Below are 72,089 nucleotides of genomic sequence, written 5' to 3' on the forward strand. Positions count from 1 at the left end.
AACATTTACACTTCACTTTGATTGGGGAACAGTTGCATGTTACTTTGATTGGGGAACAGTTATTCTTTACTTTGATTGGGGAACAGTTATTCTTTACGTTGATTGGGATCAATTATTCTTTACTGTGATTGGGGAACAGTTACACTTTACTTTGATTGAGGAACAGTTACACTTTACTTTGATTGAGGAACAGTTACACTTTACTTAGATTTGGGCGCTGTTAGTCTTTACTGTGATTGGGGAACAGTTGTACTTTACTTTGCTTTGGGAACAGTTGTACTTTACTTAGATTTGTGAAGAGTTATTCTTTACTTTGATTTGGGAACAGTTGTACTTTACTTTGATTTGGGGGGAACATTACACTTTACTTTAATAAAGGAAAAGCTATATGTTACATTAAAATGTATGTGTAAAATGTCAAAATTTAGGCAATATGACAATCTTTATATTTTTCACCATGATGTTCCTGATGATGTACTTTGAATGAGTACTATATGTTACCTTTGAATAAATGTTAATTTTGTGCGAAAACAAACCAGAATGGTTTTATCAGTGTATTACTACACTCTAATGGCTACCATGGTAACTGAGCAACATTTGAGTAGATTATGATGTGAAACGTGGTGATCTTGTATGTATGCAGATATTTTGTACAAATAACACTTTGTGAAATAAAACAACTGTTCGTGATTTTTCCATTTATTTTCAATTGTAAACATTTTAGTATTGTTTCCATGGCAGCCCAAATTTTTTATGATTTTTCTGAATGTTGTTAGAGGATACCCAACTATATGTAACAGCTTGTATATGTATTGCCATTTTGTAATTATTTTCATGATTGGTTTTTACTTTCCATAAGGAAGGTTATATATTAAAGATTAAAAGTCTGTGCCTGTGTCTGTGCCTGTGTCTGTGTCTGTGTGTGTCTGCCTGCATCATCGTTTCTCAAAAATGGCTGGCCCAATTCAAATGAAATTTGGTGTGCATATTCTTTAGGATAATGGCTCGAATTGGTTAGGTTTTGCTAAACATGCCATGAATATTAATGAGCTATTTAAATAGTTAAAGGTTTTTGGTAATTTGGCTGTATCTTAAGATTACAAGCTTCAAATTCAATATAATATGGGACATGCATAGATAACAAAGTGCATGCGTCATATAAAGTTTGATAATATAGCTTGCAGTTTTAATGACTCATTTGCATAATTGACGATTTTCAGTAATTAGGCTATAAGTTAAGAATGCACTCTTAAAGTTCAATGTAATTTGGCCAATACATCATCAACCACATGAAAGGGCACATGTTCTGAAAAGCTTTTTGATGATAGCTTTCAGTTTTAATGAGTAATTTGCATAATTAATGTTCAGTAATTAGGCAGCTATACATGAACAGTGCACTGCACGCTTCAAGTTCCATATAATTTGGTACGTACATTCATGATACCAGGGTGCAAAAGTCGCATAAGCTTACTGATGTAACACTTGGTTTTAATTAGTCATTTGCATGATTAATGATTTTCAGTAATTAGGCTACATCTTAAGAATGCACCATACCTTTGTCATAAAATTAATATTTTGCCGAGTAACATTGAAAACTTAGTAGATAGACTTTATTTTATTGTCTTCACCGTGGTATCAATGGCAAGCTTTCTAATGACACTTTGACCTTGACCCTCATCTTTAATGTCACCTAGGCAATACGTTGTTAAAAGCTTACCTTTCGGGTATAGACATTCAAATAGTCTTAAGTTGTAGAAAGAAAAAAATTGGATGGACATTTTGACTGAGCAATAAGGGACTGGTCAGTGGGGGGGGGGGTGGATTCTTAAATTGGGCCGACAAAAAGTCACTGACCACCAACCCCCCCCCCCCCCCCCAACCCCCCCCGTATCTGTAAAACCAAAAACAGGCTGACCCCCTATCACGTAATTCTAAAATATGATGACCCCCCCCCCCCCCCCCCCCCATATATAATATGGTACATGACAGGTATTTTTTTTTATCACGACTCAGTGAGGGCTGCTTCACTGTCTTGCATCTACTTTATAAGATCCCGGGTTAGCACTATCATACATGTAATTATAATTATTGACTACACATGGTAAATATATTCCAAAATGAGTTTAATAGCATCTTCACAGTGAAAGGTATGGGAAAGCTTGAGCAGGGAATATGTATATCTCTTATAGGGGGTCTCCCCCTAGAAGTCATGGAGGTTTTTTACTCTGAAAAGTCAATTTTGAGACTATTCAAGCCCTTTCAGACAATAATTTCCAAGCTTTACAAGACAGCACTAACATATAAAAAGCAACTATACAGGGTTGAAATACTTTTGAGATATACTTTGATAGCATCTTGACAGTAAGAGTGGAAGAGCTTGAGACTGGGATATGTCCACCTCATGTGGGGGGTCCAAGGGGGTCTCTCCCTCTAGAAGCCATGGAGGATTTTTACTCTTAAAGCCAATTTTTAGGCTATTCAGACCCTTTCAAGCAATAACTCGATGCATGCTTTACAAGACCGCACCAGAAACTATTCTTTATAACTTGCATAGGGTTGAAATAAGTTAAATGCATCATACATGTAGTAAAGGTCAGCACATCTACTGGTAGTATCATTGGTAGGGGAATTTTAATCATAGTTTAAGGCAATTTTAGACTACCTTGGCAAACATTTCACATCTTTAAAAGACAATACATGTATCATCTCAAATTAGAATAGGGTGAAAATATTTAAGAAAAGTTTAAAACCATTATGACATGTACAGTAAAAAGGTTGTTGGTGCATCTGATTGTTGGTTTAATGCATGAGTGACCTCTGGGGGTGAGGGAGTCCTTGGGGTTTTCCCCCTGGCAGATCTGCAGTGTTTTGCTTCTATTAAGGCAATGTTGGACCGGGTATTAAACATTAGTTTAATAGATAACAATCCGGTCAGTCAGATGGGTAAAATGGTAGTCAGAGTGACCCTTGTTGTTTCATTTTTTTGTACATTTTTCATTGTAATAGCTTTATTAAAATGATGGGTTGGTCCTTTAGTTATAGAAATTGAAATAAGAAAGAAAAATAGTTGGTGATACTACTTTAAATTCATAATCTTACTTTAACAGTCAAGATGACTTAGAAATGACAATAAATTAAGTTAGAAGGATATACAAGTAGTTATTAAAAGTCCTAAATTTCAGCAATAAATGATAACTTTTGTCCAGATATGCTTTATGATAACACCACCTTACCATCAATGATGTTTTGATTATTTTCTTGTCTGGTCATAGAGGGCGTCATTACAAAATTTTGTAAGATACCATAACATATGGTCACTCAGGTCGTTAGAAACACAGAAGTCAATAACATTATCCTTCAGTTAACTGTCATCACTTGGCAGGTGCATTGTCTTATTTTTCAGGTTCCTTCCATATCAATGTAAAAGATGTGAGATATGTGAATCAAAGCTATTGCATCACTCTTGTGACCCGGTTAGTATTAATATTTCTGCAGAGACGCATCATGCAGACTTCACATAATAATGCCATGATTGTCATCCCCATTCATTCTTCTTCCACCCTGTCATTGATAATGATATAGTTAACATAATTAAACGCATGGACCCATGTAAAGCCATGGGACACGATCACATTCACCCGAAGGTAGTCATCGATGCAAGTCCTGTTATTTCTGGTCCTCTAGCATATATTGTAAACTGCTCTTTAGCTACTGGCATCTTTCCAGATGCTCTTAAGTTTGCAAAGATCACTCCAATCTATAAGAAAGGATGTGCACTAGATGTAGGCAACTATAGGCCGATCTCCATTTTACCTACACTTAGCAAAGTTATCGAGTCAGTCGTCAAGGACCAGCTGTTATCTTTTCTGGACAAATTCGACATTCTTATCAGTACCCAGTATGGCTTTCGAAAGCAGTATAGCACCAAACTTGCACTTGCTGACCTAGTATCTGATCTCTCCGATAAAATGGATGATGGATACACTACCTTCGGTATATTTATTGACCTAAAAAAGCTTTTGACACGATTGATCATGGTGAAATAAAGATTCATTCATGTACCTGGTTGTGTTATCCAAAATCACATCCATAGATATGTTGAGTGCATATAGTGTGTGTATATACCTGAGTGTGTTTAAATGCGCATGTGTGTAAATATGTGCTTGTGTGCATGCATGCATGTTCATATAAACTGCAGCCACCCTACCGGTAAACGCATCACCGAGAAATGGGCTTTTATATCTATTTTTTAATTTTAAATAAGAGGTGGACCGTTCCCGGAGGTACTGCAATACCGGGTCGATCCGTGGCCAGGATGGAGCAAGCCCCTATTCCATGGCCCGTTTCCAAAAATCAGTTTAATATCGAGCTGCTCGATGAGCAGCGTATCAGATATTAAGCTGATAAGAACAGATACTACACATGATCTTAGCCAAAAGGCCGAGAAGCGATACTGATAAATGGGGCTGGTGGGACCGTATCTCAACGAACAAAACATTGTGTGCGGTTTTCGAACGGCAACACGATAATTGAATTCATTAAGTAGTATTAGTTAGTACATTACATTTGACTAAAAGTATATAAATTAGATTTATTTTACCTCTGTAACATGTACGTGAAAGTTAAATAGATTAGTTTTCTTTATTCACTTCATTTTTCCCCATATTTCTGTCGAAATTTCACATTGATGCATACGAAATATCCTCCTTTGATATGCTAATTTTACTTCCGTACATCCGGGTAATCAGTTATGAAGCGTACACCATTCACTGTAAAAACTGTATACATAAACAGTAAACCAAGCCAGATGATGATTTTTATGAGGTGAGATTAGTGCCAAAACACTTGTCTTAACATTATTTTTAGTTTACATTTTCATTTTATTCTCCCATTTTGTCTCCATTTTTATAAAAATGTGAACACAATTAGATAAAAATACAAGCAAAATAAGAGGTTGAAATAAAAATGCAAACACAATTAGATAAAAATGCAAACAAAATGAGAGGTTGAAATAAAAATGTGAACACAATGAGATAAAAATGGAGACAAAATGGGAGAATAAAATGAAAATGTAAACTAAAAATAATGTTAAGACAAGTGTTTTGGCATAATCTCACCTCATACTCTCAGTGTGTTTGCATTTTTATTTCAACCTCTCATTTTGTTTACATTTTTATCTCATTGTGTTTCCATTTTTATCTCATTGTGTTTGCATTTTTATTTCAACCTCTCATTTTGTTTGCATTTTTATCTAATTGTATTCACATTTTTATTTCAACCTCTCATTTTGTTTGCATTTTTATCTAATTGTATTCACATTTTTATTTCAACCTCTCATTGTGTTTGCATTTTTATTTCAACATCCCATTTTGTTTGCATTTTTATTTCAAGCTCTCATTTTGTTTGCATTTTCATTTCAACCTCTCATTTTGTTTGCATTTTTATCTAATTGTGTTCACATTTTTATTTCAACCTCTCATTGTGTTTGCATTTTTATTTCAACCTCTCATTTTGTTTGCATTTTTATTTCAACCTCTCATTTTGTTTGCATTTTTATCTAATTGTGTTCACATTTTTATTTGGTTGTCATTGTGTTCACATTTTTATTATCTATCTCATTATCATAATTTATGTATCTCCCTAGCCTAGAGTTGGCTTTCCTGTCAGTGTGAAATTCTTAAATTTTACACGAAATAAATACTTTCGCTATCGTTTTAGTTCGTTGGACAGATTTAGGAAGTTTTTGACACCTGTACTTAAAGGTGACTGACTCTTTGTTCAGTGTCACGCTTTCGTGAAACTTTCAATCATCCGTGATAATAAAGTACTAAGTTAAAGGGCACATGTTTCCGCGGTTAAAAATATCGTCTGGTCATCGTAGAAGTGGGGCAGCGGCCACTCCAATACTTCTAGTACAGATGGATTTGCTTCTCTGAACAGTGCCATGATATCTGAGGCATGTCAGGCACTGAATGAGGCCAGCAGCTTGCTTAGACAAGCTCTATCCGGAGGAAGAACGCCGCTACCCCCTTTGATCACATCACCCACCGTCTCTCAATCACAATCGAGCATCGGGCATGTTGGGGACTCTCCACGCAATGTCAAATCATGCCAAGCTCTATAGACACCGCCAACCCGTGCCCAGATTATGACTACAGCTACTCCAACATCGCAGACACAAGTGCTGAGGAGTGAGTTGATCGAGTAGGTGTTTTCGTTCTAGGAGTCGTCCTCCTCATGGCAGGTCTGTGAGGGCACTGCATCTGCATCCCGCTCATGGAGTCGACCAGCCGGGCGTCCAACTTGGCCACACGTTTGGGTCACGTTAGGATTGGGTTCCTACTTTGCAGGGAAAGAGGGAATTGGTGAAAGCTGGCCTTGGTGAGAAAAAATTACACATGCCTGTAAATTTAAATGGCTTGGAGGTGATTGAGTTTTTGAGTGATGCGTATCTTAAAATCGAAAATGCAGGTGGTGTAGAAATTTGCCGAACATCTCTAGGTTCAAGAAAAGTTGAGGTTATAAAATGTTCTGCAGCTATGTATGAGAGGGGGATGGGGCTCCGAACATGGACAAAATTCATCCAGGTTGTATGGTATTTTGGTTAGAGTTAACCAGCCGTGTGGTTGTTATGTACAGGTTGGAACCCTTACAATTTTGGGTTGGTTTATGTAGGGAAACTTTTAGCGATACGTTCCCGGATCGGTAATAGTTGATCCTTCTAGATGAACGTTTCGAAACCAACTATAGGGTCTCTTCATCAGTCGCAGTTTCACTTATCATACTATGGCTATGGCTATTATAGGCATATAGATATATTATGTTGTTTCCATGGACATATTTTAGTATTCAGTTCAATCGAATTTTCTACCCGATGATTGGGTGTTTTTGAGAACACAGTTGTTTCTTCATGTTCTTGAACTAATGATCTTGGGATGATAATCGAAGGGAATCATTAATTGCTAGCAGTTCATTAGCCCGTGTCAAACCATTTGTACCAGCCATTTTGTGTAAAGGATTGTGGGACAGGCCTTAAAGTATACTTATGCAACATTAAAATAATAATAATAATAAAAATGTGAACACAATTAGATAAAAATGCAAACAAAATGAGAGGTTGAAATAAAAATGCAAACACAATGAGATAGAAATGCAAACAAAATGAGAGATTGAAATAAAAATGTGAACACAATTAGATAAAAATGCAAACAAAAATGAGAGGTTGAAATAAAAATGCAAACACAATTAGATAAAAATGCAAACAAAATGAGAGGTTGAAATAAAAATGTGAACACAATTAGATAAAAATGCAAACAAAATAAGAGGTTGAAATAAAAATGCAAACACAATTAGATAAAAATGCAAACAAAATGAGAGGTTGAAATAAAAATGTGAACACAATGAGATAAAAATGGAGACAAAATGGGAGAATAAAATGAAAATGTAAACTAAAAATAATGTTAAGACAAGTGTTTTGGCACTAATCTCACCTCATATCCAGGTAGCTGCAGGTTGCTTGAGCTGTCGGTTTATTTTTTTAGGGCGCCCTCAATTAACACCACTTAGGCCACTGGAAAACACTCAGTTGTCCTAAATATGGCATTTTAGGGGGACACGTCAAACTCGCGACAAATACATACATCTAACGTATGGTTCTATCTTTATCTATAAAAATTGCGTACGTCGAACTTCGTGAAAAGACAAAACCGTACTATATTGGCGTGACAAAGCAGTACAAATTATTTCTAACAAGCTAGGGGTGCAAGTGCCGGTGAAGCGACTGACAGAAGTGTCTTGCCTACGTTGCAAGTCAAGCAATACAACACTCAATTCCGAGGTAAGTTTGAAACGTATTTCACAATCTTCATTTGATACTAAGAAGTCGGTGAAAGAAATCGATTGTTTAGGTGTTTAGCGTAAAATATCCATTGGCTAGGTTTATTTGTAAAAGATGACCACGTATGTAACATCGTGTGGCCGTTGCTGGAGGAGACTACTAATACTAACTAAAGCTACTGTACCGTGTACGAGTGTCCGGCAACGAAGGGGAACTGGCGTTTTATGAAATATTCTTGTAACATTTTGTTGTTCCTTCAATATTGAGCATCAGTATTTAATTGGTTACCAGCATATTTCACATGAGTAACTCATATTATGTAAAACGTCTGTCGTCTTATAGAAATATGGCATTGTTTATGTGAAACATTGCAAATCGCCCAAGGTTGCAACGTCACCCATCTCTATGTGGAGTGTTGACTTGGATGTGTCCATTCTGTAGACGGTGTACACGTGACTGTTTGAATCATATACAGTTTCTCTCGACTGTCCATGGATTAAAGATCCACCATGGATCTCACTAATACATTAGTAGATTAACTTATAGTCTACGTCGATGTGATTTTCGTACCGTCGTTATTTCCGAGCGTAATTTTAGTATGATAATTTGATAGTGCAGTTGGTATACAGTACTAGTACTACTAGTAGTAGTACTACTACTACTACTACTACTACTACTACTACGGTAGTGAAGCTTATTCACCATGTAGTGCACGTATGCACTACGTTACCTCTGGTAATGTATTAAAGTTAAAGGATACAATCATATTAACAGTAAGTGTGTTATGAATTACATTCTGAAATATGTTGATTCTGACATGACATAGAAAGAAGGGGTTCTCTATTATATATCTATCTACAATGTATCTATCTAATATCTATATATCTATATATATCTATCAATCTATATATAATTACATATGTACCAGAGATTACTTACACTGGTGCGTGCTTACTAGTGGTATTTTCACTGCAGTGAAATACCAAAAACATCATTGGATACCTGCATGCAAATGAGGATGCGATCTTTTGCTACACACAGCAAAATTGGCCAAGATCACTAGCACTGCAGGGTTTTGATGATTTTGATGAAAATTTGCCATTTCAGATAAAGATAGATAATAATAACAGAACCCTACCTATGCCACATTAGTTTTAGTGTGAGTACTCAGGTATTTGAATGCATGTTTATTTCTGTTGCACTTTCACTTGCTGTACGATTGTGAAAGTACAAGTACTGCAACAAGCATTCATGCAAATACCATGAGTATGCCACACTTGCACTCATATGACATGGGGTTCTGTCATTATATATACACACAATATTACTTACAGATGAAACTCCCCCAGATAATGTATAATTGAATGAAATGAAATTGTGGAAAGAAAAGTATTAGATGAGTAGGATTCTAACCCATGTCCCCTGAATACTAGTCAGAGTGCTCTAGCCAGCAGAGCTAACATGTCAACTGGTAGATTCCATGTGTCCTCCTGATGTGTACCTTTCTATTCCTATTTAGCCTTTCAATCTAAAGATCCAAATGTGAATTCAAAGGGACCCTGCCTATGGGTTACCAACATGCAGGAATTGATTTACTAAAGCAATGAGAATCACAATACATGTACATGATACATTGGCTTTTTACATTAAATACCAAATTACTATACATGTATACAGATGAAAGTCAACCAAATAATGTATAAATGAATTGAAATTGAAGAAAGAAAAGTAACATGTCTATCTGTGTGTGTGTGTGTGTGTGTGTAGTTTTTGATTTACATTATTTTCCACTCGTTACACACACACACACACACACACACAGACATACACACACACACACACACAATCAGATACATTACATATTTACCAAATCATAATAAAAATCACTCACTCACTCAATATGCTCACTTCCTTTACAATATTTAAGGCATGTTTGTTAATGTTACATGTAACTAGTTAATCTGCAGTAAAGTTGGTAATTAAAGAATTAAGGTATGTAGCAGTGAGGCAGAGCATTGACTAACACTGTAAATTTATCTTCATTTTGAAAAGTAAATACCATACTAGGTTGTTGAAATGGTTTACTCTGTGACATATGATACTGATGTGTCACACCATATTAATCCTATCACCACATGTGTATGACAGATATTGTTTCAAACTATTATGTACTATTTTGCATATTTTCATCTTGTGGGATAATGATGTAATCAGTTATTAAAGTATGTACATGTAATTATCTAAATGTACAGACACATTTGTGTTAACAGTTTGCTGTATGCGTTCACTAAATTGTACAGTGAAATTTAGTGTCAAATATTGATTTCTGAATTATTTTCATTTGTATATTTCAAACATTTTCATTGTTGCACAACCCAAGACAAATATCCTGACCAAAAACAACTGTTTTGGGTTTTTTTTTTGCCTTATGGATTGTGGTAATATGGCACCTGGCAGGATCTATTATGTACAGTGTAAACAAACCTAATACCACCATGTTGTTGTATGTACAAAATTGAACCTTATACATTGCATCCAATTATGAAGGACAAGTTATGGAGTGGGTCCTTCTCAACTTCTTTGTAAGAACAATTTGACATAAAAAATTATAAGACAGCAACTACTATGTTTTGATATGACACAGTCCCTCTGAGAAGTTGCTTGAATTTTTTGGTGATGTTTGGTTATTTTGTACACACACACACACACACACACACACACACACACACACACACACACACACACACACATATATACAATGTACATGTAGATATACTGTCAGCAATACATTTACACATACGTGTACCTGTAAAGTGTTTATGGAACACACCTAGTAAATTGTAAGTGCTCTCTCCTAGAAAATAAGATTAGATTGATAATGAGGACAACAGAACAAATAGTTACATGTATATACATGAACATATTAACATATTGGACAACCATTGAGAGAAATCAAAGGATGAAAAGCATTTTACATCATTATGTACTTAAGTTAAAGGCCTGGGATGCAATCCTAGGTTTTATCATCAGTGTTATCTTATCAGTAGCGTCATGTCATAATATAAGGATTTCATTGGATCAATAATTTGTTGTAGACCAACCTTTACCACACATAGATTTTAATCAGAACTGGGCCTTATAGATAGAGACTGTTAAACACAGCCATTTGGTAATGATGCACACATTTTGCTTAGAGGTCCAGGTACAAAATGTAGGATTAGTTTAGTATTAAAATTTAGATGTGAAAAACAGTTGTTTGGCAAAGAGAAAGTTAGTCCAGAACAAAAGATTAAAGAATAATCCCTTTGTCTCTAATAAGATGGTGCTAATGTGAATGTGAGAACCTAGCATTGAATTATGGGCCTTTAGAATTATAGATATGACTACATTCATTAACTTTTAAATTATATAGCTTCATTCATTCATGGGATAATTTATTCTTGTAATATGTAAGTTTGATGTGACAAATAAATTAAATGGCTTCATAAATTTTGTATTAATTTGTTAAACACAAGGTCAGTCAATTGCATAAATAGGGAAAGCCATTTGTGCTATTTGTGATGGAGGAATTGTTATTATTGGTACTTTGTCAACAGGGATAGTGTATATGGCTCTATAAAAATACACACTGTACATGTATACCTATATACATTTGTTTGAGGTGTGTACAACTCTGAGATGTGTGCATGTTTTTTTGTACATGTCTGAACGTTGCAGCTTTGGAAGAAGTGCTACTATAAGTAAATAAAACCTATACAAAACAGGTTTTTAAGAACAATATACAGGCATATTATACAATACATGTTTTAATGTATTGTTAATATAGAAAGATATTATTTAATAATACAAAAGTAAATGCCCCATACAGGAGTTATATTTATCACAGACAAATTGCAATTTGACTTTTATAAAGTGTTTAATTGTGTGTACATTTTCAGAAAATCTTGTTATCTTTTGATTCCCTTGCCATGTCATAGGTGATATACAGACAATAAATTATTGACTAACAGATCTGAAGGGCAGCTTATATTTACAGACAAGTGTTGTTCACAAAACTTTCTGAATCATTTGAATTTGTAGCAGCTATGTTACATACATTGTATACACATGCAAGATGAACATGTGTAGTGTGCAGCACAGCTCAATACATGTAATCATGATAATTGCTTTCTAAATGGGCTAGCAAATTGCTTTGTGCTAATTAACACTGGGGTGGCACCAATACATTGTACCCCATGCTATCAGCATGTGTTAGCACCTGGAATGGTTGATTTCTGCACTGGCCTAATCTTGTGTTAATATGAGGCTGAAAGTGAAACCAGGCTGTAGGAAATTGGAAAGTGATGCATGAGCTATGTTGTACACCACCCTGTAAATGGAAACATGGTAAAGCAAATGTAATTGATAACTTTCCATTTCCTGAACCAACAATGTAAAGTCCAGTGTGAACAGTGAACCCACAGAGGAATACAGACTCAGCACCTTAAACATTTTGAGAAGTTTGCTCAGTGTAGATACTTCAAGAATACTCAAACAATTTTAGTTTTACATTTAGTAATTATTGCTGAAGAAGCATTAGAACAACAATTACATGTACATTGTACATTTAATTTAGTAAAGTAGATAAAATATCCCAGAAGGTTTACAATCATGGTAATGGGAAATTATAAAAATTTCACCATATTTTCCACTCTCTGTTGCCAGTTTTGTAAATTGTAACAACATTGCAGTCGGTAAATGTACATAGTTTTAAATTTGGCAGGAATATAAAAGACATGGAAAAGATGAAGTAAGAGTATATATGTACTAAGTACATGTAGTCAATTTCCAATTCTACATTGTACTATAGTACATACTGATGAGAATGCAGTAACTGAATTATACATAGATACAAACTTGATATGAAATCCGTAAACACATCTCAATACATGATTGATAACAATTTCAATCACAACCTCATGTTTTTAGATTAGAAGGTTTTCAGTCAGAATATGATGAGGTCAGACTGACTACATGTAAGTGTCAGAGAGAGCAAGAGGTTGCCATCATAAGATAGTCTACAAAGATTTGTTAAGTTTATTTATTTGCTGTAACTGTGTAATGTCTTATCTTTCACTGTAATACTACTAAATTAGCATACATGTACCTCTTACTTAATTTAATCACTATAACCAAACTCAACTCATTAGCCAAAGTAAATGCATCAATTAACATTCTCAATTCCAAGCATTACAAAAACACAACTCTGTATTTTGTACAAGATACTTTGAAGGTCAGTCTATGTAGATTCATTTTAATTTGTAAATATTTAATGTGTACTTGTATCATAACATGTATGTGATCAAAGGATTCTTTATCTTGTATATGATATTAAATTTCCATAGATACCGTAAGTGTTGTGGATTAAGTACTAAAGTTGTGGATTAAGTACTAAGTACCTTACAGTTACACTAAAATTCATCATGAGCTGCTAAAAAAGTCATTTTTAGAGTCAAACTTGTACCATGATTAGAAACAGAACTATTGACAAATCATAATATTCAAAGAACAATAATTGATGGGCTGTTTAATTTTTGGAGTAAAATAGATTTTGTGTAATTACTGTTTAAAGTGGAACAAATGACCTGTATGTATTGTACATGTATGATACATTAAATGTAATGTACATCATATATGCACATCATGGATCATTTCTGCAATATTCAACCATTTTTCGCAATCTAAAGATGAATACGTGTAAAAGAGCAAAATTGGGGTATATACATTTATGTATGTAGGTACATATTTTTAACTGTGTATAGATAATGAAAACAATGTTGTGTATCAGCTACTGTACATGTAGTTGATACAGAACAGTCATGTCATGGTAGTATGAAAATCAAGTGTACCAGTAACATGTCCAGTTATATATAAAATAGACACATCCTCTGACTTCTAACCTTGGAATGATGACCTCAGAGCATCACCATAAAAACCAGTTTGGTTACCCTATTACAGAATATTACCATAGAAACCATTTGTTTTCCTAGTCACTCATACAATAAACATTCAATATAAGTACATGTATTCTCATTTTAGGATCATAAACCTATTTAGTAAAATTGCATATTAGATTTAAAGTATTAATTTGTATTTATATTTATTGATATTAAATTAAATGTACTGTGCCAAATTTTAACGGCATTTATATTCATTTTCCATTTCTTTCTATATATTATATATATATTCTGGTATATCAGTGTTTTAGTCTTCAATTGTGTATGTTTATTTGCATAATTATAAATTGTATGTTTGTTTCGTGGGGTGAAGTTAAAGAGAACTACTAGTATCTAAATGCAGACAGTAAAGTTTTATTGGATTGAATATGAAGAACACAGTACATTGTAGTTATGGTTTGGTTTTAAGTACATTGCATGATGACAACAGATGAAGTACATACATGATAACTTATCTAAAATGTTGCCAACTGTCAAGTAGTATACAGTGACCTTGGTCAAGTACATCTGTGGTAGTAAATTATATTATTTTTGTACATGTGGTAGACATTATTGCTGCCTGTATGTACTGTATGTACATCATGGTAGCCACTATCTCAAACTATCCAAACCACTAGATATCAGAGATAAGAACACAAGTGTCTGAACAAGCGAACAGTGTCTTGATTATTTTTTGATAGTAAAAAATGTACATGTACAATGTACTACCAAACCAGAGTGACTATAGTCTTATAGAGTTTCAATTACACAACACAGTTTTTTTTGTTGCAAATGACATAAAACAAAATACAGACACTGACAGCACATAAGCATATAATTTATAAAGTGACACATTTTATCTCAGTGAACACAAATTAACATCACTGTAGGATTAAACAAGGAAGATTTATACATAAAAAACTGTTTATTTGTGTTCTCAGTGAGATACAATGTCACATTTTGTGTGTGTGTGTGTGTCTGTGTGTGTGTGTGTGTCTGTGTGTGTGTGTGTGTGTGTGTGTGTGTGTGTGTGTGTTATCAGTGCCTGTAATTTGATTGTATAAATTCATAGCAAAAAACGTGATATATAAATAACATTGTGCCACCCAATTTAAACTCTATTGTCTTTCTGATTTGGTAGTAAGTTGTCTTTCTGATTTGGTAGTAAGTTGTATATAAACATCTGACCATAATTTTGGGGAAAACTTTCTGTAAAACAGGAAAGGCAACTCAGGTATGTTTTACTCACTTTTCATTGTAATTTATTGGGAAACCATTAAAATTCACATACAAACATTATGATGTATCATTGTATGATTGTCACCAATATGACTAAGGAAAACTTACAAATACAGGAAATCATTGGAACTGAATATTTTTTTACACAAAAAAATAAAATTATACATGAAATCAATAATTATTCAATCACCTAAAGCAAGTATACCCCTTGTTCTAATAACCCAGAAACTTTGTTACTTCGACATGAATCATGTGTCTTGCTTGACAGACTTTGTCTAGATAGCCAAGTCTCTAGGCTATATTGTACATGTATGTTCTGGGTACAAAATATCCTTTGTGTTTTTGTGAGAGATGATACATGTACATGTATGCAAGTAGGCAAAGTTTACCCACAGACATTGTATCTGACATAAAGATGAGAGTACAAGGTATAGAAATCTGTGCTTGATGACCAGATTTACATGTACCTCTTCTGTTACCAGAGTTACCAAACTGTGGCATACATGTAAACACTTTAAAGTTGTACTCTGGTGAAATACATGTACTGTATGTAAAGGGAGGTGACAAGTTAGTGTATCTTAGCTTATTTGTGGTAACAGCTTACGGGTTTCGAGTTTGAAACCAACATAACCACAGGAAAACCATAACATTTGGAGTGTGTAACTGTAGAGGTTTATTGGTTGTAAATATGGTAGCTTGATGTGAGATTAGAAGTTTAAGGCTGATTATTTATTTAAGATTATTGGCTTGACAATACATGTACATTACATATGTTGATTAATTTACATACATGTAATTATGTATGAATGATGCACTGTTTATGTTGACTACATGTAGCTGAGAAAGTGATTGGAGAATTTATGATTTTTATGTGTGAATAATACACTACAGTAGTCTGAAAAAAACAACCTTATATAGCTTTGCAAGCGATCTGATGTTGTAATACTTTTCATAATACCATCTTTTACTAAGTTTTAGTTATCTGATTGTGTACATTACACGATTCAGTGGATGTATGTATTATCCATTGATGCCACTGTTTGCTATGGATAAGATTATCCTGGCCCAGCTGTTGTAGTCAGTGATGTGAAAGTATTTCTGCTTTCAAGCATGAAAATGCTACACGTATGTCACCTGGACATCTCTCTAACAAAATGATTAGTTTTACCATCGAAATACAGATAGGTGTACATTGTGATGAAGTGATAGTATTAAATCATAACTTTTGGCTTACAATTATATATATTTCTGTAAATAGAATTTGCATTTCAGCAACTCAGAATAAGAAAGTGAGATACATTACATGTACATGTAGACTGTGTCCCGGCTACCACATTTGATGACAGTCACTACAAAAAAAACCACACTATCCCTGATTGATGTCATTTTATGGTAGAGTAGAGAAGATTGCTAACTTAAAGGGTTATGTTTCAATCCCAGGTCATCGCATTCATGTTTTATATCTTAATACGGATTAATTCAGATTATTCTTTTGTTGTGGATCAACTTTTTTCTGTAACTTTGCCAGCCAACCATAATTCACACCTACATGTACGTCTGTAGCTTTGCCAGCCAACCATAATTCACACCTACATGTACGTCTGTAGCTTTGCCAGCCAACCATAATTCACACCTACATCTGTAGCTTTGCCAGCCAACCATAATTCACACCTACATCTGTAGCTTTGCCAGCCAACCATAATTCACACCTACATCTGTAGCTTTGCCAGCCAACCATAATTCACACCTACATCTGTAAACTGAGATTTGCATTTTGTGACTATTTTTTGTACAATGAAAATTATGTCTTAATTATTAATGTAATTTTATAATAGTATATCTTAATGCCTAGTGAGAACTCTACCTGTTGATAGATATACTATGTAGTTGTACAATGAATAATACATGTACAAAGATACAAATTTACATGTTATATATTCATAGGGCCACTTCAGATTAGGATTAAAATCTAGGTGTGAAAAACTATTGTTTGGCAAAGCTTAGAAAAATGTTGGTCTTGAACAAAAGAATACATCCCATGTAATACTTGTGACTCCATTGCAAAAACCTAGGATTGAAACACTGGCCTTTAAATATGACAATTGACATGGATCATACATACAAATGTGTATACTGTACAGAATGTCCAAAATAGGATTCTGGAAATTTACCCACATAATCAAGACAAAGTACAGTATGTACAAATGTATACAAAACAAAATGTTTGGGGGTTTTTTTGAATATGGTACACATGTACATGTACTACATTTTATGTACATTGTACTAGTACATCTATTTGTGTCATGGGCATTACCAGCATTTTCAAAAAAAAACCATGGGTTCTAATAATATAAACAAACATGTCACATTGTGCCCTAGCCAGGACATTGGCTGATTTTACAGGCTATGTTCACTATATATATATACACACAATGATGAAAAGAAACCAGGAGAAAAATATTAAAACATTCAGTTTGGCATATATACATTACATGTATATAGTAAACTCCTACTGCACAAATGTAGATTGCAAGTTAGTTCTACTGTGGTCATACATGTACATAAATACATGTACGTGTATGTGTACACATTTTGTTGTAAAATCAGTATATGTACATGCATGTAGCTCAGCTATACATCATACATTTTGTAACATGTGTAGTTGTGTACAAAATTAATGTGTAAAACACTTAATGTGTATGTGTCTTTATATGTGATGTGTACATATATGTGTCTTTGTATGTGATGTGTACATGTATGTGTCTTTGTATGTGATGTGATGTGTACGTGTCTTTGTATGAGATGTGTACGTGTCTTTGTATGAGATGTGTATGTGTCTTTGTATGTGATGTGTATATGTGTGATGTGGCAGGTTGATATATGCTGATAATTGCCAGATGATACATCTAGTAGTTGCATGTGACATTGTGTTTGTGGGTTTATTAAAAGACTGGTACATAAATACCATGTAATCATAGTAGGAACATTGGACAAGTAACAGCATGTAGTTTTCTTCAAAATACTGTTTTAGATAAGCACTAATACTAGTAGTGATAAAGGATATAGAAAAAAAGTTATGTGGAAAATATGAATTGTTCATGGTTCCAAGAACCTTAACCAATAGGACATTAACCTTTGGTATGGTACATGTAAATTAGAAATGAATGTGACATTTTGATTGATTTAAAGACATTGACATGACCAGGAGCCCTTGTGACCAGTATCTCTTGTGACCAGGAGCCCTTGTATACCAAAACATCTAATTTGTCATTCCAAAGTAACTACATTTGAATATTTATTGTCATTCAGTGTAAGATGTGGTTAAAATGAATTTCCCAAAGTATACAGTCTCCATGCCAACATGGCTGCCAATGTAGTCTCTGAAAAGAAAGATCTGAAAGATTCTATGAAGGATAGCACTAGACTAAAAGTGTATTTCATTGACAGTGAAATGAAAGGGAGGCTTGTACATTCTCAGATCAAATGAATCCTGTACTACATGTAGATATCACATATTTCAAACATGTCAACCATTCAAAGTTACAATCTTAAAACTTGTAATGAACATTAGCATAACGTGTACATATACACATGGTACAAGTAGCTTTCATAATATTTTCACATAATGCATGATAGTTGTACATCCCCAAATATAGCATTGAATGAGTGATGTACATAGTACAAATGTAGTATAAACAGTACGCATCTACCGAGTTATTCTTCAAGCTGGACAACTGAACAGCAGGGATTTCAGGCTATGGATTCTACTACTCTACTCACAACACACTACATGTATGACTCATGTGTCTCTCTAACCAGTTACTGTATCTCCAATTATACCACCATGCACAAGCCAAGTTATTATCTTTCAACAGAAAATATGGATTGTACGCGGGTTGTTTCACACCACGACAACCCGTGTCTATCACACTTCTACTGCAGAGCTTCTAAACTTTTGAAACTGCCATTATTTTTCCTTGTTTTCATGCTTGAGGTATAATTATATTAGTATTATTACTCCCAATATTTGTTTTTATTTAGCCAGAAAACACTTGTGACAATAATGTACATTGTATGAGTTGTCACAATCTGATTAAAATCGGATATAGTGTACACTTTATGATTTCTTGTTGTCAGTCAGTGTTATACTTACTGTGGTTTGTTCATTTGTAAGTACTCATTTATACGGTACATGTATATCTGACATAATATCATAGGTTTTCCTCCAACCCAATCTTGTAATTAAGAGTAGCAAAGTGTACACTACATGTACATAAGATATTAATCAGCTTGGGTTTGTCATTGCATTCATCTAGGGGATGTAGTGACAAGGCCCCTTAAGTCATTCATAATTTCCCTGGCTGAATGAAGGAAAATATTGGGAAATAATTATATCGAAAAGTAATAGTTCCAGTCCACATGGACATGACCATGTAATTAGCCTGGATTCCAAACTGTACGGTAAATGTATTCTCCGATTGACTTTGAACATAGCATTTAATAAATTGTCTGTCAGAAATGAGTCAAGGATGTGCAGGATGAGGTCCATTACACTGAACATGTACATGTACAACTGAACATCATGGATTTAAGGTTAGGGATGCTACTCCAACCTAGCAGTGTTTAAAACTGCCACGTGTATGAAATGAATACATGTACCCTGCAAAGTGACTATTGAATCAGTCGGCTATTTCTGTTTACAGATAGATTGTGGATAATAACATTTCCACTACTTCAACTGTGTCATATTTGTTCTACTTTTTTAACAACAACATCAAAATTAATGAATTTGTGATTCATTCTGATAAAAAGAGGTAAACTTCTTTTTCTCAGTCATTTTTGCTTGTATACATTGGAATGCAGACTGTGTGTAGATCCGTAACTTGGACAAACATGAGTCACTCGCTAGTACATTTACACTTACTGTAGCAGAATCCACTACAACTACATGTACATGTAAGTTAATTAGCCAGTTTGTATGCTACAGAGTGTTAAACAACACAGATTTAGTGAAACTGTACATGGTAATTTATACCTGTACATGTACATTATCTATCTGGCTGAATTACATGTACATTCTGTTGTCTAACTTTGTCTGATGTCACCTGTGTATCTACATTTGTATATTGCACCAATCTACATTGTACAGGTATCAGACATGTATTTGTCTATTAATCATGATCTATCTATCTATCTATCTATCTATCTATCTATCTATCTATCTATCTATCTATCTATCTATCTATCTATCTATCTATCTATCTATCTATCTATCTATCTATCTATCTATCTATCTATCTATCTATCTATCTGTCTGTCTGTCTGTCTGTCTATCTACATACATACTGGTACATGTACAAAATGTATACATGTGTACATATGCATTTTGTATATGTATACAGTTGCCATAATCAGTAATTAATATGTTTACATATGTACACCACTTTGTATGATTTTATGTATACATAACAATGTTATTTGGATAGATTTTACTTTCAAAATACTAGTATTTATTTGTTTACATGATGGTCTTAGTAACTTCTAATACAAATGTTTTATATTATCAAATGTGTTTTTATTAGACTCAATCCTTGTGGGTTTCTAACAGCTGTTGTGTCATCATTTATTCTCTCTTCATTCACACCAGGTGACAGATTGCTCTATTTTGAAACCAATATTGATGTAATAAAGAGAATGCTAGTAAAACTAATGTACATCATTGGAGACATCAACAGCTGCAAGGAATGAATGAATGAATGAATCAGTCAGTGAGTCAGTCAGTTAATCAATCAATCAGTCAGTCAGTGAACAAATTCAATGTGTAACACACCTGTATATTATACATGTATACTTTGTGATTTGTCAATATGTGGTCAAGTGGTATGTAGAATTTTTACACTGTTCAACGCAAGTGACGTTTACCGGTCATTAATTTTTGTGGTGATGCCAGTATGGGCATCCTCCCTAAAAACTAATGACTGATGATGTCATACAGTACATGTATGTGCATGTGTACATGTTTTCAGATGAATATGGTCACCTGCGTGTTGAGTAGACGCTAGTGTAGAAACTTCACGGCTTTTACAATTTTCGGAAGACAGTGTGCCAGGAAGGATTTGGATTGAACGAAGTTGGTAATTATTAACGGAGTGTCTCGTGACCGGTGCCTGTCAGCAGCACAACGTGCTCGTTACAGGTTCGGGATTTTTACTGAATCAATTTGGGGTGTATTGATATGAAAAACACACTCTGATTACCTTTGAAAACGATTGCCTTCGTACCCTGAATACACATACATGTACATATAACTTTCAATAAATGTCTAAATCGTGAGCAAGCGTGAAACTGACATGATGGGGCTGGGAGTACATATCATTCGCCGATACATGATGTGTGATGTATTTGTATTTTTTTCAACCTAAACCAGTTGTTCTATATTGCCTTGTAACAATTATTGTTGTTGTAAAGATTCAGTTTACTTCATCGTATATTGTAGTATACATTCTTTTAGTGGGCTGAGTACACATGTATTGTATCATGACAAGTTGAGAAAAACACGTCTACGTATGTAATACAGCAGGTCGACGTCAACATGTGTGCTAGTACTATAGTAGAAGTAGAACTGACCCATTGGAAATAGGCGTTCACTTTTCTCACGTTGTTGTTCACCTGTCACCAGCATGATGTACTGGTGACTGGTGTCTGTCAGCAGACTTCACCAATTATTAAATGAGTAAACTTTTGCAGATTCTTTCAATCAGTTTGCCTTCTTTGAAAACAGGGTAGCATGGATTCCAGATGACAGAATTAATTTAGGGAAGTGCTGTGTCAGTTTAATACATGTATGGTGATTTTTTGAAAATAGAGGATGTTTAAAATATGTTGTACCAATTTAACAGTCTGAAAACTAAATTCTTGTATAAAGCACATTTGTACATGTACATGTATGTATTTTATACAGTGCTACAGTGCCATTATTTTGTATAATTTAGAATCAACATTTTCTTACACATAAACAGTGAGGAAATACATACATGTACATGAACATGGTACTGTAATGAAAGTCTCTAGTTCTCTCTATGTTAGTGATGTCCATGTCTGAAATAAATGCCTCATTAGGTACATGCACTGTCATTCTTGTCTGCTGACATAATGCCATGATTGATTGCTTACTATGTGACCTGGATTACTCACCAGACACTAACTTGTCTGTAAATAAATGTACAATTTTCCCAGTTTTGTCCAAATGTAACTACATGTATATCAAAACTACATACAGCATTTTACATGTATCATTTTACGATGGAAAGGTAACGTGTACAATACATGTACATGTAGAAGTGGCAATATGATTATAAACAAAAGAACATATTTTGATTATTTAGAATTGAAAATTATTATTCCGACCAATATGTACATGTACATGTATCAAGAGTAACATTTTGTGTTTCTTGGAAATGACAGTCCTACATGTACAATGTACATTTTGTTGCTGCCACATCGTTAGTGGACCAATGACATTTAAGAAATACATGTACATTGTATGATAATATTGGGGATGGGGACTCTTCATATTCACTATATATTCACTTATAATTGCATGCCAAAGTTATTGTTATTCATAGTATTTGTGTCTATTTGCAAGGAGTCAGATGTGAAGTATGGTACTATTAGAAAACAATTGAGCTTTCTGTACAAAAATGTATCAAATGTAATTGGTACATACATGTACATCATGTATTGTACTTCAATATGACATTCAAATAAAATTTGAAACACTGTAAAGTAAACACTATTAAATCTCTACCTGGGTACAAGTTGCCTAAAGTTACAAGTTGGTATCTGCATCTAGAAAAATAATTGTAACATTTGGTTCTTTGGACATATGCAGTATTTTGTGATTAAGGGTTTTCAAGTATCGAATTTAGTGTAGAATCTATGATAAAAGAAATTCAGAATGCACATTTCTGTAGACATGTACATGTACATTGGAAGTGAAAAAGTACTCAAAAGTGCTGTACAGATCTTCATGTATGGTACAACCCTTCACAATACCTCAACATTAAGCATAGGATTAGATCCTTCACATAACAGTTGTACTACAAGGTACATGTACACTGTACCCAGCATGGTTGACTGAGGCATAAGGCTACAGTGGTATTAGCATGGATTATAAGGATCAGTTGCCCAGTTACTTTAAACAGACCTTTTAATAACATGTCATCAGAAATAAGATCAACTGTGTGTAACAATGTAACAAATACATACTAATCTAGTAATTGTGCAGTTTTAACTTTGTGCCTACACATACATGTGTACCTTTTCAAATTCATAGAAAGGAAGTCAATATATGTTGCTTAATTCAATATTAAGGATATACAGTGTACAAGAACATAATTCTAGTTTGATGTAAATGTATTAATGCAGAGATGATAACCAGGAGTAAAATAAGGGAGTATAGTTACAATAAATTGTACAGTACTATTTATATAATAATTGATTTGTATCATAATGTATTGAGTATTCAATGCCCAGTTCAATTAATGACTTGGGGCTATTTTACATTTGAATAATTAAAATGCTAAATGTCACTAGTGTCTGAATCCATGCATGAATAAGGCTGGCAGTAATGTAAAGATGAAAACAGGAAGCGTACGGTTTTGCACATTGTATATTCAAATATGTACATGTGAACAGTATGGTTTATCATTAAAAGTATAAGTTGTACTAGCTTCAGTTATAATCAGTCATTGTAGAATTGTGAAAATACAACCATATGTTATAAAAAATGAATTGCCATAGGGTGACTGATCCTCCAATTGCCTACATTTACATTTAGTTACATATACATGTATATACTACAAATGTATACATGTACATGTATTAAGTTATAAGTTTGTTCATCATTGTAGTTAGGTATTATTCTCTAATATTTTTCTTTGTTCAGCCATTGAAGGAAAGTATGAGTGACCTATAGGGGCCTTGTCACTACAAGTTGTTACATTTGAATGCAAAAAGTAGTGGGCAACAATATAATAATATGTTATTCCCCAATATTTTTCTTCATTCGGCCAAGGAAAATATGAGTGACCTAAGGGGCCTTTGTCACTACTCCTCTAGTGACTAGTAGTGACAACCCTTGGGTCATGAGTATTTTCTGGCTGAATGAAGAAAACTATTGGAAAATAACATAATTATACCAATGCAAATAATATCAAAGAAAAATCAGGGAAAGTAATGACAGTTTTGAACATTTTGTCACATATTTGGAACACAACAGAACCAGTGACATAGACACACATACATGTAGTTGTGACATAGATGTACATGTACAATATAGACACATGTTGTCGTGACGTAGAACGACCGGAGTATTTTATATTCCATATTTTATGTTCAACTTGGCTTATGCGTGGTATAATGAAGGTAATGTAGTGAAAGAGATTTCAACACAATGAAAGAAAGAAATATCCTGGTTGTAAACTTGTGAAAGAGGAATCATTTACTAGAAAATTTGTATTCATAAGACATGCACATGTATGTGATTTAATATCTCTCACTGCAGCACTTCTCAATCTTTTGTACAGTCATTACAATGTACACTATGAAGCTACATGTAGTTGAATTTCTGTGAAAAGAAAAGTAATTGTTGAATTTTATATGCCATGTGTAAATATTGTATGCATACATGAATGATGTAGAGCACAACTGTGTGTCTGCACACATACATTGTACATGTAGATGTAATTCAAGAAGTTCATTCAAATTAACTACATCATGTAATTATAGTAATTCGTTGTTTATTTTGGAGTACAGATAATATTGGAGTGGATATACAGTGACATACATTCATGAATTTACATACATCAGTGTAGTCAGTAATTTAAGTGTTCATAAAAAATAAATTCTGTGAGTAGTTACATTGTTTGTTCTGTTTATGAACATATTGTAGCTTCCTACCTACACGTACACAATATCACCGTCAACCATACATTTCTAACCCCCAAATATTTTGAAGAAATAATTTAATAATTTGGAAATATTTGTCTTCAGTATTTATAGTGTGACAGAACTTGATTTCTTGCATAGAACTGGAGAGAACTACCCATGAAAAGTAGCTTGAGCTCTTTGAAATATTTGGGTTAGAAATGGTATGGTACGCGATGATATTATGTACAGGCAGAACCTCAGTGTAAAGTTCCTACCTACATATATGTATAATACAAATGTATATATAAAATTCTGTACATGATGTGCATGATATATTTGTACCTTACTCATCTTGGCAAAAACCCTTTGATTACTATAGAAAATTATTCCAAATAGAGAAGGCATTGTTATATCAGAACCAATTATATGTTGAAATTACATTTTTACCATTGATGTCTAAACATAGTTTGATCTAGGGAATGACAGAATCCTCATAGTGTTACATCACTAACAAAGACAATAGCCGTACTTACATTACAACACTTCCCATATCTCTGCATTTTGTCTACATGCTTCCAATAAACATTTCTATTTTCTATTTTCTCATTCAAATCCATATACACACTTAGTATGCATAATTCGGTGATTTTGCCTGAATTTAGCAATGTCTCTAGGCAATTATAGACTGGACAATTTTGGTAAAACTTGCATAAAACTTTTTGTATAAGTATTTCCATATGTACATTATAACCATGATTTTTGGCTCAAAACTTTGTATGGGGAACTCAGGTAGATTTGATATATACACTACCATTGAAAACATTCAGAGAGGGGTTGATGGGGGTGGAGGAGGGGGAGGGGGGTACAATATCTGGAATAAGATTCAGGAAAACAATTTTAAAAAATCAAAGCAGTGTGAATTGGGATAATGTACATGTACATTGTATATTCAATCACTTTATTTAAACAGTGCCTAGTCAATTAAATTATGTACAAATATACATAGTTACGTATAAACTTAATAAAGCTGGCTGGCCGGATAGTCATGGACATACATTGTATGCATATACAATGTAATTCTGAGTTGTCAGTGTAAAAATTCAATTTAGTCAGATTGCACCAGAATACAATATTTAAATTATGGTACACGTACATCTCCCCAGTACTCAAGGTACGGTTGGATGAAACCAAATGAAGGAATTAATTATTTGCTTCAAATTAGAAGTGTATTAGTTTCTACAACCACATAGATACACTATCCATTCTGTAATTGGATTTGAGAATTAGTGTATTGTGTATGTGCGATGTATTGTTAGGCAAATTAGTTGAGTTATAAATATTTTAATAAAATATGCAAATTAGTTAAATTTGTCATACATCTGTGGAGAGTACTGAATTTTATGCTAAATGTGATGTATAGTAAGTATATACAGACTTATACATATGGCTTACATTTGTTATTTATATACAACATGTGCATTCATTCAGTTCTATTACTATACCATGCTGATATGTACAATGTACATATGAAAGTCAGCATAGATAAAACAATTTGACTTGTTCATACACATGATACAGAAATAGAGACTTTCTCCCATATACCTACATATACATGTACATGTAAATGCAAAGACTGATGGATAGTTACTCTTAATTACTATATCGTGAGATGAGTGATAATGTAAATACATGTATGTACATGGACATGTATTATTTTGGTTGCAGATATCACTTCACTTTAGCATCTCTCAGTTCTGATATCTAATTGTCAGCATCATTTTTAAAGGCCAGGGTTTCGTTGCAAGGTTCTCACGTTAGTGCTATGTTATCAGCGGAAGCATATGAATAGGCCTTTCCAAAATTTGACATGGTGGCACTCTACATTGTACTTCCTGTCTGTGTGTACTTTGGGGGTATACATGTACATGGTGGCACTCTACATTGTACTTCCTGTCTGTGTGTACTTTGGGGGTATACATGTACATGTACATGGTGGCACTCTACATTGTACTTCCTGTCTGTGTGTACTTTGGGGGTATACATGTACATGGTGGCACTCTACATTGTACTTCCTGTCTGTGTGTACATGTACTTTGGGGGTATACATGTACATGTACATGGTGGCACTCTACATTGTACTTCCTGTCTGTGTGTACTTTGGGGGTATACATGTACATGTACATGGTGGCACTCTACATTGTACTTCCTGTCTGTGTGTACATGTACTTTGGGGGTATACATGTACATGTACATGGTGGCAATCTACATTGTACTTCCTGTCTGTGTGTACTTTGGGGGTGTACATGTACATGGTGGCACTCTACATTGTACTTCCTGTCTGTGTGTACTTTGGGGGTATACATGTACATGGTGGCACACATCAAAACATACAAATGTATGCATCAGTTGATATGAATTTTGTATTTCAATGTTTTGTGAAATTAGAATTTTAATGCAATCAGGAAAGTCAGAAGCAGACCTTAAATTCTGGAATTGCTATCAGTAAATTGAGCTGAAGTAGAACATTTATAACTTGTTATATTACAGAGATTGATATAGCAGTGAGTATTTTGCCATGGCAACCCAATTTACTGTGATTGCTAAGAATTGAGATACAAATATGCATGTATACAAAGTACATGTACCCTACCGGTACATCATGATTTGGTAATGTGACATTGACTCATCCACACAACCACAAAGTTGACATGAATATAGCCTGGGTCCATATATCCTAGTTTGTAATAATAGAAGACTTATTTCCATGGCGCTTGGCCATCAAGCTAAATTATATTTGGTTCTTACTCTTACTACTCTTAGACTAAGTAAGAGCTATCCAGAACAGTGACATCAAGTCTGTCCTCTAATGAAAGGCAACATTTTATGTCCGTGATAAAATCTAGGGTTTCTTGTGAGTCACTACGTACAATATACAAATGTAGTAAGGGAATATACATTTTGTAGGGAACACCATATTTTGGTACACATCACGAGATATGTTGCTGTGTGCCAGTAGTACAACTTATTATAGTCTGGTGACATCAATGTTTTGTAGGTTATCTTACTTGGTTACCACATACAAACTTGGCTGTGGCTCATGGTATAGGGGTGAGTAGTATTTCTTAGATTGTTGTTGTCCTTGTCTATGGACTAAACTTCAATGAAGTCATGTTATGGTTATTGTATTAGATATTTACCCAGATACATGTACTACTGTACTAGTCTAGTCTATAAGAGGAAAAGACAAGGGAGAGAGCATGTCTGGCATACAAAATTTTTAATGTATGAAACAATGAAAAGCTTTGATTTGCAATTTGAATGAATAACCACTCTCATGAGAGTCAGAGATTCCATTTAAGGCTTTATCGTGACTAGGAAGTGATACTGTCTGCACTGGCTCATAAATGAATGCTGAACATTTAATACATTTAGTACAGATCAAGCATAAGATATTGTGCATGAACTATGCTTGTATCTTTAAATTAAAGCATCATGCTGGAGAAGTTCATGAACAATGCTCTTGGGGATTAGTGTATGTAAACAGCATTCAATTTACACCTTTGAGGTGTCCACAGAGCATCTCATTAACGGTGCATCAAGTTAACAATGCATCACCATCTCATTATAAACATTGCATCTATTGACATCTAGATAGCAGAATACATGATTATTACTAAGTCACAAAGCAGGTGTGCATAAAGTGCTGTAATAACACTTGAATGCTGTATATAATTTTTACAATCTCTCTTAAATTCAAAATATATGACTAAATATTATTTGCAAGTACATTTTGTATATTTTGCATGTATCAGTAAATTATTTAAAAATTTTAATTCACAGAACTTGATAGAATGAATTACATTTAGTATTAAACAGAGCAACAGTTCATATAGCAAACTTACAGCTTCATAGGAAAGAACTATTTATTGGACAATGTCTACTCAATAATTCATTTACAAGTCATGCGATAAAATGCTTGGAGCAAGTAATGTGTTTTAACGATGTGGCAGTCTGCCTTCATAAATCTAACAATATGACAGATTCCAATGACTAACCAGCATATTTCAACATTCACAAATTTCATAACTTTAATATGGTGTATGTGATTTATTGACAGTCGTTTGAAAATAATCTCTGACTTCATCAACTGAATTTATCAAATTGAATGTTTTGACTCTCCAAAAATAGATCGAGATGTGTTGCTATTATAAGATTTTACTTCTTTCTGGATAAGTTTGTTAGTCCCCGCGGACGAAGTCCGGAACAGGGACTTATGGATTGGGTTCCGTCTGTCCGTCCGTCCGTCCGTCCGTCCGTCCGTCCGCAGCCGTTTCTTGGAGATGCCTGTACCGATTTTTTTCAAACTTGGTACAGGGGCAACATGCTATGGCATACATATGCACGTCAATTTGTTTTATGATACGATCCAATATGGCCGCCTAGCAGCCATTTTGTTTGCGAATTTTCCCTGTCTAAAGCCATAACTCAGACATGCTCACACAGATCTCATTCAGAGTTGGCATTAGGACAGTGTTCTATGGCATATATGTGCATATTCATTGTTGTCATGATACGATCCAATATGGCCGCCTGGCAGCCATTTTGTTTGTGAATTTTCATGTCCAAAGCCATAACTTAGACATGCTTGAACAGATCTCATTCAAAGTTGGTATTAGGACAGTGTTCTATGACATACATGTGCATATCCATTTTCATTGTGATACGATCCAATATGGCTGCCTGGCAGCCATTTTGTTTGCAAATTTTCCATGTCCAAAGCCATAACTCAGACATGCTTGAACAGATCTCATTCAAAGTTGGTATTAGGACAGTGTTCTATGACATACATGTGCATATCCATTTTCATTGTGATACGATCCAATATGGCTGCCTGGCAGCCATTTTGTTTGCAAATTTTCCATGTCCAAAGCCATAACTCAGACATGCTTGAACAGATCTCATTCAAAGTTGGTATTAGGACAGTGTTCTATGACATGCATGTGCATATCCATTTTCATTGTGATACGATCCAATATGGCTGCCTGGCAGCCATTTTGTTTGCAAATTTTCCATGTCCAAAGCCATAACTCAGACATGCTTGAACAGATCTCATTCAGAGTTGGTATTAGGACAGTGTTCTATGACATACATTTGCATATCCATTTTCATATTGATATGATCCCCCATACCCGACCAATCCTTTATTGTTGTAGGCATGTTCCATGTCCGACAAGCAGACACAACATATCTAAGTCTGTTTGATTTAGGTTCACAAGTGTTGTTGCGTGATCAGAGTAGTGCTAATTCCTTAAAACCCAATCATAGCAGGGACTATGTCATTCTCTGTTTTGATATACAATGGACCATAATCCATTTCAACCTGCATGTTAGCTTCAGAAATGTTTATCTTTGTGAAAACACTTACATGTACAAAACACCTGCAAACAAGTCACTTAGTGATGTGAGAATTAATCTGTAATGAGCACACATGACAAGTGTATCACTAGTATGAGACAAACTCCATTCCAAGTTAGAAACCAACATGATATCTTCATAAACCTTCAGCTTTCTGAAGTATAAAATTTACAAAATATACATCTGTAGTAAACTGCCATGATTTGTAATAGGAGTTTATTGATGTAGACAGTGAGATTAGAGTCAATTATGTATTTTGCCTCCCCCCCCCCACCCCTCCCCAGAAAAGGAAGGGATTTAATACATGATGTCATGCACAACATACACTCATTGCATGGTATGGTAAGTCAACAAATAAGATTCTATTACATGTATAAAATGTAACTTGCCCAATGGAAATATTGAATGGATTTAGTAAACTTGGCTGTAACTCTTAAATTCAATTCCAAATAATCCTGTTTTTTGTATTTTCTGTTGAAAAGCTCAAATATGAATATACAATTACCCTCAATTAAATGTATGAATAATTAACCTTATCATGTGACTTTATTCTCCTAGGTGATTTGACTAAAACGATTTGGATTACTGAGAGCCAGCACAGAAAAGAAGAGTGTTACCATGGTAGGAAATTAGTTGGACAGCCTGTCTGTACATGTATGTCTGCTTTGGTCAGTAGGATGTGATACATACACCTGCATGCATGCTTTGATGAATGATACTGTGGAGATGACATATTAAAAAGATCAATTTACTTTTTGAGTGTAACAGAGCAAATCATTTGAAATTGACATCATAGTCAGTGTCTTGACTGGTGCACCGCCTTGCTGGAATAACGAGGGACGCCACTTTGCTGGACTACTAACGGACACCACTTTGCTGGACTATTAACAGACACCTCTTTACTGGACTACCACTGTGTTTTTGGACTACCAACAAACACCGCCTTGCTGGGACTACCTCTGGATTACTACCTTGTTTCTGTTGGAACTGTGTGTGATTGGAACATTGTAGCACAATGAATAGCAGACGGTTCATGTACTGTAAAGTGGTTATAGCCACTTCAATGGTATGGTTTCTCTTTGACATTATGCTGTTACTCTATTACAGTGAATGTAGTGGATTAGCAAGTAAGAACTGTAATGATCAAGGCCCAATGCCTGGTGCTCCTGTTCAAGCTAAAAAAGGTATTCAATATTTTTGATACATTTATCAAATTTCATTCATGTGTAGATGTTTAGAGTGAGGATCACTTATATACCTGACTTGACCTTACGTCACATGACATGTAAAGGTCAAGAGTTTTATCATAGGATACCATGCAACAATCAAGGATTCCGGATGTTTTTTTTTTTAAAGCCTAGATCAGATAACTCTTAATGTGTCACGTCAGGAATGGTTTGTTGTATACATGTATATTGGTAAGTGTGCCCTCTAGTGTTAGTCATTTTTTTTTGTTGAGTTAAAGTAATAAAAACTGTGTTTTCTTGTGTGTTACCTCATAATAAAAGATACATTTGTAGGGGAACACCAAATCTTGGTGCATCCTTAGAATTGTGTGCATCAGTTGCACGTCAAATTGGCTAAGACGGCACACTGATTGTGAGAATACCAAATCCTGGTGTGTCACTTGAAATTGTGTGTATCAATGGTGCATCAAATTGGCTTTAGAGAGCACACAGGCACCAGTACAATTTTGAACAAACTACATGAAATTGTGGAAGAGTTTGAAAAATAATTTTTTTGATACAAAATGGGCTTAAAATGCAAAAATCATGACGAATGAAATGTTTCTTTCTGAAGTTTAGCCAGCTGGCTGAAATCATGGCCAACTTTGATTTTATTTATTTGTAGAGTGTCAGTAGATACATTTTGTACATATATAAATAATACATTTATAGCAGAGCTATATAAATCAACATGTACATGTAGGTGGAATGTACAAAGCTATTGTGCTTCATTGTAGTGGTTTGATCTTGAAAATCGTTGATACATGTACAGTACTTCCCAGTATGTGAAGTATACATATTACATTTCTCTGAATCCATTTCCACAAAGTCTGCTTTTCCAGGTCAAAGGTCAAGTGGTATAAAATATTGCAATCCAATATGGCTTTGATATCAAATTTTGAATACCATACATTCATTCTACTAAATTATGAATTATGAATGAGTCCTATTTTAGAAACAGCTCTGCAGACTCCAGACATGACCAGATGTTTGTGAAGTGACTTTCAATAAGGGTCGACGTGAAAAAATCAAACAATCTGTCAAAGAATGACCATAATGTATTTTCAAAATCTTAAACTATTGCTAATTTTGAAACCTGGAAATTGCTTTTTGAATATTTCATTTTTTTTGCAAGGTACATATTTTTTCGACCAGTTAAAGTGTTCTTTATTCATAGTTGCCGTGCATAACTTTCACAATCAGCAATAATAAAGTCTAGACTAAATAGTCAATGAAAAGTTAGAAACTGTTAGCAATAAAAAGGTAGTTTCAGATAGTTGACTTTTGACAATATAAAATATAGACTGTAAGATACGTTGTGACGTTTCACCCTCACCGGCCTCTGATCAGAAAATATAGATCACAAAAATATCACCACTTCAACATTTCATAATATCAGTTGTCATCAAAACCTCATTATAAATATTACATTACAAAAAGGACATTCACCCATCCATCACTTGGCCTTTATGAATTATAGATATGGAATTAACATCATATTCTTATGGCTGGCATGATATAAATTAGACAGTCATTGTTGCATTATGAATAAATTAATTATGATTTGCATCTAATTCATTAATTATTAAAGTATTGATTTTAGTACATTGATATTATGAGTCCAACATAATCATTAGTGGATGTTTAATGGAAAGATCTTCTGATTACAGACTTATCTGTACTATCAATTCACTATAAAGGTTACGTCAAAATTATCATGTATAGCCAGATTGTAATTTAACAAAGTTACTGTATTTAGTATTAATGTATACAAAGAACTAAATGCACATTAAATAAATGAATTAAACTTATTTCACTCAATTCTTAGCGATATATGTGTCACTACATTGGTTGTTTAAATTATACAAGCTATTATACCATGCATGAGCCATTTAGAACAAAAAATATGGAATGCATACATTTGTAATATATACTGTGGTCGTTCTACGTCACGACAACGTGCATCTATATCACTGGTTCTACTGTGTTTGAAATACAACATGTATGAGTCAAAACATTCAAAATTACCATAATGATTACTTTCCCCGATCTTTCTTTGATATTACTGGCACTGGTATAATTATGTTATTCTTCAATATTTTTCTTCATTCAACTGGAAAATACTCGTGACCCAAGAGTTGTCACTACTCATCTATCAGCTTGCGGCTTGTAGTGACAAAGACTTCATAGGTCACTCATATTTTATTTTCCATGGCATGTAATTATATTTTGTTTATCAACAGTGATTATGTTATTTGTTTTATGACAGCCATCAAATGTACATGTGTTCGCCAATTCCATTTTACTACCATGATATACATTGTACATGTGTATACGTGTATTAAGAATGATCACAAAAAATGTTGTTTCTGAGCTGAAATTTACATAATTTATGACAGACATTTTTCCTCTGTGAATCATCATGTAAATAAGCGATGTATCAAGTTTGTCGACAAATAACACTTCACCTGGACATACCTATACTATTAGACAACCAGTGATGTTATAAAACCACCTGTTGAACAGTTGCGAACCAGATGTTCAAAAACGTAACTCATCTTTCTGTTTAATTTCCACAGATAGTGGTTCTCACCCTATAGATCCCAATGGACCAGGAGAGATGGGTAGAGCTGTCGTTATACCTCCTGAAGAAGAGGCTTTGAAAAAAGAAATGTTTAAAATTAATCAATTTAATCTTTTAGCTAGCAATAAAATGTCTGTTAATAGGACACTTCCTGATGTTAGGATGGATGGGTAAGTCTTCAATTATATACAACTGCAGATATCAGACAATGGAGTACAGAAGCTGTTACAAGCAGGCAAAGTAAACAAATTAATCGGATTAATAACACATGACATTTCATTTCATGGTTTGATAAGAACAGTTTTATGGCCTCTTTATGTGTACATGAAATGCCAGGGGAACTGGAAATTTGTTTGTGAACATGATGTACTATGTAAAAAGGCCATAAAACTGTTCTTATCAAATGATGGAATGTAATACAAGTCTCTGCTACCAACTGTTCGTAATCCAATTCATTTGTTTACTTTCCTTGTTTGTAACAGGTTCCATTGTCTACAGTTTGATGTCTGCAGTTATATACATACATACATGTACATATGCAAACATTAGACCAGAATGCACTTTAGGAGTACATGTCCTCGATCCCAAAGGCTTTTGTATGCTAATAGTGCAGTCATGTTGTCTACCATCTTGATGAAATGGTGTGTGTTGTACAACTCATTACAATGTACCGTATATTTAATACACTTGCCAATGAAATTTATCAATAGGTGAGAAAAAAAGATACAGAAGTTCAAAAAAAAGATTGACTTGGACTTGTTGTACAAGTATCTACTTTTTCTTGATTAAAATAAAAGTAACTTGTAGTGTTAGAAATTTCTTCAAAATGAGAACTGTATAATCTCCCATTTTGCTAGAACTACTTGTACATGTACTATTACTAACAGTCATGTCTAATTCAGTCTTCATTTCTCAATGTGTGCAACCTCTAAAATTACCTTAGAGAAAGAACACTGCTAAGAATAAAGAAATGGGAAGGATGATCACCTTTCGCATTGAAAACATCAATCAGGTGCTGAAAACTAAGTTTCAAGATACAAATTTCATCAGATGTGTCAAAGAGATATTATAGTATTTAATTCTAATAATCCCTTCCTTGGTGTCAGTGTGTGTGTGTGTGTGTGTGTGTGTGTGTGTGTGTGTGTGTGTGTGTGTGTGTGTGTGTGTGTGTGTGTGTGTGTGTGTGTGTGTGATATTACCACTGTTGTAACCTGGTATGAACTTAGGACTACATTGTAGTGCAGTCATTCACCCCATCAGTGAACTTTCACCTCTCCAGATACTAACACGAAAGTGTTATTGGCAGTCCAATGTTAATACTGGGCTAGTTTAGTAATCTTTGTAATACGGTTAATTTGTTAGCTGTACTAGTACATGTATGGTATCATAAAGACAGAATGGGGTAGTGGTAGAAGGAGGGAAGGGAGAAAAGGGTATATCAAAACTGCATCATACAATAACAAGATTATCACTGCATAGGAAAGTTGGTGAAGTGAGGAGAGGATACATGTATATGTACATCACAATGGCATTAAACACATCTATACATTGGCAAGGTTATAACTGCACATTAGGGAATACAGGGCTGCGGGATACCGGATATACATGTACCACAACTGCATTACACACATCCATACATGTACAATAGAGGCAAACTATATCTATTGTTCTTCAATATGGTTGATTACACAAGTGAGTGATGTTAGTTCCTCTTTGATGTGATTCTAATCACCCTGTGATAAAGATAGTATAAACATTGGAAGTCCCAAAACACTACACTGCAAGTTAATATGGAATTTGAACTCCCTACTGAGACTATAATTAATTTCCATTCAGTAGCTTATCACAGTTGTATCAACATGTCCCCCGACAATAGTTTTAGTTTGTGTCTATCTTAGAAAACCAACAGCTCAAGTACCAGAGTTAGCATTCAGCCAAGTTGATTGACACTGTTACTGATCTATGTATCAGTAACCAGAAACAAAATAAGTCTGTAAGTCAACACAAATTGGTGGGTATGTTAAAATGGAACTTTGAGATTAATATCTTCTGGTAGTGATTTTTTGATTAACAAGTAGTGTAGACAAAGGAAATAGGAGGTGTGTGAGAGATTAGCAGTATGTCTAGAGTGATACCACAAGATTGACCCACCAACTACAGATAGGAATACATGGAACAGGGTCACTACATATACATGTACATGTAATAAACTCAGGAGAGAACTTTAGAGTTGTCAAATAGTGAGTATAAATGAGAACATTTCTGCAAGTTCAACACATGTGAATGGAAACTAAAATTCATGAAGTTGAGCTTAGTAAACAAACATCAGATAGAGTCTAGGTCATGTAGATAGTAGGTCAAGATAGTATCTATCAGTGAATGTTATTTTTATGATTACTGTTTCATGTATTAATACTAGTAGTATTCTATGTATAGGGCAACACACATTGTATCTAACAAGAAAACAAACATAGCACATACATGTAGTCTATGATTTATATGACTATAAAGTCCCTTTCCCTAGGCTGAGGCTACCAGTCTATGTAGATTATGTTTGAAGCTATCATTAACAATTCGTACAGTGCAAGATCTGTTGTACTGTTCAGCAGTTAATTTATAACACTTACTGTGTAATGTATTGATACCGTATGGTGAATAGAGTTATCATCAGAGACGTTATCTGACTAGATCCTACAGCCTACAGTCCATCAATCTGATAATTATCTTGTCAATGCTACTATCACGACTGTAGATTTAGTGCTGATATGAATACTCACAGTAGTTATGTTATTCAGAAAGTGAAGTGATAACCAGCCTCAAACAGGAAATTAACCACTGGCAGTAGAATAGCTGTATTGATTACCATACATAATGGATACCAAACAAGGTGCATGTAGAGCTTTGCTATAAGGAAATACATATACTAAAGTTAAATGTCACCATTGCCACAACAACAATTGCTCTCTATGTGTTCCTATCATCTTCCCTGAAAAGAAGCTAACAAGGTGCGAAATATTAGACTTGTCAGGGTGTGTACTGTTTCATACAAACATAATTTATGATTGTCATATCTTCAGTCTTGTTTTCTATCATTTCCAACAAATTTAAATCTAACAGGTACACTGCATGTAAAATACTTTAACTAATATTTAATGCCAAGAAAAAATAATTGGAAATTGGTAATTTACCTTGTCATAACAAATTTTATTGATAAACTTCATTTATATCATGCAAAAGTCAAGTTGAACGAAAAATATAGAATATAAATGTATACCCACGTCATTCTGTCATGACAATGCACATCTGTTTTATGACGATGTGTGTCTACTTTTCTTTAACATCACTGGTGCTTGTATAATTATGTTAAAAAAATATTTCCAATATTTTCTTCATTCAGCTGGAAATTACGTGTGACATAAGGGTTTTGTCACTACTTGTGACAAAGCCCCCTTAGGTCACTCATATTTTCCTTTGCTGAATGAAGGGAAGTATTTTGGAATAACATCTACATGTATAAGAACACTTGTAACTACCATCGTCGCAAACCTGAGCCTCTTTTATGGCACCATCCAAAATGCGCCATCTTGTTATTTCAAAGTTCACGGAAGAAATAACAGCTCTGGTTTGCGAGAATGGTAACTACATGTTCATGTATAGCCCATTGTACTATTTATCTATCATTAATCATCCTTGCAGTTGAGATATATATTGAACAACATGTCATGTGGACTGAAATATATGGTTTTGATCTGCTTACAATGTATGTAACATACCACTCACTACCACCACTACATACCGTACATGTATGTGGAAACAATGACGGAACTTTCAGTCTATGTGTCACAATGCTAGGAACTTATATAGAACAGTTATGTTTTAGTTGTCAATAATACATAACAATGTTTATGTTAGGGGGTCTAATTTAAGTCCTAACTCCCTATCTTTGTTACAAATACAATATATGTATTTTTGTACTCCTAGATCTTGGAGGGGACGTCCCCTCCAAGATAATAGTCAACTTTTCTATATTCTTAGGTTATGTTTGAGTGCCTGTAGAGAAGGTGTCTATACTATTCCTATTACTTTCGCCATTCTCCCTAGCTTTTAAAAATGTACTGATAGTTTTGTATCTTTTATCCACTTTTCTGCATTCTTGCCTACCAGTAACTAGGAGTATGTTAGAGGGGCTAACCCTATACCTAACCTAAACATAACTCCCTAGCTTAATTACAAATATGTACCTGTCATACAGTTAGTCCACATCTACATTTTTTTCTATCAGTAATCAGAGGTTTTGTGTATGTTACAGGGTCTAACCCTATCCCTAATCGAACTGAACTCCCTAGCTTAATACAGTTAACTTTTGTAACTTTTGTATAGTCAGTCCACTGTACTTCCTGATACCTGGTCGTAATCCTTTTCAACAGTACAAGCTTGTACAAAATGTAATCTCAGATTACTCAAACCATCGCGTGTGGAGGAACAACTGACATGTAAGATGTGGCAAAGTGGAATAATTGAAATAGACTTGTTATCCTAGGGACATACAGTCACATTATGTGTTGTGTAAAATGACATTTTAAGTACTTATTTATTGAGTATATGACAAGAATGGGAAATGTATTATGCTAGCAATCCATTTTGAATGCTTCAGGATCCTGGATATTTTGTACTATGTAGGCACAATAACATAATTTGGCAAAATCTAAGATTTCAAAACCATTAATGGTTTTTTTTCACGGGTAATTTGAGAGACAGGATAGAAATTTAGAGTAGAGCAAAGGTGAGCTTGTTAATAATGATTTTCTGCAGTTGCATGTTTCTTTAGAGCTTTCAGGGTATTCCTTCCTTGTATACATGACATTAGATCAACTCAACAAAGAAATGACTTCAGGAAAGTGTGGACTGTGGAACATGTATATTTGACATGATCAATACAACTTACAAGTATGTCAGAATAAATGAACGACAGTCACAAACACCTTTCCAGACTGCAAACAGGAAATTGAGAATACAGCGCCCTCGCTCAAATTGGGGGTATTATCACCTCATAGTACTGTTTCATAAGAGCTTTGTCCCTTGGTATTCTGTAGAAGTGTAACTCAGGGATGTTTTTCATATTGTTCAGACATTGAGGAAAGCAGCAATGCTCTATCATTAACCAAGTTAGTACATTTGTGTGACCTGTACCATGTTTTACCCCAAGGTACTCATGGACAGGAAGTACCGGTAGAACACCACCATGACAAATTTTGGAAACTATATTGATAACAGGCAAACACTGCACAGACACAAACTAAGTAGAGTTAGCACAGACTTCACGTACAAATGTAGATGTAATGCGACTCAGAAATGCCACTTTTAAACTATTGCTGTTACTATCTCAAGCCCCATTTGTCAGTTAAAGTAAGTAAATAAATGAGGGGGTCACTGCAATATTTGAAAAATAAAAGACTTCATGATTTCCTTGAAATCAAGACTGAGCCACCAATTTTCTTAATTAAACTATTTCAAAAATACCTGGTACATGCTTTGATACGTGTGTAAGTCTAAGTTTATAGAGATTTGAATAACTTTGATATTTTGGGGATATTGGTCTCCAAAGCACATTCTGCCTTGAAGTGATTCACAAGACTTTGTTCTGTACAATGTATATGAAAATAGAATTGGTGTAAAAATTATAATTACACCACATTTTCTTTCACATCTTTAATAATGACATTTGTACTACATAGACAACTACACACACTAATACCACATAGACAGTAGTCATTAGACCCATTTGCAATACTGTGTAAGACACGCCACCATGATTAATTATTCTAGCGCAAAAATAAAATCTGGCTTATGAGAATCGGCAAAGTTGGAATTATAATTAATTTCACACTACAAACACATTTCAACTTGAGAGATCAGAGAAGGCAAGTCCAAAATCATTATGTTCACAATGTCATACTATATGTAGTTTTACCTTTGCATATGGTATCAAGTTTTGTATTAGTTCCGAACTCAAAGCGTAAATACATTGTAGTTTACCTTGTATATTTCGGCTAAATCACTTGACCTTTTTTCATCAGTGACATAGACTTGTCATATGACTGCAGAAGGCATTGTGAGGCTATTAGAAGACTGAATGACTTAGCTGAGATGTACTAAATAAATTATTTACTCTCTGAGTTAGAACTTATACAGATTGAAATATAATTCCAGACCAAGGAAACGATGTTTTTTGTTGTAATTGTATGTTAGCAGTATTATAGCAGTTTGTGTACGTATATGCAAGATATTACAAAAGTCATTGTTGAAGACACAAAAATATTGGCCTGTTACAACACTTTTGTAGTAACATTCACGGATAAAAAAACACAGTCAGAATTAACTGTATCATGTACAATTGTTTCTTGGGAGAACATTTCTTGATGTATTTATACTACAAATGTAGCATTCAATTAAATATCCATGACTGACATGATAAATATAGCCCTTATTAGACTAGAGTAGTAGTAGAAATAATAAAATTGATTGACTCTGAACTGTCGTCTCATTATCTCTTGTTCGGTTCGCTAACATTTAAGTGTAATTTGTCAGTATTTGCATCTGGCATAATAATTTTCTTGCCACTAGTAATTTAACCTCAAAGTAGTCATGGTAACTAAGTCAATTAGATGTCTTTGTCCTGTACCAATCATCTTCTAGGTCTACTACAGATATTTGTATTACTTGATAAGTTATGTACAGTTCTCCTCAGTCTCATTAAAATCTGATCTGTGAATACAGCTTGATTGCTTTATTTATTACTTCCTTCGTATATTATCCTTTGTTGTCAATTTTCTGGTCCTGGAATAAATGATAATCTAGGAAGGAAATAGAGGTATTAAAATACAGCAATGAAGCCATATTGGCACATCACATTTAATGAGATTGAGTTCTACTGTCCAGGATAAGTCACTTCATAAATGTTGTCTCTCTCCAAAGTCTACATGTATGGTCATATCGCATGATGCACAGAAGTCTAACTTTTATTTTCTATTTTTTTGTCATTTTTACACAAGATATTGTGATATGTGATAGTAGTATTTTGATAAGTAGGTGAAGACTAAAATTCTATCACTATGTTATGAATAAGTATAAAGATAGTATTAGTGTTAACACATACACACTTACGTGTACATGTAGTAGGTGTGACCCTACATGAAGGGTCTATGATAAAATCAAAGAAAAATCAGGAAGTTATGGCAATTTTCAGCATTTTGACTGATATTTCAAACACAGCAGAACCAGTGATGTAGACACGTGTTGTCGTGACATAGATGTGTAGTCATGACGTAAAACGACAAGGGTATAAATTCCCATATTTTTTGTTCAATTTGGTTGGCTTATGCATGGTGTAATGATTGAGATTTTAGCAAGTTTGGGTATCATAGCAAACCTATTACATGTACATTATAATTCTTTAATGTCATCTTGTTTGTCTCATTTTATTTCAGATGTAAAAAGAAGACATATCCTCCAGTCAGTCAACTTCCAGCTACTAGTATAGTCATAGTATTTCACAATGAAGCCTGGAGTACACTTGTAAGAAATGTACACAGTATCATCAATAGGTCACCTAGGGAGCTTCTAGAAGAAATTATACTTGTAGATGATGCCAGTGAAAGAGGTAGACCATTTAAGTTTCTCTTTTTACCCACAAAGTAAAAATCTTTGTATTTTGTGTGAATTTTGGAAACATTGAAGCTATCATTATTAGTGAGCATTAGTCTGACTCTGTCCATTTGATTTTCTTTTGTGAAATCATATGTTTGAAAAACATGTATCTTATTATCAATATTATTATCAATATTATCTTATACCATATAGTCGCATCCATATTGTCTCCACTTTCATTTCGTGGGTGACAGCACCATCACATTCATGCAGTAATGCTATATCTCATGGAGTCATAATGGGTGAATGGTTAGAACTTAGAGTGGCCGGCTTGCAATCTACAGGTTGCAGGTTCAAGCCCCATCACTGACGTTTGTTTCTGAGTGGCTAAATCCTTAGGCAAGATTTGAACCTGGGGGTTTTATATAACCTGTTTAAAAAAAAAGAGAAAAAAATAGGATACTAATAGTTGGCCCATTTACCCTTTAATGACAGTATAACACTTTCACTGTAATTTATTACTTATGGAAGTACATGCTCAATGTAACATACAGCATGGCATATTTTTGAGCATTGCAACCATATTTATCTTATCTACACATAAGTTTAAACTGTTTTCAGTCCTTGAAATACTGCAAACTAGTAGGTAGACAATTTCTCATTGACCCTGTTTTTATAAGGAGCCTTTTTGAAGGTGAAATTTGTCTGACAGAAATGTATAATTCAAAGAAAAGTGAAAAGGCAATTAGGAAATAAGTTTATTTAGTACCGGTATACATCAATTTGATAAAAAGGATTTCTATGTATGTACATTTTTGTATTGCTCCTTATCAGTGAAGTCTTAAATCTATGGCTTTTGTCTACAAATATAAGAAATTTGGATCCCGACATTATTTGTCAGCGATATATTATAATTAATTATTTTTCAATTCAGATGCCAACTGTCCATTTGTCAACACAATCTGTGGATGACTGTGTGTAATTGCATTATTAACAAATGAAATTTACAAGAGCACAGCTGGAGAACAAACCTACCATGTGTACAATTGTATGTGTGTCATTGATTACAAAATGACTTCTCAAAATATAATCAGTCAGAACATATTTATTTTCAATACTGTTTTTTTTTTCTGTACCAGGACAAATAGAAATACCCAAAGTACATTGTCATAGTTGGATGGGTATAGATGTTACCTTGCTATGTACTATGTACTACTAATAGTGTGTCTATCTGTAAGTCACAGTTGTGTAACAGTTATCCATATAACTGTGTAACTAGAGGGTTGCATGTCTTTTTTCCAAATCTCAATTATAGTGTATTGCATATACATGTACATGCAGTAGACCATGTGGTGACTCCAACTCCAACAATAAGCCATATTCTGGTTACTGAAGTGATTTGACAAAGTGAGGGCTAGAATTTAGTGATGGCCACTGAATGTATGGCAATGCATAAAGCCATGAACAAAATGTGTGTAAAAACTAAGAACTGTATGTTCTTAAAAAGGAAATGACAGTCATGGTTAGGCCTGTTTTTGATTACTGGTAATTGCTAGTGAAATAGTACAGTGATAACAACATGGGAAATGAGTGCTAAGTTCATGTCTGTTGTCTTTATATTACTATACATGTACTGTTCTGACCATCATTTTCTGCCCCAAAACTGCTTACAAACAAGACTCCAAGTGACCAAACCATGAAATTCTTTATTTCTCTGATAACGAGAATGTGGTGTATTTTGGCATACTTCCTTATTTCCAATATGATTCTCTGAATAAAGAAAATGTAGAGTTTAATACATTGTATATATATCACACCAGAGAGGAACAGTCAAGATAACTTTATTAAAAAATTGACACAGCATACCAGTATATAGTCTAGTTATCCTTGTGATTATATCTAATGATAAAATTAATTGTATCCTATTTACAGTAGACAATACATATCAAGCCATTTTCTTCATGAGATTTCAGATTGAGATATAAATCTAATTTTGCTTGTGTGATATTCTGAATATAATTACTGAGTTACATATTCACAAATGTCACTGCATTATATGCATTTAGTAGACAAATTAGATTTTACATATTAGACTTTCAGAGAATTTGAAATTCTGAATAAAAATGACTTAAGTCTGGAGTACATGTAGTATAAGACAAGTCTAAGTGTTGTTAATATAAAACCATTATCTTTTTAGTAAGTGTTGGTTGATAAAGTGGTAATACATGTCATATCTTAGCAATTAATCTAACTGACATTATGACAACTCAAAACAGCAATATAGTACCATGTCATCTAAAATATGTGAATTCATCCATTCATGTAGTCAGCCTGAGTCAGTGATACATTATTGAAGTTATGTATTAAGGTTTCACCCCCCCCCCCCCCAAAAAAAAAAGAAAGAAAAAAAAATGAAGAAGACGAGAGAGATACTTGGTGTAATTAAGCACTATAACTTATAATACACAAAATGTAGATTAAGTGTAGTATACACTTACATGATCTATATTGTATATACAAAATGTAGATTAAGTGTAGTATACACTTACATGATCTATATTGTATATACAAAATGTAGATTAAGTGTAGTATACACTTACATGATCTATAGTGTATATCACTCTGATAGAAATCTGATTGAGGAGAATACTGGATTTTACTTTATTTACCATTATATTAAATCTACTATTTGTCCTTTACCTCTCTTTTATTTGTACCTCAGGTGACCACCTTCCTCCCTGAGGAAGGCAAACATCCCCCCCCCCCCCCCTTTAGGAAAAGTACAGTAGATGTAAGATATGACAAATAAAGCAAATGAACCCTTCCAATAACCAGATTTTAATCAGATTACATCAATGTCTTCTTTGCAAGTAGAACAGTATCGGTAATGATTATGTGACTGTATATCATATAGTAATAAAAATTCACATAATTGTACAAGTCCATGAAATTGGAATGTTTTATTTTCTTTTTACAGAATTTCTTGGTAAGGAATTAGAAGATTATGTCAGCAAACTGCCAGTTCGGGTTAAAATAGAAAGAATGGGGAAAAGAAGTGGTTTGATTCGTGCCAGACTTCGAGGTGCTAGTGTGTCTACTGGACAAGTTATAACATTCTTAGATGCCCATTGTGAATGTACTATGGGATGGCTTGAACCACTGATGGCAAGGATAGCTGAGGACAGGTAGGTTTTATATATGTATGTCTTGTTATAGCATAGACCCATGGGGTGGGGTGGGGGGAACAGGTAAAAATGACTTAAATTATACATATATATAATATATCCATACCTCTCCAATAACTGGGCTTGGGAACCATGTTGAAATACTTTGGGAACTCAGGTAGATTTTTGTACATGTACCTGTACTTCCATAGTAGTACTCAAAAGAGTCATTTTCCCACTTGGATAGCATCAAGCTAACATTTGGGTTCTGTCATATAACTGTATAATGCTATTGAAGTGTTTTGTGTAAATAATACATACACTTGGTTGGTAAAATCTGTTTATTGCATCCTGTTTTTGTAAGAAGTAGGGTAAAAGAAAATCTGTACTGAGTAATAATGAGTATAAATTAGATAAATGTAGGCTATATCCATGTAACCAAAGAACTGTCTTCATTTCACAAAACCATTATGTGTATTAGGGACAGTCTTAAATTGTCACACTAGCAGAGAAAGTGAAATTAGCTCAGTTAAAAGGAGATGGGTTTTTAGTTCATGCAAATTGCAATCTTCTACTTACTTTATCACACTATTATTAGTAGTAGTATTGACTTTATTTAATATTAATAAATTGTTGAGTTATAGACTTGTCTTATATAATGTGGAGGAAAGCATGTGTTTTTTTTAGATGATTTGTTTCTTACATTGCTGTTCACCAAATGTGATTGGCTAGACATTTGACTCAAAGGCATCTTACAAACCATTAGAAATGATTGAACTGTTGTGTTGAGTTTTGGATTTCTTACTGTTTGATGCCTACACGTGAACAGGATTTTTCAAGAAAATTGTAGATTTGAACAATTGTCAGTAATTTTGCTAGAGATTGTGTAAATATGTGTAGGTAGTAGTACCTAAGTTTACTTAATTAAGGTTCCTAAACAAAATGATAGTATAATGTATAGAGTAAATTATATCAGTTTTGACTTGATTTCAACATTGCTAGATGTACCAGGACATTAACACTGATCTCAACATAAACAATAATGAATTCAAAATAAGCCATTAATTTAAAAATGCCAGATTTAGAGTGAAATTTATATGCAGGTCAGTACTGTGAAATTTGGTGAAATGTACTGAACGGTATTGAATACTGTCTTGCTCTAAATGCTGTGTAATACAAATACATTATTGGGAAAAGTCCTACTGCCTGTCTGTTAGGTATTAGGTACATAATATAATAATTGTGAGGTTTAGGAGACAACATCATGATATACTTTCCAGGCATATTTGCAACAACGGAATGAGAACAAAAGAATTTCTCTGACTTTGCACCATAACAAAATTTGGCTTCCTCTAATAGCTTGTGCAACAATCTGAGGCAGTCCCTTTCATTGTCTATTAGCTGTAATACTGAAAACCTATTAGACAAATAGTCCCTGGTAAAACCCTTTCTCGTTACTGTAAGATTGATTGGGTCTTGTCTCAAGGTAATTAAACTTGGTGTATGTATGATATCCTCTAGGTTTGTTTATGTTACAGCTGGAGAGGAAATCAATAACCTGTCAGATTACTTGTCAATATCATCATGGTTGAAATCGTTAGATCAGCTGATTAGATGCACTCTTTGTGATTGCTGTGATGATACAAACCAATGTCAAATTATATATGTAACCAGCATGTCACGCAGAAATTGATGATAACAGGTTGCCATGGTAACTGTTATACTTTTGGTTTGATTTATATGGCAAATAGCAAGTATACAAATGCATAATTTATATACTAAGGGGATAACACATGAAACCATTGTCAAACAGGTCATATGTAATATGGTTTATTGCAAGTGTTAAGGCCTTAGCCCATGACATAAAAATAGAAGTACAAGTATTCAGAGATAAGAGCATAACAACAAAAGAACTAATACAATAATGAAAAAGAGAAAGGAGAAAAGATACAGATCAGCAAATTATGTTTCAACTTGTCAGGTCATATGTATTTCTATGTAACACATGAAACCATTGTCAAACACGTCATATGTATTTCTATGTAACACATGAAACCATTGTCAAACATGTCATATGTATTTCTATGTAACACATGAAACCATTGTCAAACATGTCATATGTATTTCTATGTAACACATGAAACCATTGTCAAACATGTCATATGTATTTCTATGTAACACATGAAACCATTGTCAAACACGTCATATGTATTTCTATGTAACACATGAAACCATTGTCAAACATGTCATATGTATTTCTATGTAACACATGAAACCATTGTCAAACACGTCATATGTATTTCTATGTAACACATGAAACCATTGTCAAACATGTCATATGTATTTCTATGTAACACATGAAACCATTGTCAAACATGTCATATGTATTTCTATGTAACACATGAAACCATTGTCAAACATGTCATATGTATTTCTATGTAACACATGAAACCATTGTCAAACACGTCATATGTATTTCTATGTAACACATGAAACCATTGTCAAACATGTCATATGTATTTCTATGTAACACATGAAACCATTGTCAAACACGTCATATGTATTTCTATGTAACACATGAAACCATTGTCAAACATGTCATATGTATTTCTATGTAACACATGAAACCATTGTCAAACACGTCATATGTATTTCTATGTAACAGTAACACATGAAACCATTGTCAAACACATCATATGTATTTCTATGTAACACATGAAACCATTGTCAAACACATCATATGTATTTCTATGTAACACATGAAACCATTGTCAAACATGTCATATGTATTTCTATGTAACACATGAAACCATTGTCAAACATGTCATATGTATTTCTATGTAACACATGAAACCATTGTCAAACACGTCATATGTATTTCTATGTAACACATGAAACCATTGTCAAACACGTCATATGTATTTCTATGTAACACATGAAACCATTGTCAAACATGTCATATGTATTTCTATGTAACACATGAAACCATTGTCAAACATGTCATATGTATTTCTATGTAACACATGAAACCATTGTCAAACACGTCATATGTATTTCTACGTATGTTCAAAACGTGAACTATAAAAATGAAAGGGGCTGACGTTTTTATCTCTTCTGATAAATTGTCCTTTTATTCTGCAGTAATGCTCTGTTTTGTGCCACAGTCAGCACAGAAGTGTGTGCAAAAAAATGGAAGTCATATTTTAAGAAGTTAAACTAAAATCTTATTAAAATAGAGATAAATATAAATGACTAAAGCTTGATATATATATATGAATGAGTTATGCTGGACTTAACCACAAATTAGATAATATCTATTACTCAAAGATATAATATGTGACTGAGATATCATTTTCCATATGTCTGCATACTCAGTGAATATGATATTTGATATATGGAATTCATTTCAAATATTATTTGCCCTGTGGTAAAATGTGTTGTATTCAATCACTGCAAATATCAGTTATGCAGTAATGGTAGATTTTATTTGAGCTTTGCAATGCAGGCTGTCAAATTTCTTCTTTAATAAATAAAAAATGAAAAACGAAATAAAAGTTTCTTCAAAATTATGACAAACGACTACTATGGGAAGCATATTAAATGATTTTGATTTACAAACTGAATTACCTCATTACTAACTGTTAATGTGCCATTGTACAGCTTGATGTCCATATGTAAGCAATTGTCAATTACTTGTTTGTCAATAAACTGAGATACTGAGAGGGTTTGATAACTAGGGAAATTAATATATTCTTAACTGAGTTCAATAACATAAGCAAGGGTGGAATAGAGACAGGAATCAAATTTTGAAACAATTAAGTCAGATACTAAGATCGAGAATTATCCCCTAAAAACCTTTAAGTTACATACCAGTTTCTCTGAATCACCATGTGAGGATGCAACTTTCGGAAATGGCAACATCCATCAAAAAGAAGTCTTTTGTTACTTTTTAGATTTGAAATCTTAAATGTGTCCCATCCAATGTTAAAATAAATGGAGAGTATCAATGACAAAAATCTTTGCTGAGGAAATCTCATATTTGTCATCGTAGTTACAGAAAATTGATGTGATTCTAGATTATTGTACCTAGTGCATTGGTGATAACTAAAGAAGTATTCCTAGATCAAAATTGAGAACTTTACTGTAAAGTGTGAAATGTGCCACGGAAAAGTCTCTGCAATTTTTTATTGTTACTTTTGTTCAAAAAAACTTCAACCCATGTCATTTCAAGTCAAGAAAAAAATCAGGGTCTTAGAATTTTGAAATAAAGGTCAAAATACTATCAAAATTAAATCTATTTTAGATCTACAGAATCCAATATGGCTGCCAAATACCGTGAGAAAATAATAGATTGTCAGTTTCCTTGAAAACAAGACAGTGCCAATCTCTTAGAGAAGGAAGAAAAGGGGAGAAAAACTAAACTCTTTATAGAATTCAACCAATTTACTGCCAATATTTGAATGAAATCGATGCTCACTTGATTTCAAAGCTTTGACAAGAATACATGACACAAGTACTGATTATCTGGGTCTCTTTATTTTTCCAAGGAATTACTTGTAAGTCTAACAAAGTAAAGATAGGCTGAGAAAGAGATTAGTGTCTTTATGTATACTTGTTTCCATCAATACTGCTAAAAACCATTTCTCTAGGATAAACAGAAAATTGTCAGAGTTGTACTGAAGTGGTGACCTGTCTATTCAGCTCCTAAAATTGGTCAATTATTTCAGTGTCTGTATGACTTTGTTGCACCATTTCACTCTCCAGGGTGTTTTAAAGCTGACTGAACACTACATATACATCACTTTATATGACTACACTACTCAATCATTCAGTTTGTTCTGATTCCAAGATAATTGAATTTCCTACTTTGTTTGTACCTCTCTGTTCTGACTGCATACTGTTAATACGCAATAGCCACATTTTCATTAGGAACTAAAGGAAACAGAGAATTTCTAAACCTTTTTTTTTGTAATGCACTTGGTGACTTACCACCTGCTTCATTGTAAACAAACATGTCAAGGCAGGTTATTACAGTAACCATAATGTAGAGATTGTTTATTTTTGTGCATTGAATGCCCAGTGACATTATTTATAAATCACTGACTGTATGAAATCATGAAAACAGTCAAATCATGTGGAAAATTGTAACTTTATTGGGTCAGATTATCATCAAGGTTATGTCATAGTGAGATGACTTCATACCAGATAGAAGTGATTTCACCAATTGTAAGGTGTAATTGGTAACAGTTACTTGCTAAGGTTTTGAGAAGCCTGGAAACAGATGGAGAAATCTGGTTAAATTTGCATATATATCTATATACTGTACTCTGTACCATAATTATGGTTGGGAATGCTGGTAATGGAGGGGAAAGTTGCATAAAATTTGCATATATTTCCACACTTTGCACCATTATTTTTGTGGGTCACTATGGTAACATGTTGGACTTGCCAGGTAGACATTACCAACTTTAATACCACCATGAATGTTGTGTACCCTTGTCTGTTTTGTAACCTAGGGATGTTAGTGTACCCACCATGGTAAAACTGAAAAAAAACTTGGTCTTGTATGTAAGTAAATGTTGTGTCATGTATTACTTTTACAGATCCAGAGTTGTGTGTCCCATCATTGATGTAATCAGTGATGAAACCTTTGAGTTCCATGCTGGCTCAGATATGACGTATGGAGGCTTCAACTGGAAGTTAAATTTCCGCTGGTATCCAGTGCCTAAAAGAGAAATGGATAGAAGGAAAGGAGACAGAACAATGCCACTCAAGTAAGTCAAATCTCAGTACATCAAATAAACTTTGCCCACCTGTTATAAAAATAACAAGCTTTCAATTTCTTGGTCAATACCTTGACTTCTGTTCCACCACACTACATGAGTATTGCTGAAGACGTGTGTAAATAAGCTGTCCTTCTTGAACAAACGTGATAAGCACTTAAAGAAATGGGGTGATTTTCTTTAAAAAACTTGGTCCAAATGACTTGTAATGAATTGTAATCTTTTCTTGAATTACTTTCCAGCTTTTTGTTTTTCTTCTTTTTTGTTCAACTTCTGACTGCAATAGAAAAAATTTGTTAAATACAAAAAAAAGTTGACCTTCTTGTTCATTTTGTGACTCTCAAAGATAATATATAGGCAGAGTTGAAATATATGATGACAAAAGTAAATTAAAAAATAAAGTACATTCACAAAAGGGGAGGGGCAGGAAGACAGGAAAAACTAGTGGGTAAAAGGAAAATCTGATTTTATAAAGATAGTGTGAATTGTTAATTTACTAAGAAAAGTCTTGACTATGATATATACTATATATACATACAGGGTGACTCAAACAAATGGATCACCATCTCCTAACTATATAGATTATTTTACAATGATGACCAGTCAACTATATGTATGTGTTACAATCAACTCCACCATGTAGTCAAAGGACTTTCTTTAGTACAACATTTTGTTCTTACCACCAACAGTGTTAGTTTGCTATTGGAGTGTTGATATAAATGTAATGATGTTTATATCAGCTTCCCCACATGACTTTTAGACTGGAGATTGAGTTTGTAGTAAACTAAACATGGTAACCAATTAGTAGAGACAGACAGACAGACAGACAGACAGACAGACAGACAGACAGACAGACAGACAGACAGAATGTAGAAAACATAAACAACCACATGTATACTTATAGTAACTAGACTAACTAGTAGCTAGTAAATACAGCTACCAACTACAATTGTTATTGTAACAATTACATGTTGACAGAATCTGTCATTACAGCTTAATGTAATTAGTAATTACACTCACAATAGGGTGGCATCTCAGATAACAAGTTTCGCTGAAGTGAAGGTACAGTCAACCTCATTCAGTGTTTACACTATCTTGAATACAGGGTGATTATATCCACAAAACCAAGACACTGCTATCACCCACTAATGTAATATACCACATGCAAAAACATTAGTTTTAGTTTGTGTCCGTTTTACAATGCCTATAGCTTGATTTTCTTATGTAATAATCAGAGAGCTTGTTGTGAAAGTAATTGCTATAGAAAGCATTACTCCTAGATTGTAATGTTTCTTGAATTTTAATGATCATAAGCTTCCATAGCCATTACATAGCAATTTCAATGAGCCATAGTTGTCATTTTTACCATGTATGTGCTTTCCCTTTCTTACAGTACCCCTACAATGGCAGGAGGTTTATTTGCAATAGATAGAGACTACTTCCAAGAGATTGGTACCTATGATCCTGGTATGGATATTTGGGGTGGTGAAAACTTAGAGATGTCATTCAGGGTAAGATATGTATAATGTACTTTTGTATACTTTAAAATGTCTCCGGGAACAAATGACCCTTAGACTACAGTACAGTTGTGCTAAAAATTGATCTCAAAATATACAAATGAGAATTATTGCTTTGAAAGTGTTATGATTTATATTTCATCTGTAGATATGGATGTGTGGAGGTACTCTTGAGATAGTAACATGTTCACATGTAGGTCATGTCTTCCGTAAGACTACACCTTATAGCTTCCCTGGTGGTACTGGTACAATTATCAATAAAAACAACAGACGACTGGCTGAAGTCTGGATGGACGATTTCAAAAACTTCTTTTATAAGATTTCACCGGGTAAGTCTCACCTCCTTCATGTAATCCTGAAATACTTGGTAATCTACCTGATTATACTTCAGGTGTATAACATTCTGGGGATATATGCCAAGTTTACATTACATTTTGTCCTGGGTAGTTTTGCTACATCATAAATATACCTAGGTTGCTACATCAGAAATATACCTAGTTCTCTACTTTTCCAGGGTAATTTTTACTGTAATAATGGACAGTCCCATAATGTCACACAAGCTCAATAAGCGAATGGGGGGGGGGGGGGGGGTCTGGCATCAATGTAATTGCTGAACTTCATTATTGGACTTCTGACCAAATTTCAACGGAAAACTTTCACTCCTTCAATTATAAACTTAAATGTTGATATGAAGTATAACTTTCTTCAAATGTGAGATACATTTTGCATGCTTGGTTTCTGGCAGTGGTAGTAGTATAATATGTTTACCATCATGTTTTTTTACATTACATCAATCATAGTGGTGTGACCGCTACAGTTTTCATCCTAGTTTACATCATATACAAACGTTTGATGTCGCACTTGTGTATGTTCATCTAGGGGGAGGGGGGAGGTTATTTTGACCTATACAAGCGATGTTCATTTATTGAGCTGGTGACAGTGGTGTGTGATCATCCCTACTATACCTAGTATTCTACTTACTGAATTGTGTATACTAGTAATTAAATACCAAGTTACAAGGATCCTATCAGACTGCCCTCTAGTGATACTTATACTATCTATGTTTCTAACTACATTTATTTCTTATGTTATTAGGAGCTAAAAAGGCAGATTATGGAGATGTTTCATCTAGACTTCAACTTAGAGACAGACTACAGTGTAAAAGTTTCCGTTGGTATCTAGAAAATATTTACCCAGAATCACAGTTCTTCATGGATTATAATGTGATTGGAGAGGTAAGAATAGTATGTGTATGTTGGTTGACGTGGATCATAGACATTGGAAGAGCCTTCCCTGCCATCATCTGTGCTTGAACCCCCCTCCATCTCCATGCTAGAGTCCCCCTGACATTGTCTGTGCTTGAGGCCCCTCCATCATCTGTGTTTGAGCCCCTGCTATTGTCTATATTTGAGCCCCTCCATTGTCCATACTAGAGCCCCCCCCCCTGACATTCTGTGCTTGAGATCCCTCCATTGTCTGTTTGAGTCCCCACTATCCATCCATACTTGAGCCCTCTCTACAATCTCTGTTTTAGCCCCCCCCCCACCCCATTGTCTATGCTTTAACACCCTCTATTGTCTATGTTTAAGTTCCCCCCTCCCCCTCCCACCAGATGAAAGTAACCCAATTGATTTACAACAATACGATTTGTGTTATTTCAGATACGAAATATAGAAACTAAACAGTGTTTAGACAACATGGGAAGGAAAGAAAACCAGAAATTAGGTATCTATGCTTGCCATGGACAAGGAGGAAATCAGGTACGTCTAGAGAAAGATGCTATGAGATGAATGTAAAGAACGGTGGAGTTTAGTATGCATAACGAGAACAAGTCCAATTTTAGAAAGTATGCCTAATTAGTATGCATAACGAGAACAAGTCTAATTTTAGAAAGTATGTCTAATTAGTATGCATAACGAAAACAAGTCTGTAATGCAATGTAATGTAGTGATGTAACATGATGTCATGTCATGTATGTGTATATATAATGTAATGTAATGTAATGCAATGCAATGCAATGCAATGCAATGCAATGCAATGTAATGTAATGTAATGTAATGTAATGTAATGTAATGTAATGTAATGTAATGTAATGTAATGTAATGTAATGTAATGTGTTATCTGGTCAGCCTCAAATATTTGTCCATCATTTTTGCAATAACTACCTTTACATGTACATTATCTGAGTATACAAATCAAAATAAGTATTACTAAGGATAGCCTTACTGGTTGATGTATACTAGGTCACTCGGTCACCTTCACATTCAAGGTCAAACTGCAGCTAAGGCTATGTCAAGACAATGTAATCTAGACTCAAAATGATCCATTTTGATGGGTTACAAGAAAATGTTATGTGTAAGTGGCACATCAGATTGGCTTAGAGTTGAATGCTGTGTATAGGATAAGATTACACAGTTATTAAGTATTCCAAAGTCATTCACATCCCATCCATACATATATACATACATTGGAATACTACCACTCTATCTTGCACTAAAACCATTAAAAGATCTAGTTACCCAGGGGACGATGAAAGGAAAACGTTTCCAATGATGACATAAATGAGTACTTTTTGTGCTATTTAGAATCACAAATCATCTGAGTATTCACCTGGAAAATTCAAGACAGATTTCAGTTTTCTACATGAATTGGATTTTTACAATGCCAACTCTATATGTATTTACACTTTAAAGTAATGCATAGTATCAATAGGATGGCTGTAACAGCTGCAGTCTCTAGCTATATGCATGTTGTACAATAGAAGTGAAGTGAAATGAATAACTGTCACATTAATTATGGAGTAGGAATGTACATCAATTGAGTTGTCAATCAGTTTATTGATGTGTGATTTCATATCCGTCTAGGATAGGTAGTTGTCGTCTCAAAAGTCATCAAGTTTCAATTCAAATGAGGTTTGCAATTTTGCCTTTTGTGTAATTGAGTGTGAATTCTTCAAAAGAAATATCGAGGTCATCATGCTCATTACTCGTATTAAGGGGAAGTTCAACCATATTTTAAAAAAAATGCTGTACATTTGTAGTTGGTAATTTTATGTACTTTTATACACATGGAATCCATTGAATCAAAGTGTACTATTGCAAGCATGGACTCTGGGCTAGTGATAGGGTAGGTTAGGTTTCTTCTAAAGGGCTAATTTTCAATCTCAGGTCAGTGTCTCAACAATTTTAATCTGTATCACGCTAACATTTTCACGAAATATAGTCCCCAGCAATGTCAAAAAATACAGTGACAGATTTCTTTCCTATATATTTATAATACCGTAGTCCAACATTAGGAGATAAAAAAATCTGTAATACTCTCTAAAACAGCAGTTTTGTACTTAATTGAAGGCAGTGTGTGAGTGTGTTACACGGTCAAAGTCATCTAGTCTAATGAGTATAATGTCAATCTGACCCCCCCCCCCTCATTGTTGATACTGTATTAGCTAAAACCCAAGTAATAATAGGAGTAGAGTGTACACCAACAAACAACCAATCTTATAGTCTAATAGATTTCATGTAATTTTTCCCAATTTCTACATTTTACAAATTCTATGCATATCTTTTATTTTTTTCTGACAGATATTTGCCTGGACCAAGAAGAAAGAATTAAAACATGATGATTTATGTCTTGACGCCTCAAGGTCAACTGGTTATGCTGATATTATGCAAATTAAGTGTCATAATCAAGGTGGAAACCAAGAATGGACATATAATAGAGAGGTAAGGGACTTATCAAATGACACAATTGTGGCATAGTTTGTGAACTTACCACTGACATATAATAGAGAGGTAAGGGACTTATCAAACGACAGAATTATGGCATAGTTTGTGAACTTACCACTGACATATAATAGAGAGGTAAGGGACTTATCAAATGACAGAATTATGGCATAGTTTGTGAACTTACCACTGACATATAATAGAGAGGTAAGGGACTTATCAAATGACAGAATTATGGCATAGTTTGTGAACTTACCACTGACATATAATAGAGAGGTAAGGGACTTATCAAATGACAGAATTATGGCATAGTTTGTGAACTTACCACTGACATATAATAGAGAGGTAAGGGACTTATCAAATGACAGAATTACGGCATAGTTTGTGAATTTTCAACTCTCACACATTTCTTACAAACATTTTGACCTTGTCACTATACTATGGACATCTAAACACTTGATAAATGTTCAAAACTGCATCAAAGGAAGAAGGCTTATAAATTGGGTAAGGGGTTTATAAAATGAGGAAAGGGCTATAAATAGTAAGGGGTTTATAAAATGAGGAAAGGGCTATAAATAGTAAGGGGGTTTATAAAATGAGGAAGGGGCTATAAATAGTAAGGGGGTTTATAAAATGAGGAAGGGGCTATAAATAGTAAGGGGGTTTATAAAATGAGGAAGGGGCTATAAATAGTAAGGGGGTTTATAAAATGAGGAAGGGGCTATAAATAGTAAGGGGGTTTATAAAATGAGGAAGGGGCTATAAATAGTAAGGGGGTTTATAAAATGAGGAAGGGGCTATAAATAGTAAGGGGATTTATAAAATGAGGAAGGGGCTATAAATAGTAAGGGGATTTATACTCACTCAAACAAAATGTACAACCAACAACTGCCTCTCTCTAAAAAAAAGTGATATGTAAGATTTTCATTATTTAATGTTCTCTGCAGATGTCATTTCAGCAGGATGATTTCCCTGCCGTAATTTTCTGAAAGCAGTTTTTTCTTGTTTGCATTATAACAAAGCATATTATTATGTAAATGAGTTGTCATGTTACTGGAAATTTCCAGGGAGAAGTTTAATTGCGAAAGGAGTTGGAAAATAATGGAAATTATGAATGTTTTTATGAATGCGTTGAGCACCGCAGATTGAACCTATAGACATGTGTGTAATGGTATAAATCTTGTATTTTCTGTTCAAAGGTATACAACTTACCTTGCATGTTGTATAACAAGTGTTACTTTTGTTATTTTCAGAAACAGACCTTTATTCATGCCTCCAGTGGACTGTGTCTTGACAAGGCTGATACTGGCAAAGATGCCCCAACATTACGACGATGTGAAGGCAAGCTTTCACAACAGTGGGACTTAGTTGATATATCCATGTTGAACAGATAAGAATTCCAATCTCACACATCACGTTTCCCCTCTGCCTTTCATTCATGTATATTTTACAACTATTTTTGAAATTTTTATGATGCAAATAATTTTTTGTTTATGTTAGATGAAAATCGACGAGTTGGATTCATTTGAGAGGAGTGTTTGATAAATTGTTTGCCATGGCAACCATTAGTCAGATATAATCTGTTGTAACATGTTAAAATCATAGTTAGTGTAATTGTGGCCTTTTTTGTGAAAAAATCACCAAAGCTTTCTAGAAAACTTTAAACATTGTACAAAACCTTTCGTATTAAATACAGTAATGTAAATGTATGTACTTTGGTTCAAAATTCATTTTAGCATATAAAGCTAAACATTTTTTTTGCCAAAATGAAATCACTTCCACTGGTATATTGTGTGTAGCTACAGATAATCTAAAAACTTGACCCACAGAGGGTAGATTTGTATTAAAAAATCAGCACATAACTTAAACAATTAATAAATTACAGTGTTGAAATAATTTGTGTCATTCTCATGGGTAGGTAAGAAACCTTAGTAATGATCCAAATATCGCTAGCTGTGTTAATGAAACAGCTGCTAAGAGACAAATTCTGTGTAGTTGCAATCTTAGAAGGTATATCCAACTCTGAAATCCAATAAACTACGTTATGATTTAATGTTAAATATGTCGTCATTTTGTCATGTGTCATAACATAGCTTACTGGATTTCGTAGTCAGACATACTGTAGGTTCTAGTATCACAACTACAGAGAATTTGTTTCTTAGCAGCTGTTTCATTATAACACAGCCAGCAATATTTCTTACCAACCCCTGATTCTGTTATCTACCAGATAACTCAAACAAAATATAGACATTCACAATAATTGATACTGAGGAATATTGCTTTGCTAAAAAGATGAAAAGATAACATGGACTTCATAGCTCATTATATATTCAGTATTATTGATTTCAATTTTAAGGTATCTCCCTAAAATGTTTTCGTAAATTAAACAAATAGCAATGGTGATAACATGCATTGTATTATAGAGCTTAGTTTCTGGGTTGTCTAATGTGTTGTAAAATAACAACAAAAGGTGTACATACAGATCTCAAAATCTTAAGCAAAATATTGCAGAAAATGAGACCCACTATGACTTTCACATAGCTGACATAAAATGACACCCAGAGAAATTTACATGTCTATCACTGTAAACCCCAGATTGAGATAGCAGTGGATATTTTTTGAACAGAATCCTCTGTGTAAACAGTTGTTATGCCAACAGCATCCTCTCTTTATACATTAATACCAACAGCATCCTCTTTTTAAACAGTCATGCCAACAGCATCCACTGTATAAACAGTCGTCATGCCAACATCATCCTCTGTGTAAACAGTTGTCATACCAACGGCATCTTCTGTATAACCTGTTGCCATATACCATTTTTAACCAAAGTCAATGGTAATGATCTCAAAAGATTGATCCCATCATTTTTTGTTGAGACTCAATTATTATTTGTTACATAATCATACAGTGTTAAACCTTGCTCCTACAATTTATCCCCAAATTGTTCATGTGTCCCTCTGTTGTCTGGTATATTGGTGTAGCCTGTGGGGTCATACAGACTATGTGAGTCTAGGGAGTCCTATGGTGTAGCCTGTGGGGTTATACAGACTATGTGAGTCTAGGGAGTCCTATAGCCATATTGGTGTAGCCTGTGGGGTCATACAGACTATGTGAGTCTAGGGAGTCCTATGGTGTAGCCTGTGGGGTTATACAGACTATGTGAGTCTAGGGAGTCCTATAGCCATATTGGTGTAGCCTGTGGGTCATACAGACTATGTGAATCTAGGGAGTCATATAGCCATATTGGTGTAGCCTGTAGGCGGGGTCATGCAGACTATGTGAGTCTAGGGAGTCCTATGGTGTAGCCTGTGGGGTTATACAGACTATGTGAGTCCAGGGAGTCCTTTAGCCATATTGAGGCCAAGGGCGTCATACAGCCATGTCAGCCTATGTGGGGATGTCAGTGTGAGGGGGGGGGGGGAGATTCATACAGCTAAACAGTACATAGCATTCTAGGTTTTGAATTGAGGAAGTTGTAACGGTTGTAAGTTCAGAAAAAATGAAACAAAAGTATGACATTCCTAGATAAAGCTGGAAATGGATATCTTGGTGTTACAACTTGTTATTTCATGATTGTAGGGAGAGTCTGTAATAAAGGTATATCCTAATGTTAACATATGTACAATGTACTCACAGTGTTTTCAAAATACATATAAACTACTTTTCTGTTGGATAAAACACAAAAAAGAGTTTTATTTTTGTAAAAAATGTGTGCAAAATGAAAGTCTAAAATTTCAGCAATCTGTATCCATTTGTAAAAACTGGACTTGAAGAAAGTTTTGAATTCAAATTATATTATGAAATCTGTTGATGTTTGTTAAAATTAGTAATTTGATAAGTAGATAAAACAAACAGTTCTTGTTAATCATTTCAATTTATACTCCAGTTGGTGTATACCACCAGAAATGTACCTTACTTAGGAAATCATTTGATCAGTTCCGTTTACCGTAGAATGTGCCTTGGAAATTAACTGTTTTAAAAATATTTCTGTTACTTTGTTCAAGAAAACTTCTACCTATTCTCAGTTCAAATCTTTGAAATGGTGGTGATAATGTTATCAAAGCCATTTTATAATCCAATATGGCTGCCAAATACTGTGTTGTTACTTTATGGGAGAATAACAGATTATCACTATCTAAGATGGTGAGCCCCTAATTTGTTTTATTATTTCAAAAGAACCAGAAACAAGCTTACATTTGGCAGAGATTTTAAGAATTTTGATTTGCAGGGACATTCATTTTCTTCCCAAGGCACATTCTACATTAATGCCACGGTTTTTAAATCTGTCAGAAAAGTGGTTTAGTTGAACTGTTATGACTAAGCAAGTAAGCTGTCTTCCCAACTGATATAGACTATCTGTATACAAATACTAGCTACATGTACTATAGCCTGTGGACTAGCTTATAATTGGAATTTACTGATTAGTAACTGAGTAGGCAGATTGGACATCTCAAACAGCTGTGAAGGATGGCAAGTTTGTACCTTCTTCACCTATCACATTTTAGAAAACAAACTGTAATTTACGTCAGTGAGACTTTAGTCCACTTATTGGCAAGTACACAAATAGGTCAAAATTAGTCCATACAGACTGCTACGACTAATAATAATATTCAATTCTAATATTCTGTGTTATTAGCCTGAAAGTTGAATTCCGTGTATTTGAACATTTTTGTATTTTGTAAGACACCAAGTAAGTAGTACATGTATACACTACTGTATTCATATATTATTAAATATTTGTACGACCTTGAACTTGGATATCCTCAAGTTGATTGTAAGCTGATATCATTAACTCCTATGAAATGAAAACCTAGAGCACACTAGATAGTATTTGATTTAAATTTAGCAGTTGATGAAAACATTCATGAATGTGTAATTAAAAAATAGCATATGTAGAATGAGAGAAAAATGGCATCGCTTCCAGAAATATCAGTTAACAGCGCCCTCTGGTGACAGTATGACATTATATATAACATATATCTCTCTGCTACTCAATAAGTTGTATATTTTAAGACATGTCAGGGATTATGAATTGAGATTGTTTTCTGATTTTTCAATATAATAGAGCGGTATTTGATCCGTTATGAAAAGGTACCTGTATGCTACCTCCAGAGGGTGCTATTTGTGAAGGTTGTATCAGTAAAGCCACTAGCCCAGGAAGGCCTATGACTGCCTGTAGAGGGCACTGTTTAATGAGAAAGGGCTAATACACTGGTTACCATAGACTAAGATAGGTTGTACCGCTCACCCCTCACTAGCCTCCTCTCTGCGAGGGGTTGACCAATGTGTGAGGGCTCCCAGTCATGGCGTACCTTACAGCCTATGGTCACCACAACTTGTAGAGGATGTTGTGATGGCAAGTGATGGAGAGTCTAATTACCTCAATAGATAACTGTGTTCAAACAGCCTATAACAACACAGATTTATAGATCTAATTATTAAAGGAGACTAGTATATGCTGCATACCATTACCAATCATTTTGTTGACTATGGCAACATTTATACAGCATTAAATAATTTTATAGTGATACAAACTGGACAACAATTGTTTGTACAAGGTGAATTGTTAGTAGATATTGTATTTTCAAGTAGAGGCTCTCAGCATAACATTTTTTTCAACATGAGTCTTGTATTAAAGTTTTGATTAGATTCTTACAGTTGTACTTTTATTTTAATAATTTACTGACATCCACACCCTCTCTCACTCACACCTTTTGAAATTTACAGTTATACTTGATAAATAAATTCACTTCCTGTCTTGTTTTCTGTTTGTATGTTCTTGACAAACAGAGTCGGAAGATTTTATTGTTTTTTTTCGCCATCATGTTTTTGATAACTTTTGTCAAGGTGCAATACTTGTTGCTATTGGATGTTGAAAGCCATTCCTGTGCAATGCATCTATGCCTACACCAATCAGCAACAGAGTTACATTTGTATCAAGTAATGCAAAAAAAAAGAAAAAAGATTGACACAAAGTGGCTACACGTCTTTTGAACTACAACACTGTCTTTTATGTCTTTCATCTATTTTTTTTTAAACTTAAAGTAAGCAAAATAAAAATTGTGTCTATGCAGGAATCCAACTTGTCATTGTAAGTTTGTGAAGTTTGTGTTATTAAATTGTTTATTATTATTATTATTATTATTATTATTATGAAGGCACCTTGAATGAGATACACAGCAATATTTACAACTCTGTTTTTGCTTTGGAATATTGACTGCCATTCTACATATACCAGTAAGATAAATTGTACTGGTAGATTAACCATAGACACTGTCTATGGGTTAACAATGTCATATTACAGAAAAAAACAAAAGATTGTACTGTTTGGCCACAAGGAGTGCTGTTCATGAGGGTCATGATTGATCATAGCCTACTGTTGAAAATCATCACTTCCTATGATTCCACAATGAACGACGGTGGAATTCTCAACCAGTGAAAAAAAAGTTCTCCTAGCTTTGTTTCAAATCAAATATTTTTTAGGAACGCTTGCATTTTTTTAAAGCCACATTTTGTTGACTGTTTCCTGTACTGCAGTGACTGTGATTAAGCTCTCATTTTTCCTCTTGTCACTCCTGTGATGGAAATCACCACAAGGTGTGTACCTGGAATATGCCATATTGTGAACTATGCAGCTATCCAGCTACAATTGTTTTCATATACATACTACTAGAAACCCACAATTTTTATTGTAGAGTTTTTTGTTTTGTTTTGATTATAACAGCAGCAGAAAAATTTATCTGTCTACAGTGTGATCATTTTATGTTTCAACTTGAATAAAGTAAGTTTTTCTTTGATACTAAAACAGACTTGTTCTGTGTTATGTGGTATAGATCAAGATATTTACCCAACACATGAGGGCGCCCTTCTGTCAAACTACCTGTTTGATTAGTTTTCATATCTCCCCACACTATCAAGACTTATGGTGAACATTGGAAGGCATGTATTTTCTTTCAACATACAGCTATCAAGAGTTCAGCTGAACCAATGGATTAGTCACTTACAATAATGTACATGTCAGAAATGCTCTCGGCTCCCAGTTTGAAAATAATGTACACATCATATATATTCTCGGCTCCCATTTTGAAAATGATGTATATGTCTATACAATATACCATCATAACTATAGCCTTGTAGCTAGTATAGATTGTAATAGACCTATACAGGTACATCAAGGCACACACACCACTGCCACTAGTAGAAGTATTAGAATCCAGACACTGACTATAAATTACAGTGTATTCCATCTCATATATTCTCAACAAACTTCTTTCCTTGTGAAGTTCAAACTTTCCAGTTTCCCACAAGTGGCATATTTTCAAATATCCATTGCTGGGAAAACTTGCCATTGCAGATTGTCACTAGTGGTGTTAAAAACTGGCCATTATTTATCCAACGATATTCACCACGATCCAGACACTTACCAGTAGACATATGAACAAAAGTTCTCATCTATGTGTGGAAAAAAAAATATTCCATAAAAATTACACATGAAATAGTTTTAGCATTTCTCTGTCTCACATTTGATTCTTCTATTTTTTTCATCTTGGTGACCTTACTTATTTGAATTGACCTTATACCCACAGGTGATTATATCTAACAAAACAGTATCATCAAATGTTACAGTTGCAAATAGTAGCTTTAAATTAAGTTCAATATGAGATCTGTACATAGAAATTCAAAGTTGTAAATATATATATATATTGTGTGTGTGTGTGGGGGGGGGGGGGATGTGGGTGTGGGTGGGTGTATGTGTGTGTGTGCATGTGTGTGTATCTGTGTGTGTGTGTGTGTGTTGCAATACTTACTTTCCAATCATATGACCATCTCAAATCTGGATTTTCCTTGACTTCTTCATTCACACAGTCTCGTTCTATAAGACTGTTGTCTGATTTGCTTGCCGACAAACATAGATTATCATGTTGTAGATTGCTATGTTTGTTGTATGCGAACACCTAAAGTAGAGATTCACGAATGACATTAAACAAATCTAAATTTCTGATTGGATCAACAGTTTTATTTTTGTCGTATCACTCTGCCTCATGTAAACTGACTCAGCATCATCATAAAAATCACAAACCTCACTGCAGCAATAGTACAAGATGCTAACAAAAACATATGCAGGATCCACCAAAATACACTTGACATTTTCTCTTCAACTTCATATGCATACCACACGATAAAGCTTTTTAAAGTGGAACACCACTCAAGGAAATAACAATATTTTCATAAAACTTTGGGTTTTTGAGAGTCTTTTCATGATTTCACATTACTTGACTTTCACTCCGTTGTGAATGCAACTCCAAATTTAAACTTTTTTTCTCACCTCTATTGTGATACACCATTGCCTCATGGGACTTAGCAGACATGAATATTTATTAGATGAACAATACATATTCATGACTATCTGAAGGAAATAAGCATTTAGGAGTCGCATATATATATTGTGCATCTAATAAATATTCATGTTTGCTAAGACCCATGAGACAATGGTAGGTTACTGAAAGAACAATAGAGATGACAAAAGTTTCAATTTGGTGTTTCCTGGCAACTGAGTGAACCTTTATATGATGTAAAATCATGAAATTACTCTCCAGAACACACAGTTTATGAAAATATCTCTATTACCTGGAGTGGCAGTCTCCTTTAATCAAAGTACTCATTTTGTTGTATGGAATGTGACCAAAGGTAAGATATGAAGGCTAATATTTCCACAACTATACATAAACAATTTGTTCCAAATGCACTATAGATACATTACATTCCCAATTCTTCGGCTTGTGCAAAATAAACAACACTGTGATAGTTTACATTTATGTTATAAATTTGTTTTTATCCAGTATTGCAGCCGGGGGGGGGGGGGGGGGGGTTCGGGTCATTTGACACACATTTTTTTTACCTGACCCACAATTTTGGAAGTGACGGGTCATAGATGACCCACACTAAAATTGTATGCAAACATGTTTAGCAACAGACAAATGATCGTGTACATTGTATAGATAACAACAGGGTTGGATAGGCAAAATCATTCAGCAAATATCTAGCATGGGTCAGCATGTGGGTAAACATTTTGCAAAAAATGTACAGTTGTGCTATAACACATTTTTGTGATGTTCCCCCAAAGTGTATGATGACCCAGAAACATGAAAGTCTCGGGACACGATGTCCAACTCTTTCAAAAGGCTGGCTGCAACACTGTTTATCTAGAAAAGATAATATGTTGTTTATAGTTTTTACCTGAGTCATCATACCATGACATTCAACTACTACAGGTGATGCACTATGTTGACGACGATACATGTCAATACACTGTCCACTCTCTATGTTCTTAATCTATCCAATATAAAAGACAGACATGTCAAACATTGCTGACACACAAATACGTTCAAGAATGAAACAGTAAAACAATATATAGCCTTGCCATGGTAGAAACTTACAACTGCCGTCACCAGACCTTGGACGAACAGAACATGTTTAATACAAACAAGGAAAGTAAATAAATGAATTGGATTAATAACTCTTGGAACAGCAGAGACTTGTATTACATTTCATCATTTGATAGGAACAGGTTTATGGCCTTTTTATGTGTGCATAAAATGCCAGGGGAACTTCTAATTTGTTTGTGAATGTGAAATATTATGCAAAAAGGCCATATAGCTGTCTTTATAGTGTCTGTACTTCCAACATGCTGTGCCAAGTACTAGCCTTATTAATCCAATACATTTGTCCACTTTCTCTGTTTGTAACAGGTTTCGTTCGTCCACGGTCTGTATCATGGTGTAACTGTCACTAGCGATCTAGAGATAGAAAAAAATCTGTGTACTACTAAACAATACCACACTCAATATAATTATAATGAAATACATATACCGAGGAAGTGAACATATTTAAAAAGTCTGTGATCAATGATCATAGCAAGGAAACGTTATGGATGGTTTCATCTTCTCTTTCCAAGGAGTATGAAATGACATTTTCATTATTCCCTATAGCATTTATACTTAGTTTGTCACCAAATTTGATACAAATGCAGACAAGGGTATAATTATTTCACGTCCTGAAGGAAATGAACGTAGAATTTATCACTAAGCAACATTATCTATATCAACTGATAAGATAACACAAATGTGAGAATATAGGATTGAACCATGGGCCTTTAACGACACCATAGCTAGAGAAGATGATGCAGTAGTTTCCATGGTGATAAGATTAGTCTTCTTACCGGGCCTAATCTGGTATATTTGATAGGTAATGTATTCTCCGGGTAGATGTTACTAAGATACCAATTAAAGTCTTTGCACCCCAGATTCTTCCTCAATATTTTTCTTTCCGAGGTGTCTCCGAACTCTGCCGATCTATAATGAGGGTGTAGGGACATGTAGAAATATTTGATGTCGTCCATCCACACGTCCAACAGTCTCATATTATTTCTGGACAGTGTCAACCCTGGTTCTTTGTCATCTTTATATTTGTATGGTACGTTACTTCGAAACACGTGACCAACATGAGAACAAGGATGAGTTTCTAATATACCACCACATTGCCAAACCTGTGGGCGAAATAAGTTGGAAGTAACGTTGGCTGCGGCCATCTCCGTTTTGTTATAATCTCTAGTGAACACAATATAACGTATGGTTTCGTTAAGAGTAACGCAACTCACGGGAAAAAAGTATTTTCATAAACTTTGGATTCTGAAGAGTCATTTAAAATGCATCCTGAATAACCATATGACTATTTATTTGAAGGAAATAAGGTGTTAGGAGTTAGGACGACTCAGTGTCCGTCTAATAGATATTCATTTCTGCTAAGATCCATAAAACAATGGTGTTCCAATGAAAGAACAAGACAGGTGAAACAGAGTTTCAATTTGATGTTTCTTGGCAACCGTGCGAAAACTGTGTATGGAGTCATGAAATGGCTCTCCAGATCCCAATTAAAGTTTATGGAAATATCTTTTTTTCATGAAGTGACATTCCCCTTTAATTGAACTGCAATAAGTATTCCGGTAATTTGAGTTACTTTGTGAAACAATTGTTCAGTAAAGCGTAAATTGACCATAAATGAGAAAGGAAAGATTACCCCTATTTGATATTACCGTCATAGTTGGTAATGTAATAAAGTTAATCATAATGAATGACAATATTACCCTAAAAGATAACTCCAGATTTTCAGCTCCCCACGTATCAAAACCAGGATCGTATAAACCAAGGTGATGGAAGTACTTTTTGTCGATTGAAAAAAGACCGCCCGCTATAGTTGGAGTTCTAAAAAAAACGTAAAATAAAGAAAGAGATAGATATTACTGTATTATATTGGTTTTTGTATTTGAATTTACTAATGGACATTAATTGGATTTCATATAAAAATATTCAAAGGCACTGAACTGTGGTAGATGTAGAGATATACACCACAAGTGACATGAAGAATTTTTCATCAGGTTAAGTAATTTATACCTTGCGATCTTTTTCTAATTGTGGAAAAGGGATATTGAAAAAAATATCCACATTCACTAGGAATTTTTATGTTGGTAATTATAAGTTAATGTTCTATTTTTTTTCTGTTTTATTTTATAATCAGATATGTCACATGCTTAAACGTTGCCAACGTCAATGTGCAGAACATCTTTTGAACCTCACCTTCTGGGGGCGCTGTCATCATTGCCGATACGGTCCCGTTCTCTCTGTGGAAGCGCAAACCATTTGAATTCCAACCACCAACCAAACCCACCAATCAACTCTTGTTTTGTATCGCCAATAAAAGAATACCGAAACGTTTTATCACTGATGACGTCAATGATGGGGGCAACCACTGTAGACCTTCGGTGAGGACAAAAATTATGCAAATTAGGTTAATTAAAATGTTTGGTCAAAAGAATTTAAATTCAAAACTTCTGGGTTGATCAGGCTAATGTTCGGTGAGGACGTTCTGATTGCTATTTTGATGAGGAGCTATTTGTTATGTATCCCAGTCCAGCTATTGATTTGACACGCTATAGATAACAATGGGATGGACAGAAATAACGAACGTGATTCCTATAACTGCATGATGACAGGTCTTGAGTGGTGGTTTGTCTTGAAATTATACCATGTCTTATTTTTTTAAACTTTGAAAACCAGCCTTTGCTTTTCTCCCCTCGTTGTAGGGAACAATTTTAGAGACATGTGGAGATAAATTGTGCATGTAAGACAGTATCTATAGCATTATGGGGTTCTTCGTGTGATTTTTTAAAGATATTTTTTTATTTACAGTTTTTATGTTGTGATGTTGTTAACATCTAACTAAACATGTACCTATCTCTAGTTATTTCTGCCATCAGGGGTTCTAGCCAGCCAATATTGCATTCACAATGTGAATCCAGGAAAGTGACGACCTCAGCCTTAGCTTCCTGTACGCCTATTAATCGCCCCTGTATTAGACCAACACGTTCACCTGTGCGTATAACTCGAGTTGGTACCGACAGCTTGGCTACGAACTCCTCTAAGTCTTCGTGCAGCCAGTCTTTGTATGGAGACAACAACAATAAAAAGAAGACTTAGTGCGAAACTGGGAACTCTAATAAAGGTAAATTAATTTGACAAGAACTAAATTCATTTGTTGCTTTTTTAGAATGGAGGTATACGAATGTAAATGGATGAGAGAATTATTTATGTAGGAAGTTGGTCAGCAGACTCAGCACTTGTGCTTATTTAGAACTGTGTTGAGGGCGCACTTTCAGGAGAGTTGTGGTGACTAAGCTGCAATAGCTTAGGCCGACATATAAGCAGTGATCTCTTCGCTATTATGATTATTGTGATAATAATGTTGAGTGTTTAGTGTTTGATTATTATTTACGAACGCGAAACAAATAAAAATTGATCATGTGTATGGCATGGACAATTGATAGATTGACAATCTAAACACCCCCCCCCTCTCCCTGGGGTAAAACAAAGTGTACGACTAATTTATAGCTTCCATTCTTACATCTGTCTGGCAAACTAGCATCGTCGACCAATAATATCTCCTCAAGTAGTTGCCTAGGAGACCTGTTGATGACGGAGATGACTGTTCGTAGTAACGTCGTCCAAGCCTCGTTATGGAACACAATGATGACACTGGTCTTAGGTAAAGTGGAAATCTCAGGGTAAAGTTTTACCTTACATCTAAAAATAATGGTGTATTAAAACGTTAGTCAAAAAGGATTATTGAAGTGATGTATTCCTAGCAACTTGCTTTAGATTATATCTTTAATTTGTTAAATGAACAAACACTTCAAAGCTCTGATAAAACTTCCGGTTCTACACTGTACAGTTTGTTTACCATGTGCAGTGGTGTGTAAACGTGATAAATTTGAATGGACATATGGTTTTGATATTTCAAATTCTCGTACATAACCAAATTTGAATGATAATACAATTGAATTGATAAAGGGAGGTTTAGAAGACCCTCACAAATCTTTAACTGATTTTAAAACAAATGTGCCATGACTGCATGTTTTTCTCACGGTTTCTAGTTTCAAGGGATTTGATTTTAAAAATACCTCTCTGGTCTTGCATCCGGTATTGTACGATTAAGTGCAATCTTATCACTGGCAACAATACTAAATTCATATTGCTTGAAAGTCATTTTATTCAACTCTTCTTCTTCCGGTGTTAGTATCACAGCTTTTCCATGCTCACCATGTCCGTTAGGAGACCATGGTAGAAGTTTAGGTTTGTGTCCGAGTCGTGGAACTGACGTCATAACTGCTGTTGTTTGTTTTTCTTCACCTGGCTTCCCCTCTTTTACATCCTGTTGTGGTTTGTTCTTGTCATGGGCCAAATCATTTTCGGGTTGTTGTTGTTGTTGTTGTTGTTGTTGTTGTTGTTGTTGTTCTTGCTGCTGCTGCTGCTTGTGTATTTGTTCGTTTTGTTGGTTTGGTTCTACATCATGTTGCTGTTGCTGTTGCTGTTTCAATTGCTGGTGATTCAATTCTACATGCACATCTTGCGGTGGTTGTTGTTTGTCTTGCTGCTGCTGCTGTTGTTGTTTTTGTAATCCTTCAGCTTGCTGTGATGGTTGTTGATACATATCTTCTCCAGTATTTCTATGCTGTGGTTTATTATCAAGATTTTGCAGTTGACCATCGTTTATTTGACGCACTGGCTCCACAGCACCTGTTTCATCATCTTGACGTACTGGAACGAAAATGTAGATATTCATGCCATGTTATTGTATTCTATAAACAGAAACGATGAAACAAACTTACTCGAAACACTGAGAGAGAGAGAGAGAGAGAGAGAGAGAGAGAGAGAGAGAGAGAGAGAGAGAGAGAGAGAGAGAGAGAGAGAGAGAGAGAGAGAGAGAGAGAGAGAGAGAGAGAGAGAGAGAGAGAGAGAGAGAGAGAGAGAGAGAGAGAGAGAGAGAGAGAGAGAGAGAGAGAGAGATCATCTTGGCTTTAAATATGATACTATACTTTCCTGGAAACTGGTCTTGCCTAGAAGAGAAACGTTCAATGATAGGATGACAAATATTGTCTATCTTTTTTTGTGCTTCAAATGTCGTCAACATTTCGATACACAATTCTCGGCGTAGAAGTGTAAACCCTTTTAAACTAGGACAGATCGAGAAACGAGGTATTTTTGGTAGTGTTTAGATTTACATTTGTACTGGATATATGCACATTACTAGTACAATTGAAGCCAGTTGAATTGAAAGAAACTGTCATGACAACCCGCGTCTACGTCACTGCTTCTGTGGTGCTCGAAATAGGAGTCAAAACGTTACAAATTACCATATTTCCCCCAATTTTTTAATTATGCTTGAGGATGTATAATTATATTATTCCCCAAGGTGTTTTCTTCTTTCAGTTGGAAAATACTCATGATCTAATGGTTTGTCACTGGGAGTCTAACGACTCATAGTGACAAGGCCCCTAGGGTCACTTTTAATTTCATTGGTTGAACGAAGAAAATATAAAGTACAATTGTTTCATTTGAATCCACTGACATACCTGTACAAGTATACCTTGATACAATGTACACGAGAAAATATGATGTGATGCTAACGTTTTTGTAACGTCAGACAATCAAAGGAAACAGATACTAGTATGAGATATTGGTCGAAACAATATGTTTCTGAATTAACTCTATTGTTTGACTTCTGTTGTAACTCTCTGAGTATTTTTGTGTGCTTCTGACATAAATGTTATTCAGAGTGATGGCATGCTGACGATGTAACATACTGTATATACTCACTTTTCTGAGGGTTATTCTTATCCTCCAAGTTTTGTAGTTTCAATTCTTCTCGTTTCTTCTCGGCTGCATCGAGTCTTGCAATGTCTTCTTTTATAAATTTATGTAACAAGTAGTTTTCTTTAACCTTTTGTTTTCCAACTGTTTTCTTCATCTCCTCAAGTTCAAGTTCGTCATCTTTGTTCAATTTTACAATTTCCTCGTCTATAAATTTCTTTAGTAAATATTGTCGTTTGTTTACGACTTCTGATGGTTTCATTTTATTTTTCGCACCTGTGTGTACGTCTAACGTCTGTTTACCAGCGAGGTCGCGTTGTATCACTCCGCGCTCCTGCCGTTGACGTCCTTTAATGACGTTATCATGGTCGTGTGAAGTTCTTACGTATAACTTTTCGTCCATTTTGTCACCATCATTCCAGTTACCTGGGTTGCCAGGAGCAACGTTTGTAAATTGAAATATCAACACAATATCCAACATACTCCATACAAGTGAAGTCAGAATTACGATCTTACAACAGTAACGTCTCCGTTTAGACATTTTGGTAATTGAAATCATTCAAGTCTAAAAATAAGTACAGTAATATCGAAACGTTTACAAAATTGAAGTACATGGACGAACAACAGATGAAAGGAAGGATCGTTGCTATGTTACCAATATTGTCGTTAGAGGTCGCATGTCAGAGATTCAATGACATATGCACATATCCATGTACCGATCTGAAAGAGAATTATGTGTGAATGATAATTACGGTACCCAGGAGTATACATGAATTCAACAGGCATTTATGTATACCTTCATAAAGTATGGAACATCCCATTGGAAATTTTGCTAGACTGTAGTATA

At 34.3% G+C, this 72,089-nt stretch overlaps 2 protein-coding genes and 1 non-coding gene across 3 annotated transcripts; 1 reads left to right on the forward strand and 2 right to left on the reverse strand.

Annotated features, from left to right (window-relative positions):
* Positions 1–4,261: 4,261 nt before the first annotated feature.
* Positions 4,262–4,452, reverse strand: LOC144434730 (U2 spliceosomal RNA). The gene has a single exon (XR_013480848.1). It is a non-coding gene; the product is annotated as a U2 spliceosomal RNA (small nuclear RNA).
* A 3,265-nt stretch (positions 4,453–7,717) lies between these two features.
* LOC144433877 (polypeptide N-acetylgalactosaminyltransferase 1-like) lies at positions 7,718–58,014 on the forward strand. Its single transcript, XM_078122268.1, has 12 exons — positions 7,718–7,837; positions 30,955–31,580; positions 34,202–34,376; positions 41,694–41,866; positions 44,831–45,038; positions 50,621–50,791; positions 52,194–52,311; positions 52,466–52,646; positions 53,413–53,552; positions 53,979–54,077; positions 55,899–56,039; positions 57,293–58,014. The coding sequence occupies exons 2-12, from the start codon at positions 31,412–31,414 to the stop codon at positions 57,431–57,433; spliced, it is 1,716 nt and encodes a 571-aa protein (XP_077978394.1). The 5' UTR covers positions 7,718–7,837; positions 30,955–31,411; the 3' UTR covers positions 57,434–58,014.
* A 4,461-nt stretch (positions 58,015–62,475) lies between these two features.
* Positions 62,476–71,815, reverse strand: LOC144433680 (polypeptide N-acetylgalactosaminyltransferase 13-like). The gene is made up of 10 exons (XM_078122031.1): positions 71,249–71,815; positions 69,553–70,189; positions 68,997–69,175; positions 68,327–68,534; positions 67,673–67,852; positions 67,183–67,300; positions 66,259–66,585; positions 65,277–65,372; positions 63,848–63,994; positions 62,476–63,491 (listed from the first exon to the last, which is right to left on the reverse strand). Exons 1-10 carry the CDS (start codon positions 71,799–71,801, stop codon positions 63,324–63,326), a joined length of 2,613 nt encoding a protein of 870 aa, XP_077978157.1. The 5' UTR covers positions 71,802–71,815; the 3' UTR covers positions 62,476–63,323.
* Positions 71,816–72,089: the final 274 nt, after the last annotated feature.

This window comes from Glandiceps talaboti, chromosome 4 (assembly GCF_964340395.1).
Source record: "Glandiceps talaboti chromosome 4, keGlaTala1.1, whole genome shotgun sequence".
Lineage (NCBI taxonomy): Eukaryota > Metazoa > Hemichordata > Enteropneusta > Spengelidae > Glandiceps > Glandiceps talaboti.

Coding starts and splice junctions, on each gene's coding strand:
- LOC144433877 (XM_078122268.1), top strand. CDS start 31,412: ATGAATAGCAGACGGTTCATGTACTGTAAAGTGGTTATAGCCACTTCA. Junction 31,581..34,201: donor TCCTGTTCAAGCTAAAAAAG/GTATTCAATATT, acceptor TAATTTCCACAG/ATAGTGGTTCTCACCCTATA. Junction 54,078..55,898: donor ATGGACAAGGAGGAAATCAG/GTACGTCTAGAG, acceptor TTTTTCTGACAG/ATATTTGCCTGGACCAAGAA.
- LOC144433680 (XM_078122031.1), bottom strand. CDS start 71,801: ATGATTTCAATTACCAAAATGTCTAAACGGAGACGTTACTGTTGTAAG. Junction 69,176..69,552: donor CCGGATGCAAGACCAGAGAG/GTATTTTTAAAA, acceptor CATTATTTTTAG/ATGTAAGGTAAAACTTTACC. Junction 68,535..68,996: donor TGCTAGTTTGCCAGACAGAT/GTAAGAATGGAA, acceptor CTCCATACAAAG/ACTGGCTGCACGAAGACTTA.